This window comes from Aquila chrysaetos, chromosome 2, assembly GCF_900496995.4.
Source record: "Aquila chrysaetos chrysaetos chromosome 2, bAquChr1.4, whole genome shotgun sequence".
Classification (NCBI taxonomy): Eukaryota; Metazoa; Chordata; class Aves; order Accipitriformes; family Accipitridae; genus Aquila; species Aquila chrysaetos.
Genome location: NC_044005.1, coordinates 19,233,518 through 19,294,465, shown reverse-complemented (window position 1 = coordinate 19,294,465; position 60,948 = coordinate 19,233,518). Strand labels below are relative to the sequence as shown.

The 60,948-nt window shown below is 38.2% G+C and overlaps 1 protein-coding gene across 6 annotated transcripts; it reads right to left on the bottom strand.

Annotated features, from left to right (window-relative positions):
• Positions 1–3,077: 3,077 nt before the first annotated feature.
• Positions 3,078–49,104, bottom strand: PPP4R3A (protein phosphatase 4 regulatory subunit 3A). 6 transcript variants are annotated; one of them, XM_041128863.1, is made up of 18 exons: positions 48,875–48,963; positions 43,795–44,039; positions 40,225–40,280; positions 36,767–36,892; positions 29,806–29,904; positions 29,412–29,466; positions 26,740–27,357; positions 17,155–17,232; positions 16,937–17,053; positions 16,314–16,430; positions 14,919–15,050; positions 14,721–14,823; positions 13,272–13,430; positions 11,841–12,010; positions 9,855–9,997; positions 7,045–7,235; positions 6,253–6,479; positions 3,078–3,934 (listed from the first exon to the last, which is right to left on the bottom strand). In XM_041128863.1, exons 5-18 carry the CDS (start codon positions 29,868–29,870, stop codon positions 3,821–3,823), a joined length of 2,289 nt encoding a protein of 762 aa, XP_040984797.1. In that variant the 5' UTR covers positions 29,871–29,904; positions 36,767–36,892; positions 40,225–40,280; positions 43,795–44,039; positions 48,875–48,963; the 3' UTR covers positions 3,078–3,820. The 6 variants fall into 6 exon arrangements, with proteins under 6 accessions (XP_040984797.1, XP_029897026.1, XP_029897020.1 ...); XM_030041166.2 differs by lacking the exons at positions 36,767–36,892; positions 43,795–44,039 and adding an exon at positions 31,391–31,455 and having other exon boundaries at positions 48,875–49,000; XM_030041160.2 differs by lacking the exons at positions 29,412–29,466; positions 36,767–36,892; positions 43,795–44,039 and having other exon boundaries at positions 48,875–49,104.
• Positions 49,105–60,948: the final 11,844 nt, after the last annotated feature.

Below are 60,948 nucleotides of genomic sequence, written 5' to 3'. Positions count from 1 at the left end.
GAACTGTAAGTTGTATATACCTTCATTTCTTCTGGACTCCAAAAAGAGACAGCAGTAGGAGCAGGTGGAGAACATGCACACGGACAACTGATCTTGAAAAATTTCAGTTGTTGGTAACTTCTCTTCTTTGAATGCTTGCCTGGTTTTACACTTACACTGCGGGTGAGCCCAAGCAGTAACCCATCTGGTCTCCTACTTCCACAGCTTATGTGGAATGGGTCTTGATATCATCAAGGCAGGGGAACTGCAGCACTACTCTAGTATAGAGAATGTTGCTCCAGTATGCCTCTGCAGCTGTAAAACAGTTGATAAAGGTAAGGCTGAACTTCTGTGGCCACTCTACAGATGCTAGGAAACATAATTTAGCAAGGCAGCTAGCCTAACTTGTTGCCTTGTTGAAAGGTAGCCAATTCCCTATATGGAGCCACAGCAGCCATATGAAAACACTCTTACCGGTTATCTAATTAAACAGTTTCTGAAATTTGCAGAGATGGAAAAACACAGCCAAAAGCACTCTGAACAGTTTCATCCTTGGTATATTAAAAGGACTGGGCCTACTTGACACTTAATTCCATGAGAACGTGACATCTCACCTGAGTGGGCTATGAGAGATGGATGAATAGTCTGATCTTGTTAACCAAGTAGGTATATTACAGACAGGTACATTTTAGAGGCAACTTATTGCTAGCTAGATACAACAGTATTCAGATCCTTCTGCCCTCATGACATAGATGTTTTTCAGTGACGTGCACTGTTACCTGAACGCAGCTGCCCTCTGCGTACAGTGGAAGAAAATCTGGAAATATTCCAGATTACCTGGAATTACTTTCAGTAGTGTAAGGATGTGCTTCCTTGGCGGACCAGGTACCCTATAGACTTCCGACAGGCATCCCCAGTGAACCTAGGCTCAAAGCTGGGAAGAGTAAATCAGAGTAACCAGCATCAAGTCTGGCAACCACTGAAGGAATGTAGGGGCCTGTACTGATGATTCAAGCACATTGTATCTTGCCTGTATGATACAAAAAGAAAAAAAAAACATCAGCCCAGAGAAAGATCTAGAAAGGAACACTGTTTCATAACATAATTTTTTCCATCTCTTAACTCATACCCGCTTTTTTTTATATCCATCACTTCTCAAAATCCCACTAGTTCCTTTTTTCCCTGAAATATATGTCAAGATTTCCATGAATACAAAAGTGAAACTCACTGGGCAAGAGCATACCTACCACTGTCCCCAACTCACCAACTTCCCGATTACTTCCAACTTCCATGAATATATCATCTAAGCGTAGACGTCTCCTGTCAGGCCACAAGCATTAGATAACTGGGAAGACAACTAACCATCTAACTACAAGTTAGACAGCATTAAAAGATGTACAGCTAGTATTTTACCAGTCCTTTAGAGCTTCATAAAAATACAGAAAGTTCAAAAATATTCCTACTTCAGTTATTATTTTGATTGAAACCAGTAACTTAAGGATAGTATTCTGTTAAATGTAATGCTTCAAGTACTGAAAGTCCAAAATCCAAGATTCCTACAAGTATTATGAAAGTATCTGAAAGTTTAGAAGACTGCAGCATCAAACATCACGGACCAAGCACTCAATAGCTGAAGGAACAAAAAAAATTAACAAAAAATGTTCCTTTGACCAACTCAGAATGACTTCCTGAGATATAGCCTGGAGAACATGAAGACGACTATATGGATAAATTTTGAGAGCTTTATACTCAAGGGAAGTTTGACAGATTGGGAAGGATTTAAATTCAGGCTAATTAAGAAAACCTGCAAAATTACAGATTTCCTTGTCATGATGTCTGCTCTGACACCAAAGTTGCAAAAATCAGGTTTCAGACAGGTCGTTGAGAAGGCATGGGGACTCTCATACTGCAGCAGAAGGTTGTTATCTAATCTTGTAGTGATCCAAGTGCTCAACTCTTACCCTCTCTGTAAAATTTATTGCTGAGAAGTGCCCTGTTACAGACATTTCAAACACGTTGTAAAAACTCACCCTTGGAAAGTGATTTCAAATGAACTTTTTGAGGAAAAGATGGCTAATTATTTTTCCCTAATGCACACTCTTATTTAAATCTGAAATTACTAATACGTATGAATAAAGTCGAAGCGCAAAAGCTTTGACTTTTGTAGTTAGCATAGAGTCTGCCATGCAATGCACCATTTTCAGAAACAAAGTGCTAATCTACAGTTGGGTGTGATCACGTATGATCCAGCCTCAGATTTTCATTTCTTATTTGTATGTGATACCTTAATGTGTAACATCACGATTGTTTCAACATTGGTGCTTTGAACGTCCAAAAGGAAATCAACTCTTGAAAATGTACATAAGAAAGGGTCCCTTGTTTGCAAAGGAACTGAATAAACTCCCCTTCACAGGAAGCACTACTGTGCAATCAAGGCCATCTTCTGTAAAAGCAGTAAGGAAGCAGGATATAACATTTAGTTTCAAATTAAAAACTAATATTATTTAGATTTTTGGAAAAAGTGGAAAGAATATAGTCACTGAGTTAGACCCAAAGTTTAATTGCTGTTTAAGTATTAGAATAAATTTCAAAAGATGGTATCCTTGTAAAGAGTTTATTCTACAACCATCTTTGATTCACTAAAACTGGTATTCCAAAGGGAATCAGAGGTTTTAAAAAAATACCACTAATGCCATTTTCCTTCAGCTTTAATTATTTCTTTTTTATTTTTTAAGTCAAATGAGTCAATATATTGGTATTCCTAAATGATCCATCTTGCATTTTGATGAGTTAGTCTACCATCATTGTTCTGAGTTACGAAATTTCAAAGTCTCTTTGGAATACTAATTTCATATTTATAGGTTTAATTTTTTTTATTCCATCCTATTTCCCTGATTTTTTTCTCGACAGCTGCTGATGTAAAATTTAATATAAAATATTTAGTCACAAAATAGTATTGCTTCTATGCACATTGTGGTAAGATTATTTTTTTTTCCAATAAAAACTATACCATCTTCCATAAAATCCTAAACATATTAAGAACTGTGATGCAGAACAAAATTACACAGGGTGAAACAGGTACCAGCACAACAGTGAGATTATATTACATCAAAAAATTTTAATGGTCCCAAATATATACTCAACAACTAAGCATACACTCAGGGGGGCAAAAAAAAAAATTATGACACAAAAGTGACCACATCTAGAATTCCACTCAATCTTTAATCAAGAAGGGACAAACAAATCCCCCACCTCCAAAAAAAAAATTCTGCAGTTTAAAGGGCAAAGGGAAAAGATTTAAAAAAAAAGAGGAAACTTTATATTCAGCCCTCCCCCGTAGAGGTTTTTAAAACCTGTTGTAGCTTGACTAAAATGTTCAGAATGTACGATTTCAAAGGCAGGTCTCTTTTATACAAAGAAACTGCTGGCATTCTTAACTAGTGAAGAATTATGGCAAAAACCGCCTTTTCTTCAGAAGTCTCATACATGGTCCAAGAAAGCATATTCCGATTGTAGCAACTGACCAGCCAATCCAGAGTTCCACTAACAAAACTCCTGCCCTGTTGGCTTTTTTTTTTTTTGTTTTGTTTTCCATTTCCTTCCCTGAGAAAAGGGCAATATGTGGTCCAAGCTGGAGAGCTCAAAGGCGTAAGTCTTTCCCCTAAACGAAATATTTCCCCTTCTTCTGCTTTGAATTGGCACTTGATTGGCAGAAATCCGTTTGTATAGGTTGATCTGTGTCACACAGTAATTCACAAAAGATTGCTGCTTTGCTTGGGTTTGTTTTGTTTTTGGAAAAAAAATCCTTCCCCCAACTGGTAATGTTCTTCAGCAGTTGCCATTATGATGACTCAAGCTTTGCTTTCTTTGACAAAGGTAAAGTTTCCTCTTTATCTTCATCTTCATCATCCTCTTCATCATCATCAGGATAATCTACAAGCCCAACGAGGCCTCCCTACAAGGACACACAATTACTATAATTCAGAAAATGTTTGCACATTGATTGGAAAATGATGTTTACACAGAATAATGCCATAAGCATACTGATTCGTTAAGTTTTTAATAAAACAAAGCAGAACAAAAATAAATCCTTCAGTATGAATGAAAATTATATTGTCTGAAAAATGTTTAAATTAATAAATCCAAAATGGGGTTTTACCTATCCAACTGGATAGAAATATTTCCAGTTGAAATTTAAGAAAATCCAAAAATCTACTTAGTTTTGCAAAGTGTCACTGCAGCTCTATCTGTAAAGATGCAAATTTTTTTTTTTTTTTTTACTGAGCATAGCTGACTGCAGGAATGAGCAACCTGGAAGCACTTCAGAAACAAATACAGAATATTCTTCAATTTGAATTTTTGAATCACAATACTTTCAGAAAACAGTCTGTCTTCACAAAAGCTAATTTAAACGTGTAGTAACTTAAAGAATTTTTTGTATAATATAATTGAATGAGGTGTACATGTTACAAAATTTAAACAACTTGGCAGTTGGAAATGAAAGCTTATCTAGTAATATTAAAACCTCCCTTGTATTGCAAATAACCACAGATTTTAAGATTAGGCAACTCTGGACCCATGAAGAAGCGGCATGAACTTCTAAAACTTCCTCTAACTACAGTACGTTGCAATTTCTGAAGCTTAACCAGCATTTGACTACAATGGCAGTTACTGGTACTTTACTCAAGGATCATATTACTTATTCAGGTGCCTAATGATAGACATCCAAACCAGAAAATTTCAGCCAACTGTATACCAAAATACAACTCGATAAACAATTACACGTATCCTGTACAGTCACATACAACATAACACTGAGTATAATACACATAAAGTAATAGGATCAGATAATTAATGAAAAACCCAATTTCAACACTGTTTCTAGTTTGCTTCTGTGGCACATTTATAAACAGTGTCCATTTTACTGAAAGAAGGTGGTTTATGCCCAAATCCATGAATGGTTTTTCAGTGCACTGCATATTCACTCTAACTCGCACATTCTTCTTTTGCCACCGTGACTTGACACTTTGGAGCCAATACTGTATGCAATATGCTCCATATGCAAAGACTCCATTTCAGATTCAAGGAATTACACTGCCTGGGAGAGAACAAGCCTCCAGCAGAAATACAGAATAGACTGAACTGAATTCCAAGCCAGTTCTATCCTTTTTAAAAAGTGCTTGACTACCTACTGTATTTTTTTTCATAAATTAAATAGCTCCCCCTTCCTCCACAGAAGGATTCAGAGGACACATCCCTTAGCTCTTCCATCAGCCGAACTCTTCTCATTCAGCTGTTTTCAACAGAAGGTAATCTAAACACAAACTCTTAAGCCATGTTCTACTATAAGAAATAAAAACCCTAAAACCCCATTTGCCTTTACTAGAAGTTAGGTGAACAAGCAGTATGGTGGCATTAAAAAATAAGGATGATTCAGTTATTCCAAGGCTACCTGAGATACATACCTGACCTTTCAGAAATGGAAACCCATGTTATGAAAGTAAATTCTCATTATCTGAACTATGTTGTACCAACACTACCTTATCTATCCCCCAGTGCTGAGAAAACACCACTCACTCTATTTCCCTGACTTGGTTTAAATACTTTTAGGCAAAAATCTGATAAAATCCAACAGCATCCTAAAACGTATTTTAAAATGCTGATTTTGGATATTCACTGCAAGTTATACTGACTCTTTTAAACGGGCTTTCTTCTACTTCAATATGTTCCAACCCAAAACTGTATGTTATTTCAAAAGGTAAAAAGTCATGCTAGGATATTAAAAACTGTTTATGTTTTTGCTTACAGCAACCACCCCTCCACAATACAATTTATTTCTTTCACGCATGCCAGTTGTATCACTCTGAACAATATTAAAAATGGTAACAGTAGAAATGCTCAATAGGGGTGGTGGGACATTGTGGAGTCTGGCAAAATTTGGCAGTGTTTCCCAAGTATTTCTATATTTCTACCTTCCAAACATCCCTGTGCAATTTAACAAAAGTGTTGTCTGTATTTCACAGTAAAGGCTGCTGCAAAGAGCAGCTATGTGTATACTTCATACTTTAAGAGTTTGGGCATTGAAAGAGTTTTATTTCTTTTTATATACATGTCACATCTCCTTAAAAATACTAAAGGCCAGAGAAAAAATACAGACAAACCAGACAGTCCATTACTGCTTAACATGTCAGAATTAACACAAACTTGAGAGAGATGCTAAAGCAAATTCCTAGTCTGTAACAATGAAGTCAACCTACGTCCATTCAAAATTACCTTAGTTGTAATAGCTGCCATCTGAGATGTGCTTTTAGAAACTGATCCTGGAGACCCAGGGGACCCTGGGGATCCGGGAGACCCTGGGGATCCAGGCAGATTACTTGCAGATGACTGGCTGGTAAGGTTAGACTTTGTACCACTGGAAAAGGAAAGCTTGAAACTTGGGCTCTGACGACCTGAAAGGTTAGTTTTCAGAAGAACTTCCTTTTCTTCACTCTCTTTTACTGGAGAGAAGAAAAATAAACACACATAAAAAAAAGCAAAAGTAAACCACTATTACCGAGCGCAACATTTAATTACAAATCACTTTATTCTGTGGGAAACATTTAATTACAAAGCACTTTACCATGTGGGAAAAGGCTTAATACTTTATGTACAACTTGGTAAAGTGAGTCATCATAGACTTTTTTTTTTTTTTCATACTACTATACCACCTACCAGCTATTGTCGTGGGCCAGGAATGAACACTTTTATTCTACCAATGATGTCACCTAACATTTACATCGAAAATTTTGAATTATAAACCTGAATAAAACACAGGAAAACTTGACTATCAGCTAAGATTGTAATTCAAATGTTTTAAGAAATCAACACCAATATTTTGTATCATTCTGCTTCCAAAGAAAACAAAACTTGTTCTGAAGGGGTAGTCCACCAACTTGGTGTCACAATTCCAAAATCTAAGAACCTCAGAATAAATACATGCAAATCCTTCATTGCAGTAGGACTAAAGAATACAAGTTACAGCTTCTGCATAAGCTATATGGCATTCTTCTTCTTACCACTTACATTTTTTCCTTTCCATGAATTTACTGATAGGGTCCATAATATCTTCATCATTTTTAGTTTTGTCAGAAGGGGGCACCACTGCCTCTCCATCTTCCATATCATCTTCATCAGTATTAAACCACATTTCCTCCTCATCCTCCAGGGTTCTTGCATCCCTTCTGTATCTATGGTTTCTCAAAATGGAACGCATGCTGCAGAACAGTAAGATTTAAAAACAACTCATATTAATATTAAAACTTCTACTCAACATTTACAGTGACAGCTTACAAATATTGTAGAGCAGTAAAAATACCAGCAAATCATTCTGCAATGTGAATCTTTGTATTTTCAATGCAAATATCATTAAAAAAAATTCTTTATGAAGAATCAAATGAAGTACAACTCTGCTAATGGCACATTCAGACTACTCTATCTGTCCAAAATTCTGTAGCTTACAAACAGCACTATTAAAAGTAATTTTAATAAATGTCACTAAAGTGTTGCATTCAGGCTTGGTTTAACAGTTTGCACTGGTAAGTAAAAAGTAAAACAAAGAGTTTAGAAGCTATAAACTTTTTCTGAAAATACTTTATAACTCGTCAGTATTTGGCATCCAATATGTTAAAGAAGAAAAAAAAAACAACCCAAAATCTAACTTAAATATGACTCCAGTTTAAAATAGATACATTAAAAAGACGGCTGTCTCTTTCTGCCACCTCTTACAATTTTTGGTCACTATCAGTATTTTCCATTCTTCAGAGTCTTGGATACAAAGTGCTACTTCTCCCTCCCCATTTGATCTATTATTAGTGTTGGTAATAATAACTCAGCTCCACTTTCCTTTTCTTTTTTCTCGCAGAACCAGTATTATGGCCTTGGAGGAGTGGGACAGCGATATGCACCCTGAAGAACAGGGGGAGAAGTGGAAGAGAGGTTGAAAACACTCTTTTCATTGCTAGATGTTGATTCTAACAGTCAATTTCCAACAAAAGCGTGAAACCCTTGACAAATTTTCTGTAGCACTTCTTCAAAATTTACTGGCCACAATGTAAGTCTGAAATTTAATGTTTTTCATGAAGTCTCTGTTACTGGAATCAAAATGTTAATAATACAATCTAGGCTTACTCTATTTAGAGAAAAGGTCTTGCATTACTGACTGCAGGAAAAAGCCAGCAGGGAAAAATTAGGAAATTACAAGGTATTAAATAAGAACCCTAAATGTCTTTCAAAAACAAATCTAATTCTGAATAATTTGCTTGCCAAGACTATCATCTAGATCTATACATACTGCATCATTTTACATTGCATTTAAATTCAAGTTCTGCTAATAGTGCAAAACTATTACTTACGTGGCACTCTTCTGAATACTTTTGTGGCCCATGTCAACAAAATTTTTGGCCTCCTTCCTTACTGAACTATTCTATGCTAAAATGTGTAAACAGATTATTTTTATTTTTGCATTTTATTATTTCTGGGTTTTCACTTAAGAAATTACATGGACTGTGACAGGGCTTGTGCAGCCACTATATAAGATGTAGGAAGAAGGTAAAAACTGAGCTGGTTGAGCTACAAACCTCTTGAAGCTGTAACTTTCTGCTGGATAAACTCATGTGGCACAACTATACACAATCACTTAGCTCGACTTAAGCCAAGAAAAGACTTAGGTTTTACTTCCTATACTGGATGGAAATTACTGAAGGAAGTGGCTGGGTGTTCTTTCCAGCACATGCATTAATGTAAGAATCACAAGCTTGAATTTCACAGCTATTTAAGTGCCAAGCTTAGCTGACACAAGGCAAAATAGTAACATCTCACCTGTAAAACATTAGTACTCAAAACTGCAGATCCCACACATACTCTTGATAGTGCTTCAACATTTTAAAACAAATCTACAATTATACTCTCATTTTAATTGTACAAGTCTCAAATTTAAATATTGGTTAAGAAATCCTGTAGCAGGAAATAAAATAACTTAGAAGTCTGAAATTTTAAGATGTCCTAGTATGACTCATCAGGATTGATTTTTTAATGTGTTTTCAAACTAATTCAAGACAACAGAACAAGAACAGGTCTTGCTAACAACTCTTAAGAGTAACTCATCTATTCACACAAGCAGTCCATTCTGTTTTAATGAAACTACACACAAAAGTAATATCGTTTGCCAAAAATAAATGGAGTAAAAAGTCCTAAGCTTCCTATTTTTAGACACCCTAACCTTTTAAACTTGGGTAACTGTGTACTAAGGAAAGGAACTTATGCTCTGGCAAACAGAAGGAGTGATTCAAGTGTTACATCAGATTGTTTTTTACTCCATCAGCAAATCTAACAGTGACAAAAAAGCATCCTCTAAAAACTTCTTTGTACATTCTATTTCTCAGTCATTTTGGTAGAGCTTATCTAAATATCTACTCCCACAACTAACTAAAATAAAAGAAAATCTGACATGAATTTTTGAAGGAAAAATCCACAGAATTATATTCACAACTGAACAATCTTTCAAATGCAACAGTGGGAATCTGTTATTTAAGCTAATGAACTTCAGATACTTGACAGGCTTCCAGTCTCATTACAGTAGTGTACATAAATTTAGGATATGACAACTTAGCATTTATTACTGGGGGTCCAGCAACTAATGTTAGCTGAAAGCTGATCAAGAGTTTGAAGTAACACATCTGGAAATCACACTTTTAATCAAGTAAATTCAACAATGCCTGAGATGCAAGAGGGGTCTAAATGATTTACATTTCCCACTATCACAGAACAAGCCACCAATATTCCCAAAACAGAATTAAAGCAATAATATACTAATAAGAGCATTTAGTGCATTTTACCTGTCAAGTTTTGGATTATCTTGTCTTTCCCTTTGTTGCTCAAATCGTAGTTTCAGTCCTTTGAAAGTCTGCACATAATCTACATCTTCCAGTGCCTTCCAGTAATTTTCAATTACATGAGCTGTCAACGATTTTATATCTTCCTATAAGAACAAACAAAGATAAAGTAACTTATTTTCATTCAAATGCATTTATTTAATACAATGTAAAAAGTAACCGAAATGAGAGATTATTTTTAAACATTCCACAGGAAGCATCATATTAATAAGCTTATGCAAATATGAGTATTATGCATACAAGTGTAGTTAAAAATCAAGAGCTTCAAATATTTGATTAGCGAAACAGGCATAATAGCAGCAATTTTCTAGCAATATCTCCTTCAAAACACATGAACAGAACCTAAAACCCTGATAGAAAATTATACCAAAACCAATTCTAAAAGGTCTTCCCCACTGTAACTTATAAATATTTTTATATTGATAGACTAACTGATACCTGTTGTCATCAGTCAATTAAAAAATATGTTTATGAGATACAGACTTAGCATTCATATTGTTTCTTTCCTCGCTGCAAATAAATTAAGTATGTAAAAATAATTATTCAATGCATTTGTGTAGGATGAGAACAAGGAAGGTATTTTTCATCAGAAACTGACATCAAGTTTTTTGTTTGTGGCCATACAGTGTTGGTCAAGATCCTTTACAAAAGACTCCCAACTGTTCTGCTATTTCAGTTTAGTGCTGTGGCTGCCCAAAGCCACTCTAGACAGCTGCGACTAGCACAGGTCTGCGTAGTGCACCAAGAAAATTGCTCCTGTGCATTGTTTGTCTTTCTTAGCACTGCACTGCCCCTGGAATACACTGCAGAATAAACACCTGAATTACCATCTACTAAGGACAAGCAAAGCAACAAAAATCTTAATAAACTAATTATTTCTCTTCTTGGTTACGTGCTCAAAGGTCACCTCTTATGAATGGTAATGCATCAGTAACAACAAAAGCATGCTTTTTTTTAAAATTTGCTGTCTTTAAAAAGAAACCTGGATTAAAAAAAACTGACAAAAATTATTGGCAGATAACAAGAAGTATTCTGGAAATACAACCTGAGTATCCATGTGAAAAGGAGTATGAGAAAATAAAAGATTATTTATTTCTCCATAGCATGAACTGCAGAATCAGCACCCAATCTCGCAGAGTAATGAAAGACCACAGCGCCGAAGTCGGGGCCACCTATATGGATTAACTTTTTTCATAGCTTCAAAACCATTCTAAAATCAACTCTTCCTGATGATCATGTCATCTCAGTCTTCAATTACCTTAAGTCCCAACTCAAAGAGGAAAGAGGTCATCAGCACAGAAGATTTCCAGAGGTGACAAAGCCTCCTTTTTTCATCACTCACTCACTCCTCCACGACTGTCTGCACCCTAGCTTGGCCCGACTTACCACATTTACAGTCTGTACAGCATCTTGTCAGAATCTGGATGCAAACAACAGTGAGGAAACAGTACTGTGCAGACAGCCAAACTGGCATGAATATTTTAAGAGACTCCCCACAGAAGGAATTTGTAGCACTCCATTAATATAATGAAAAAAGACTGGTATCTCTTCTATATGTTTCCATATTCTGTTGAACTGACATTACAGAGCACAGCTAAATTTGATGTTTTTGTAGCAGTAGTTTCAAATTACATTCCTGTCATAACAGGCCCATCCAATCTGCATGATGAAACTTGATTAGTGCTGCCTTTGCAAATCTGGGTACTGTGAATACACTATCAAGTGAATTTAATTTTCAAGTCAAGGTGCTGTTTGAACGTAAGAAAGAACATGTACAAATATGTAACAGTGATATAAAAAAAAGTTCATTTAAATACAGTATCATACTGTCCCATTATGATAGCATAATTTAGGGTACAAGCAAAAAGAAAAGTTGTCTTCAACTACAAAATTAAACAATAATTATCTTCAGCATGTAACAGCACTCACCACTCTGATAAATTCAAACATCTCTATTATGGCAGAGTTCATCAGATTATAACGGGAACCATTATTTAGAAATGCTTTGACCACAGGTTCAAACAAAAAACTTTTCATTATGTAACGGTTGTAGAATTCATCCTTCAGCCCAATTATCTTTCTCTTGAAACGAAGGGCACCTGAAACAGAAGTGTTGTCAAAAGAATTTTTAAATTTTTAAATTTAAAAGAAAAAAATCCAGAAATTACTCAGCACTAGTTAGGGCAATTTGCAACCTCAGTTCTCATACAGCATTGTATTATTAGAACCAGGTAATACATTCAGCTATTCTCTGCTTTTCAACAGTCTTGACTATACTGCTGAAGATTACTTAACTATTTTATCATAAAGAAATCCTCCATCATAATTGTACAAGTGAAACCACCTCTGTTCACTGAAGAAATAATATACTACTGTTTAACTATATTACTACTAACATAAAGGTGTATTTTCAATTTTTTAAATGGCTTATGATAAAGATAAAATATTTTCTCCATAGAAGAACTGGGAAATTTGCTTATCATTCCTATTATTCAAATGTAAGTTTGATTACATTTAATTAAGTCTTATTTGATTAGGATGCAAACTATCTCATTTTAAAATTGGTAAATGACATTTTCTTCACACACACAGTAAAGCAAAGACTTAATTTACATCCAGTTTAATGCTATTTCTGAAACTCTGAAGCATACACAAGTATGTGAAAGTCCATGCATAAACAGACAGTCTCATCTTGCTATAAGGCAGCACATTTTGGTTAGCAGCTGGGTGTACATGAAAAAAGATTATTCAAGGGTTCTAAAACCAAACTCGGGGGATTCAGTTACAAATTTGAAAGGCACTTCTTATTGTATGGTACTGCTCAGTCAACTTTAGGCTTTGATTTACTCTACGTGCACAATGGAATCATGGAAAAAAATCTCTTACTTGCCTCCAGAATTAAGTCACACTGCTTTGCTATTACCGTGCTGAGCATGGTTAAGAAACTGCCAGAGTTTGAACAGCAGCACACTGAGCTTCTGTGCAGTTTAATGCAGTCAGATAACCGTATCTCTAATTAAATACCTCTGATAATTTCTACTAAAAAAGTATAAAAACTTGAAATAGTTCTCTTAGGACATTCAATATTGAGATACCATCTTTTCAATTCAGCTCTACATTGAGATTAAGAAAAATCCTTCTGCTTTTTAGAAAAAAAGACATCTATAAATGCAAAATTATTTACTAATATTAGCTGACTTATCTATAAATTGGCATGAGAAACACAGAGTATAACAGTAGAATTTCTGTATTCAGTCACAAATTGTCATGATCTGTGAACAGTTTTCTTCCAGCAGAATAAAGATATGTAACACTTCACATCCACAAAACACTAGTTTATTCTTTAGCTTTCAAACTTACACAATGCCAAGAAAGCGTGCTTTGAGGCCATGAGAACGAGCACCCTTCGCAGGATATCTTTGTTAATGATGTAGTTTTTTATGTGATAAGTATGATGTTCTACACAGAAAGTTAGCAATTCCAGTATTAATGCCAAGAGTTGGGCTGTCTGAAAATCATCTGTAACAAAACCAAAACCAAAGTAATTAGACATATCTAGGATATTGCCTTCAGAAGCTAACTTCAAATATCCAACTGCAGTCTGGTAAACATTTCCAAATTCTTTTATATTCCCACAGATAGTTTAGGGAACATGCTGCAGGGTATGCTTAGTCTTCAAAATAGAAATTGAACAAGCTTGTTATGGACTGAGTATATTCTATTTCTACAGATATGGCAGGAAACCCTCTTAAACTATAGAAACAATTACAGTTTGTCTGTCTTAAACCAGTGTTTGAAGGTTCAGAGAGTACAGGACTTAACACTAACACAAGCAGTCAGGCTTATTTAACCAAATCTCATTACAATGTCCAGATGTCCATATCATAAAGTATTTCCCTATATGCACTGCCTTGACTAAGTTTGTACCAAAAATGTGATCTATTATGCCTTTTAACAAAAGTACTATGAAAGAAATATCTCAGGCTCTTTTAATACCTCTAGGACAAAATTGTATCAGCTTATACGAAACATGAACTCAAATCCTGCTTTTAAGTAGACAATAAATTAAATACACGTTAGATTTAATCTTTTTGTAAAAGGTAGTGCAACCTTTTTAAACATATTGCCAGATTGTTGACCATTAAAGAATGCAAGTATTTTAAATAGTAAAAATCTCACTTCCAATCTATCAGGAAACCAGTTGAGATAAAACAGATTAATTTAACTAATCCCTTGGAAATCTCTACAATAAATTAAAAAGTTTAGAGAACATTTATGTATCATTTACGTACCTTCTTTCACATCCATTTTGGATGTGTTATACTATTAATAAACAAACAGTACTGCTGCTAGTCACCAGCAAGAACAGTTACTTCATCACTGATCTCTGCTTTCTTAGCCTGACGGAGAACCAATACCCTCAAATTCAGCACAGTATTGTGATACACACCTTCTCAAGGGCAACTCTGCATCCTCTCTAGTAATCCCTGACCTTAAAAAACATTTACACATGTTTACAAGTCTATGTCACTGAACAGCCTCATGAGTTAGTAAAAATTATACAAATATTTTAATTTTTGCTGAAGCAAAATCTGCAGCAAATGCTGTTTACTTCTTAAATCAGGTCTCTGCTGAACGTTATTCTTGTAAGTTATTCAAATGACTAAATCATGAATCAACATTTAACTTTGAACTATGTATCATAGTCTCAGATTCTCTTTCAGACAGAAAACATCCTTTGACAGTTATTCTATTTTAAACATTGACATTCAACAGCTTTGATGTGCCCAAAATCCAGAGTGGCATTACCTTTGCTAGGCTTGTCCTCTGTAGTATTGGCCAATAGAGGGGCTGTCAGAACATGCATACAATGTTTGTAGAAGAAACCCAAGAACTCTGTCTTTTCTGTTTTCTAAAGAATGAAAAAAAAAAAAATTATGTATGTAACATATATCACCAAATACCCTAAAAAATCAACTGTAATTTCATTTGAAGGTATTTACTTACATTAGCTGTGGCAAGCATATTTTCTGGATCAACTAAAGTACGAAGCAAACCCATGAGTAGCACTGCCCCTCCAAGTTCTGGATCTGTGTCACAAATCATGTGTTCTATAATGAGGTTAATGAGTAATATATCCTAAGGAGGTGGGGAGGGAAAAAAAGGAAAAATCAATTCTAATGCTACTCCCTTGCCCCAAATCTGAAATTATCTCTAAAAGGGTTACTGCCTGGTTAAAAATGGTGCTTTATCAAACGCATTCTGGTCAGTGGTTCGACAGCAAAAAGGCAAACAGTGAAGAAGAATCTTTCACGTCAACTAAAAATGATTCTGAAATTAACAATCTAATTTAGAATTTAGGCTGAAATTCCAAAAGATAATAAGTACAGAGGCAGATACTTAACGGTCTCAAAATTCAACTGATTTCTGGAAGCATTTTCAGAGCACAGAAGTTTTAATTTGGATCCCCCTTTAGAATACATACCAAAAGTCTTATTTCCACAAACATACAACAGTAAATTTCATAATGCTATTGAACTTGATAATATTATTTTCACCTAAAAATAACCCCAACTTGTACTTGCAGAAAACAAGAATAACACATAAAAATAGAAAATAATCTTTACATTTAGGAATCCCTACACTAAAGTTGCTTGGTTACCACTGTCCCGCATAAAAGAGGAGAGTCATCAGATTCAAATGGCTGGAACCACCAGTGATATTCCTTGTCCTGGCTGCCCCTTTATTCCAGTACAGATGTAGAAGCACCAGCAGCTTCATGTTCTCTGGCATGTTCTTAGCAGATATAAGAAAAAACATTAACTATCTCCTCTATGGAAAAGGCAGCACAATGTTTTTTCTCCACTGAATGCCACTTTGAGATACCCTTCTTAATACTAGTTGTGTGCTAGCATTTTGTATTAATCTGCTACAGAGGATCTCTGGGAAATGTAAACCTCTGTCAGAAAGTGTTCTCAAACACTTAGGACCATAATTCCACTTTGAACGTGTGTGATAGTAAACCGAACACAGATTTTTTACAAGTAAATTAAAAACGCATTTACATGGTAAGATCAAGACTGAAATTTGTATTTCGCATTTTAAGGAGGTCATTATTCAAAACCATTTTGTTTTGCTTGTACGACAGCTGATGTTAACAAAAATGGTGGTTTACGGTAACCTGTTTTACTTTACACACAACGGAACAAGAATACGTAAACAGGCAAACATTTGTCTTACCTGGCTAACAGAACTTTTAAAAACGTGGTAGTTGAGTATCCTGTAACCATCATGACTGTATGCCATACTTCTTCAGAACTAGGGCTCATGTCATTAGAGTTGTAAGTATAAAACAGTAATTTCAAAAAACAATACACACATTTCTGGGGACCCTCTACTTACATCATCGTTCTGCTGTGCTTCCTGCATGACAAACTCTCGTACCATGGACGGGTTGTATTCAACCAAATATGAGAATATATCGGTGGCTGCACTTCGTACTTGTGCATCATCCATACCCTGGAAAAGTAAAATAAAATAATTTATGTTTTCTTAAGAGAAAAGGCTTAAATGGAATGAAAAACAGAAACCGTATAGCTTTTAATTCCTACTTACGAGTCATACCTAACTATTACTAGAACTGTATTCTAAAACTGAATCGACTCTAACCTCTTCTTTGTACATTTGACATCTATTGGGCAAAATAAATTTTATGGTTTCCCTGCCCTTTGGTCTATTTCCCTATTTTCTTACTTAATTGTACACCAAGAAGCATGTAAAGATAGGAAAGCAAATGAGGAAACAAAAATGTAAGAATGCCAGGGTGCTTACCAATGTCATATTGTAACTGCTTTTAAAGTTTTACAAAAATATTTTAAATGTTCTGAATCTCAAACCAAGACAAGACAAATGAAGCAAACACTTCAGAAAACCATGTGACTGAAGTCTGGCATGCTTACCTTTTTAAAAAAACCTCTCTGGAGATAAACAAAATTGTTATCACAAATAAAATCGAACTGACTTACCAATATAACTTCTAGTGCTGGCAGTATGCCCATATTTGACAAGGTTTTGAAAAATGCATCTCTGTTTTGAGGTTGCAGTGTTTGAGAGAATGCACAAAACTCTTTCAGAAAATTTACCTGAAAAACAGGAATAATATACTAGTTCGTAATTAAAAAAAAGATGCACGTATCACTTTGTAGTAACTGTCCCTTTCATGTATATTTTACAGATTTCTTACCAATTCCTGTCTTTTCTCCTCATCTGTGGCTTCATCTGTTAGTTGTGCAAATAAGTCTGTCAGAAATTTTTCATCTTCCTACAATGGCAAAACAATACCATTTGTTTATCTGACAATATCAAAAGGCATCCAAATATAATATAAAGTTCTTCTAAACCATGCCTCCTGCAATTAAGAGAACATACGCTTCTGTACTGTAGTTAATCATACCAGTATCAACTTTCTAATTCAATTTTCAAACAAATTAATGTGAATCTTGTTTTTGAGCTTTTATCATGTTCAACACCAGTCCACCCCCAACACTTCATTCTCAGTTATGATGTATCTTGTATTGCCTTTTGGCTGTCCTTTTTCTATTTTTACTGCCATTCTCATCATTTTTTCTGTGACTTCTCTAACTTCCTTCCTCCTTGTCACATGCCCGCCCCCCTAAACCACACTACAATACCCTTGCTTCAACTGTTTACATATATTTATAAACATGCATACATCTTTGGAATGCTATCAGATCTTTGCAGCAGAACTAACGCAAGGACACAACGAAGTGAGAGCTGCCTAACAGCAGGAATGAGGGGGAGATTCTTTCCCCCCATGTTGTGAAAAGGGTGAATTCTAGAAACCAAATCAAAATAACTGTTCCTATTACGTTCAGCATTTATTGGGCATTCTGGTGGCAGCAATCAAAAACTGTTCTGTTATTTTTCATGCTGCTGTACCTTAGCAAAACTACAAACAGCCAACATATTACAAATGTGTATTTAGACTGAAAGAAGCAGCAATTCTTAGCTTCCCATAACCTTTACAGTCCTAAAAAGTAGAAGATTATTAAAACAGAAGTAAACCTTCCCCTGTCCTTTCCCCAATATATACAGTAATAAGACAGCACTTGCTTGAAAAAGATACCTGCACATCAGATATGAATAGATTTTTTCAAAAAGCTAGCAGAGTGTTATTTCTCGTGAAGTCAGTAACACCACATGGAATATCCCTCCATTCCAAAACCACAGTGCTAGAAACCCAAGCTGCCTTGCTTTTGTTTACACAGCATAAAGCAGAACCATGAAAGTACTTCAGATACATCCACATAAACTTTCTTATACCGCACATTATCTAGGTACCTCATCCAGGCTCACCCTGCAGCCTTCCTGAGAAAATGTGTACCTCGGTTCCAATAGCACACCGTGCTAATGCAGCTATAACACTGTCACAACCCAATTGAGGATCTCTATGTGGTACTGCACAACATAGATAAACCCAGAATAGGTTGGCATGAGCTACTACCCTACAAGGCATTTCACCACACTATAAGGTAAACCCTGTATTTAGGATATACCACGTTTCCTCTTGTTTGATGCTGTGCTGTGCTTCTAACCTGACCCAAGAGCCTACTGATAATGAAGAAGAATGATTTCTGGACACAATTTCAGCTGCTATTTCTGTGACTGCTTCAAAATCAAAACAAAAAGAGATAGGAGACACTTCATTTGAAGTTTACTGAAATTCACTCTGGAGGACCAAGCACTGGAAATGTAAAGTTTGACTTTCAGTTTTCAACAGTCAAACGTGTTCAAAACAACTATTAAGGTCTTTGATTTCAAGAAATATAACTTAAGCTGTGATGAAAGAATACAAAGATGTTTGACTACCTGCTATCCAGCCGTTACATGGCTTGGTAAGTTTTCTGTTCTAATATTTAACTCATTAGACATTGCAGGTAACATAATTAACCCACAGTAGAGATACTGACATACTTGTTTACTGAAATAAAAAAATACAACACAAAACCAAAAAATAGAACATAAAAACCAATTCTTTTGAAGAACATGCACGTTATTCTCCATGCATTTACCAGTGCATTTAAGAAAAGGCTAAGTAGTTTGCTTTCATCTATCTTTTTGCTATTTTGATCAAGACGTAAAACTAATCTCATCTATCAAAACTATTGAGAAGATGCATGCTTATCCCCAGCTGGAAAGCATAATCCCTATTTCCATTCTCACTGTGAAATAAACTTTTCACCTCCTTTGTAATACCTGACAGTAAGTTCAAGTTGATACCATAGAAATTTCTCAGAATGATCTTTGGGAAAAAAAAAAAGGAAATCTCAGCATTTAAATATGTCAGAGCCATGATTAGCGTGCTTCTGCATAAAAAAGGTAAACAATATTAGCCAAAGTATCTTTTTTTTTTTTAAAGTCAAAATGTGGAAGGAGAGGAGACCCTGCCCTGCTGGCAATACGTGGGTCTCATTTATGACCCACAGCAGAGCCCCAGAGACAGAGGTGGCCAGGGAAGCTGCCCCTCCAGCACTGCATGGCAGAGCACGGCAGGCAGGAAGGCACAGGCAGGACTCCACCTCAGCTCTCTGATCGGATCCCACCACATCCCTGCCCAGTTCAAGATGTGGCCAGCCGCAGCAGAGGCCAACCCACTCACCCTGTTACTGGGCTTGCAAACACTTGGGACTTGTATAGGGGACTTCCTAACATTGGGAAGTGATGAAGACTTCAATGCTGACAATGTTTCAGGAAGAATTTGCAGAAATTCAGTATGTAACCGTTTTTCAACATTCCACATATATAATACAGTATTTTACAAGTCTGTATTAAATATAATACTGAAGCATTTTCCACGCCATGTCCTCTCCCAACTCCATTAATTCCATCATATTTTTAAATTAATAGGATTATCTGAAATCTCTAGGTCTCAGAACAACCGTGATCTATTTAAAATTAGACGAATTAAGATGGATCCGAGTGATTCAAAACGTCCCACCCTTACATGGATAATATGCAGTAAATGGCAGTTATCCCAAGAAAATAAAACCAACCGATTACTAACTTCACAGTTATGTCTTAGCCCTGAAATGCATTTAGGTGCTATCTCATTCCAGATGCTTAATGAAAGGTAGACAGGTTGTTATTCATGGGAAAAACCCCAACCCTCTCACATTTATAGAAAAACTGTAATTACAATGAACATTCCAAATACAAGATTCTCTCTCAAACTGTAAAATTACTGACAAGAGCAGTGTATCTAAAGATACATTCCTGAACAACACTACCAGAATGTATAGACATGCACAGTCTGAGCAGAGTTCACATATTTTAGAAGTCACAAAGCACCAGCATCGAATGCTAGAATTACACAAGCTTAAATGTTTTCCGTTTTTTTTTCCAACTTGCAAAAATCCCCCAAAATATGTCTGTGAAGTGAACACAGTGCAAATGCATAATTCTTTGCAATATCTGGCCTCTTCATGCAGACAAAAACCCATTTGGATGTATCTTAGAAGCTGTGAAGGTCACAACTGTTTTCCAAGAAAACAAAACTGCAAATGGTAGTTTACAGGGTAATTGTAGAATCTAGCTATTTTCCCCATGCACAGAAATTATTAAATGTGCAATACTTAAACTATGAATATACCAAACAACAAGTATATTCATTTATGCTTTTGCAAGATCTATGTAGAGGCTCCTAGAATTTAATACCTTTCAAAGTTCACAAAGATAAAATTAAGCCAGGCCATCTACTCACTCAATCATTTATAACTTTAAAAACAAGAAAACCCACAGACAAAGTAGGATCACAAAAAAAGGACACTATTTACATTTGTGATTCAACGTTCAAAGCAGTCCTCCTCCTCCTCCTAAAAGCCACTTAAAAAAGCATTCTTCAAAAGCAGGCCTCTCTTAAATATAATTAGCTTTCAGTTGTCAGATACTTTATGTCTGTGATTACAGATAAATGACAAAAGACATCCCTTTCTCAAAAAAACACCCAAGAAACTCAATGACATCTAAGTTGGAAAAAGAGTATACTTTCCATCTTATTTTCCACCTCCATATTCATTTCAGGCAGAAATAATATTTCAGCCCAGAAAGTAAAAGTTTCATAAAATGTTACCAGCAAACAAGAGAATTACAGCTTCAAACATACATTCCTTCCTGCTACCACACCAGAATATTTCATAGCTTAAAATGTTTCAATCTCCTTTATCTCAGACTGCCTTCCCACACATGCCCTCATTCGCTATCAATAAGGTATTTCCACTTGAGACAACACACTGAAACAGCAGCGGGATCCACCTAATTACATTTGGAGTTTCTGTACGCATTGGAAATAATTTTCTGCAATGAACAAGTTAATCTCAGAAATCATTAGCATGCACCACTTGCAAACTTCTTTCACCAAGTCATTTTCCCCAGAAAGTGGCATTCTTTTACACTTTATTGCAAGGTAAATTTTGCTGAAAGGAAATCTCCAGAGTTATTCCTGAGCCAACTACTGCAAAACAGCAGACTGGCAGGAGACATTTCAATCCTAATACATTTGGGCAAAACTAGCAATATGAACTGACACAATTCTTCCTCTAAAACTACTACAGATAATTACATTTACATCCACTGGGTTCTGTTAAGATTAAGTACCTATCTGTAAAACCACTTTCAAAATTAAAAACAGCTTGTTATATATAAATACAATAAAATATACAGATGTACCTAAATGCCTACAATTTTTTAGTTATTGAAAAGGGAGATAGGGACTATCAGTAATATGGTATCTGTATTTAAAAAAGCTGATTTATCAGTACAGTAATGCCATGTGATCACTGCTCTACTAGGCACATAAATTATTTTACCATATGTCCAATTTTCCCCTTCCACTCTCCACTTTCCTGAAAATAAAAGACTCTGAAGTCTAAATGCACATACTCAAAAGTAATCCTAACAATATTCTGTATTCTGGAAGATAAAAACACCGCAGGATCTTGCTGGTAAAAAGAACACGCCAATGAGAAAGGGGGGAGAGAACGGAAGGAAACAGTGTTTGCTCACTCTATGGCGCAGTTTTGCAAGTTTTTGTTTTTTAAGAACTAGTTAATAATACAAAGGGAAAGAACTGGTGGCCTCCAGTGTGAACATTAGTATATATTTTTTAAATTGCAAAAGAGCGTCATATAAAGTAAGAAACACCACTTACCTGTCCCACCCCCACTCTCAAAACTTGGTGAACTCCATGTTTCAGCAAGGTTTCTTGGTGGCTATGACATCTCAAGACTAGAACAGGCTGGACCCCAAGCAGTAAGAGCATATTAGGAGGGGCTGAAATTGGAAAAAAATGTTATATACCTCTTTCATATCTTACGTACAGCGAATCATAAAACCTGTAATTGAGTAGGTTTCCATAGCAGTTAATTCTGTAGACTAGAAATACTGGTGTCATGGGGTACAATCCATCATGACCAACAGTATTTAGTTTAGTGACATTTTGACATAGTTACTTAAAATGACACATCTTAGACAATTAAATCACAAATAAACTAACCTCCATTTCTCAGAAAAGCCCATCAGTGTAAGCATTTTTATAAAGATTATGGGAAAGCTAACCTTCATGAAGAAGGAGGGAGGAATACAGTTCATGCCAAAGGTGACCCACTCTGGTTTTGGTTTTACCACAAAACTGGCAAAAATTATTTCCCTAACAAAGAAAGCAAAATCATGGAAGCAGGTATCTTCCATGACTACAGAATTTATATATATATATTTTTTTTTTTTAAAGATGTCTAAAATCTCTCCTAATAAATCCAGAATTCTTAAGAATCAGCATGTTCTTATTTAAAGAATTCACTAGATATAACTGAAAAACTGACCTTAAATGTCAGTGACCTTTAATGACCTTAAATGTCCTATCTTGACACCAAATACCTTAAAAAAGACACAGTGGTAATTTTGAGTAAAGTCACCCGGCCTGTCAAAAAGAATAAGGTACAATCTGTGCAGCGTCTTGTACAAAATTCTAGTCACTTTTCTGTAACTAAGTGTCCTGGTTTTGGCTGGGATAGAGTTAATTTTCTTCCTAATAGCTGGTATAGTGTTGTTTTGGATTCAGGATGAGAAGAATGTTGATAACACACTGATGTTTTCAGTTGTTGCTAAGTAGTGTTTAGACTAAGTCAAGGATTTTTCAGCTTCTCATGCCCAGCCAGCAAGAAGGCTGGAGGGGCACAAAAAGTTGGGAGGGGACACAGCCAGGGCAGCTGACCCAAACTGGCCAAAGGGCTATTCCGTACCATGTGATGTCATGCCCAGTACATAAACTAGGGGGAGTTGGGTGGGGAGGGATCGCTGCTCGGGAACTAACTGGGCGTCGGTCAGCAGGTGGTGAGTAACTGCATTATCCATCACTTGTTTTGTATATTCCAATCTTATTATTATCATTGTCATTTTAGTATTGTTATTACTATCATTATTAGTTTCTTCCTTTCTGTTCTATTAAACTGTTCTTAACCCACAAGTTTTACTTTTTTTCCTATTCTCTCTCCCATCCCACTGCGGGGGGGGAGTGAGTGAGCAGCTGCATGGAGCTTAGTTGCTGGCTGGGGTTAAACCACGACATACCTTAGGTATGGCTGAGTTAATTTGAGATGAGAGTGTCGCAAAGTGCCACTTTAGTTAGTACACAGCCTGACACGTAAAGGCCTCCTTAGAGTTGATCTTTTTTTCATGGTGGAGGTTAACAGTTTTTCTCTCCTGTTCTTCACAGCCAGTGAGAGAGAAAAGAACAGAATATAAAACAACTCAGTTCTACACGCAATAGTTGCAGTATGTCACAGGACAGCAGCTGCTCAGGATGTTTACTTTTAATGTGAGAAGTAAAATTTCCTAAAAAGATAGCTCTTTTGTCACACCCTCAATGGTCCAGGAGAGACAACCTAAAGTCAACAGCAGAAGCATTAACAACCTGTATTACGTATCAGCTAAGAACTTGAGACTCATCCATAGCTCCCAATAAACTACCATGAAGCATCCCAGAAACTCTTCAATTAATAATGACTTATAAAAGCAGCAGCTTCTTAAGTACACACGTATGGTTAGTGAGCACCAGGATCTCATAAGATCTAAAACAATGAATGCCAGGAACTCCAGTTACATAAAACTTTCCATCTTTCCTGAAATAACACCCCCGCCACCACCAAAGTATAGTGATACAACCAGCTACAGAAATGCATGTTAAACCATACACTAATGGAAGAAAGACCTTAAGAATTAGTTATAGAAGTGAAATCAACAAAAGCAGTCTTTAATTTTGTTCTCAGAACATTATTTATTCTGCTTAAAGAAATGAGAAGGAACAGTATCATACATTTTATACATGGACTGTGCGAATGGGGGGTGGAGAAAGGAAAGGGGGGAATGAAACTTTAGGGGGCTGAGATTACATAAAAGTGCAACCTGATATATTGCTCTATAAATGAATGAATAAATAAATGCCAGGTAAACAGCTTTAAACCTTTGTTTAGAGCTACACTGTAAGAACTTGAAAAAAAATCAAGCAAGCAAACCTTTTAATCTCTTCAAAATGCAATGGGCATCTAATTTGTGATAGCCTCTTTTAATTCCCTCAAAACCAAGAATTGATCATCAATGTCAAATAATTTCCAACAGATTCTTATTTATAAACTCAGGGAGTTCCCCCTCAATACTATAAAGCTGTACTGTGAAAGGACTAGGAAATGCAATATAGCACAGGATGTATTTTCTTCCTCGTGCACTACCACTCTTGGCTCCTCAAAGCTGTAGAAAGAAAGCACTTGAACAATTTGAAATATTCATCTAACTTTGAAAGTTATGCAAGGCTAATTCTTCTGGCTCTACCACACAGGGAGTATACTTCATTCTCAACCATAGACAACAGCAACAGAAGTGAAGATAAGGTTCAGAAACCTGCGGTCACACAACAACTCAAAATCAGATCTCAGCCTCTATTTCAACTGTAAACTGCAACTAACAAGTTTTGCAACCACACTAAACTTTGATGTTCTAACCCAAGCTTAGCCTACATCTATTAACCTAACACAGGTTATAAGAGACAGAAAAAAGGAAACTAATCAGCCACTAGTCTTCAATCAAGTTACCTCAAGATCTCTGCCAAACACACCCTTAAAGATTTTGCAGGATCAGGCCCCCTTCTTTCTTGCCCAGTTTCCTTTTCAAAGTTCACAATTCCTCCCAGAATTAGCCACTGACACCAAGACTCCCGAATAATTCTTCCCCTCCTCCTCCTCAAGCCAAAATGTACCATCCTCAGGACTTTGCTTTTAGCAACGCTTACAAAGAGGTCAAGATATTTTAGAGACACTAGTCATACTGGATACTCAAGTTGAGACCCCTTAACTGAATCTTTTTCAGCATTCTCTCAAAGTCAGGCCTGTTAGGCTTTCTCAAACTGGCCACTCCAAAATGATTAAGGCCTTCTGACTGTTTCAGATACACATTTCTGACTTTGTGTATCAAGGACACACATACAGACATGAAGGGTTTCGTTCAGTTGGGCATAAACTGGGGGTCTAGTACTACTGAAGATGCCCCAGGTGTTCCACCAGGCCTCCAGTGGCTGCTCCAGTAAGTGATGGTCTGTCCACAAGGCACATGCCTCATCTGCTAGGCCTGGGTGATGTCTTGCACATTTGGCTGCTTATCAAACACTCCATGTGTGGACATGAGAGATTAAACCTCTGAGAGAGCGGATTAAATAATTTCAGTATTCTGATCAACTGAGTGTGGTGGATGAAAAGTTGAGAGGCCTAGTTTTGACAATGGTTTGCCATATGAGCTTGCAAAAGCAATTTTCACTCTCCTTTGCTGTTTTTTCCAAGAAATTAAACAGGGTGCATTCAGAGATTCAACTGAAGATAAATATGATTAAGGTAATCAGTAGCATCTAGCACTTTATCCACTTCTCCATATCAGACAGCCCCTACAAAGACAGTGGCTATTCATTTATTAAATGTTAGGAGAATTAAGATAGCGATAATTATCTTCTACAAACCAAAATGCATGTGCTGTAACATGTTAGTTGAAAGCTGTAGGAAGCTCCCATTACGGAGATGCACCACCTATTTCTACACAGTTCAGGAAGTTCATGGGTTGGTGCAGAATACTTGACATGTAAGTAAGGTATCTAAAGCATCACATAATCTGTTCACATTTGCAGTAAGACATACGTCATGAAAAACTGGTAATTACAAGCTGTATTATTTAGGAACTTATAAGTCAAACTAGGAAAACATTCAAACACCTAAGGCAATGTTATGTTCTGAAACTGTACTTTCCAAACAAAATCTACTTCAAAATTAGAAACAGTAACATCCTGGTATGAGATTATGTTTGTAAAGTCTAGGTGAAATAATTTCTTTCTTTTTTTTTTTTTTTTTGCTAGGGTAACATGACAAAAATTACCCTTAACTGCCTAAAAAGTCCCAAAATACAGGAAAAAAACCCCTAACAAAATCAACCCTTCAACATGCAAACAGTACTATTATTTCCAAACAACTTCATTCAGGATTCTACATATGTTTGCTCCATTAAATCAGTTACAGAGAATCTAGTCCAAAATCTGAAATTTAACAACATATATTTAACAGCTCAGTACTCAAATCCATGCCTTTCAATGCCTTTCAAAATGACTTTCAGAATCACAGAAGTGAAGGTTCCACCGAAGCACCTCAATCTTTCCAAGAAAAATTATGCAACTTTCTGTGCCCAAGCGCAAATAAAGAGACTGTGAAAATCTGAAACTTACCTGTAACATACCAACTATTTCCACTTTATTAAAAAAGATGAAAGAATGAAGTGTTGATAGCATATTTTCCTCAAAAACTGAGGGAGTGGGTAGGACCATATCTTGAATATACTGTACTCTGTATGTCTGATGTATTTTTTGCTTCAGCTCTGGATCAGATATAGGAATCACCTCTTTAAATTTTGCTGTTTTAGTCAGAAATTCCCTGTGTTTCCGTGACTGTGATAAAGACGGGTCATATTCTAGGCATCCAATTACGTCCATTATACATTCCTCGGAAAACATGACTTCAAAAAGTGCAGTTCTGTTCAAAAGGAAAATTCCCTTGATAATTTCATATAAGTGGTGTAGTCCTTCAATGTTCTCCAAGTCTTCACACACATGAAAAATTTCTAAGAGCTTCTTAATATAGCCCTCATTTTCCAGTGCTAGTGCGAGTTTTTCACGACGTAATGGTGAAGGCAATGAAGATGCCACAAGTTCTGCAATTTCTTCTAGTCGACTTAATTCACAAGATGGCAATTCTAGACCTGGTGATGACATATCATCAAAACGTTCTTCCTCAGATTCATCGACAAGGTCCTGAGTAATATCGACAGAAGGGTCTTTGCCTTGAACCTACAAAATAAGATGTGTTCAGGAAAGTGGAATTTAATGTTTACTGCTACTTGAACGCTTTTTTAAAAATACCATTTCAAATGTCACACACTTTTTCTTTGTATGGCCAAAATAGAAGTGCAAATCTAAGTTTCATATTGAGTACAGCTGGTTTGGAAAATACAACATAATGAAAAGATTTCTTCAGACAGAAGGCTTTACAAAATTATTTCTACATTAGATATTTATTTCTATTTATTTTCTATAAAAAGGAGGAAGAATAAAGAAAAAAGCTACATTTTCTGAGTACTTCAAATAAAAAAGGAAATTCATAATTACTAGTGTGGACTACAACTTTTTAGTAGACTACTGAACTAAGCTATTTGTTTCCAGTCTTTATTCTCTGCAGACAGATTTTCAAATGCAAACCACTATTACATTATTGCAGGGATAGCTTTAAACATTTTTCTATAGGCTATTTATCTGCTCTTGATGCTTTTCAAAACTTTGGCTACCTCAAACAGAAGAGAGAGGCCAGTCTTGGTAATTTAAGTGTTGTTTTCAGTTCTTGAGAGCTGCAAGTCAAAATCTGTTACTGTGCACTTTCTAAATACTCAACAGAGACACAGAATCCCCTCTTAAGAACAGAAAACCCCAAACCACCATTAACGAAAGAGTAGTAGAAACCTGGAGCTGTCAGAAAAACAAGGCACAGGACCTGCAAAGATCTCTCTAGAGATACAATGAGGAAACTGCGGGAAGTTCGGACTAGTGAAAAAAGAGACACAGATGCTTGGGCACCAGAGTGTTTCAGCTTTAATGACATCTTAATTGTGGTATCTGCTTGGAGTCTGACATGTCAAATCCAGAAAGGCACTGCTGTGTAGAGCAGTAGAAGGTACTGCTCTTTTTAATCCTAAAAATGAGCAGAAAAAATCTGGGAGAAATAATTCTTCACGGATAACAGCAAGCCTATACTTAGATTAAAATCCAGAATGCTGTTAAAACCCACATACTGTTCTGCTTATACATCAGCAACCACTTCCAGTATAAGCTGTATCAAAGTTTTCCTTTTAGATGAAGCTTTAATGACTGAGGAAGCTTAAGATCTTCAAAGCACACTAGACACAAATACAATAGCATGACCTCAAAACAGGATGTAAAGACACTGGTTTCTTACAAAAATATTAGATCGTTACAGGAGGCTGAGGAAGCTGGGCTTATCTGGGTGTTTCCCAAGAACACAATTTCCCCTCCCCCCCCATTTTGTTTCTTCTCCCAACTTTTGGTCCTTTGACTGCTAAGGTTCCTGGAAATGTTTCTGTACTTATTTACGTAAGTGGTAAACTGTTGAAGAGACTCATTCCTAAGAAAAAGGAATGATCTATACACATGCAATTATGAAACCAGATTTCTTTTGCTTTATTTCTGAAATCAGTGAGAACAAACTCCAAGAGACAGAGTGGAGAGAGCTAGATGTTTGTTAAGAACAGAAAGAGAGAGCACGCAGAGAGAGAATAGACAAATTTAGAGAAATCCCACCTAATTAAGCACAGAAATTAAGAAAAGTTTGGAATGGAAGAAAAAACCCAAACAAGAACTGACAAATTGAACTAACATCAGTGAATATATTGACTAAACTCCTTTGGGTATTGGTCAATAGTTAATACCTGATCAAATGTTATCCAGAAGCAATACTAATTTAGTGACTATACAGTCATCTGGTCGTAGTGATAAAACACGAGTTAATTAGCCCACATCAAAATATATATATGCTACATATAAATTGTTTGATTTCTGTAAACTGTAAGAATTATAGCCTTGAGTTGATAATACAGGGATAGAGCTATCTCCTACTTCAACTACCAGATCAATCTTTCACACCCTGACAGTCAACAGAAGCATACTGTCACATTTACATGGAAAAAAGTTCTGTTGAGAAACTCAATATTCCCCTCACCTGAAACAGAAGAATGAGGTAAGACAAGAATGAGAAATGTTAAAAGAGAAATGTGAATAAAATGTGGTTAAATCCGTGAGAAATACACTATAAAATTCACTAAGAGCTCACATACATTCTTCTCACTACAACAGAGCTTTGGACAGGTAACCTTTTCCCTTCTGGCCAACCTGGAAAAAGTTAATTATTAAATAATTGTTATGAAACTTTTTAAGCACTCATTTTGAGCTACACTATCTTGGCCGATAATAGAGCTGAGAAGTTAAGTTAAGCAAAAAGACCTGAAAATACTCTAAAAAAAATATTACCCCAAACATAGTTTAAGTTCATACCAAATTTCTGGAGAAAGTTTTCAAAGTCAAAAATGTTAAATGTGAGGGAGGTGGCTAAGACGATAGTTTTTATTTTCTATCTATCGTGTTCAGATTTACCTCTTAGAACAATCTAAAAATTTTGAACACAAACATTAAGATGATTTAGGTTGTCTCAATCTTAATTATTAAACTTACCTGACATATTTTTTCCCATATTTCATCACATCCTGCTTTTTCTTGAAAGCTAAGTGCCAAATCATAATTTTCAGCTTCAGACCACACAATCAAGGTATCCTTTAAAGAGAAGAAGAGTATTTTCAGGCAATGTATTTCAGATTTTACAAACCTGAATCATGTTTAAAGAGCAAAACTGTAAAATAAGAACAGCTTGACACCTAATTATGACAGGACATTATTACAATACAAATGTAAAGATCATACTTTGTAAGATTTTTATATGTTCTGAGATTCTTAGGATTAAAAACATTCTGCATAAACCAGAACAAGGAAGTTCCAGAAAGGTACTGAAAGTTTTAGTTCTTAATTCACATGACCATAATATTCTAAATGTCAAAAAGGTTAATCTAGAATATGTACTTCTACATCAGTGCATCCTCTGATAAAATACAGTAACAAAAGCAAGAAGTTTTGGTTTTTTTTTTTAAATCTGTTTCAACTGGACCACATAAAACTGCACATCTTTTGTAGGATCAAAGTTACAATCTTTTTTTTTTCATTTTTTATAAGCCCCAGAAGACACTGTGCTAATGCACAGAACAGCTGCTTAAAAAGCAGCCCCAAGACACCTACAAACTTTAAACAAGAACAGAAACTTGAGTATGCACACAGTTAACTGCCTAAGAGTGTGCATACCTATTACACTGAACGACACGCACCATTTTTACTCATTCCAAACTACAATTCTGAAAGGATGTTTTGCCCCAGATTTCTAGAAGTTAGTTGAAACCATGCTTAGCTATGTTTACTACCCAGACTCTTAACCTCTCATCTACTTACTAGAATAGTTCAAGAGTTTACCAGAGCCCTCATACTGCATGCAAAAACAATATATGGAAGTGGAAGCTGATGCTGCAAAGAGCAATATCACACACTGATAAGGTATTTGATGTGGTAGTTTACAGACACTCTACTAAATAACTGTTAGAATAAAAAAAAAAAAAACCAAAAACACAAAAAGAGAATATAATCTGCATTATTTACATATTGAATCAAGTTTTATTTTAGAAGTCTTTTGTCTTTCTACCACAGCTAGCTGAAATATAGCCACATTAAATACATATAGCCCCATGAAACTGCATTATTTCAGTTAAGTGCTAAAACATGCATTTACTCACGAGGACAAGAGACATGAGAAATTTTCTACTTATATTTCAATAAGAACCATAAAATAGAGAATTTTTGCTTCATCAAGTATAGATTTTGCTTATAGCGATTATTCCTAAAGGAATTAATTTTAAATATTTGCAAAAGCACTCTAAATTGCCAGACATTTATAAAGTTTAAGGCAGTTTATTAATTAGGCTTAATTGATTTCAAATATTAAAATGAACACTGAGGATAAAGAGAAATCTTACATTTAGATTTCAATATGCACTTACTAGAAAACTCCTTAAACTAAACTGTAATCCAAATAGCACAATCAGCTAGCTCCATTAGGATTCAGTCAAGCAATACAATACAATCAATTTGCCATTACCAGAGCAGGTATACTGCTTCAGAGGCACTAATGGCTTTACCTTGCAAATGGCAAATAGTTTACCTTTTCCTTTTCCAAAGGGTTGAGGAAGAGGTGGTACACAGAAGAAAGGGATTTAGGAAGACCACCTCCAAAATATAAAAGGAAGAAGAAAGTCACAATTAATAGTTTATTCTCTACAAGACAGGTCACGGTACAAATACTCTGGTAATAACAGATTGACAGCACCTAGTACTGCTGACTCCTGTAGAGTAAGAAAAATAACAGTTTACGAAAATTTGGAAAGGGAAGGTCCAAAAGAAAAAAAAAAGAAGATTTTTTTTTTTAACCATCTTTTAAAAACAGTATGTACCTTACTGCAGTATTCATTGTATGTATCGGGTTCAAAATCTAATACATTAATCTCTGCAATTAGTATTTATACTGCAGTAATTTTCAAGGCCACTGTCTAATCAGCTTCCCACTGAGCGGCACTTATTTAAAAAAACCAACCATAACACTAAATCTTAAGTAGACCCTAGCAGAACTTGCAACATTCCTATCTAATTACATTTCCAATTAAGTGAAAGTGGTTAGATTTCTAAGCAAGCCATTTCCAAAAGAAGATCAAAACGTATTTTCTTTTCTATAAAGAACATGACTAACAAATAGGGAAATGACTAAACACAAATAAGGACAGTGTTATTTACATTAACTGCATTAAGTTGAATAAACCAAAGCTCTAAGTCTGAATAAAATCCAGCACTGGATCAACACAGCTCTGTCTGTCTTTCTCCTTTGGGGAGCGGAGGGATGGAGGGAGGAAGGCAGGCAGAGAAAAATGAAAGGAAGACACAAAGGTAAAGCTGCTTTTGAAAACTATAGTCACAGAGATACAGAACTGTATTTGGCCATAGTATAGCAATTGTTCTTGTTAAACAAGATCATCTACTATCATACATGGAAGTTCAGACAGTATTTTTTCACCTATACATGTTCTGATTATTTTTTTTTTAATTGTTTCTTCTTTGGAAAGCAAAACAAAAAACTGCTGAAAGAAATTACTTGAGCAGCAGAACAATGATCTTCAAGTTTGATTTATTAATATTAGAAAAGTATTTACCAATTGCCAACACTAACAATTTCAAATGATTAGTTATCTGTTGTCTTATCACACAAGGATTTTGTATTACAGATTAATATCAGTGCCTCAACAGAAAACTATCAATTGCTACCCTCCAGATCTTATTTGTTTGTACATCCTTTCTTGCCTCAAAGGGCTTTTAAAAGAAAACATGAAACAAAGAAAAGCACTTCACTCTGTTGCACAATACACAGTTCAGTCAAAGTTTAAATTCACTGTTCAATGCAGACAGTTATTAATGTAATTTCATTTTCTTAATCCTACAAAGCTTATACTCTTCAAAAAGAAGAGCAGTACAAGACTTATACATGTAGGGAGAAGTGACTGAAGGAAATTCTAGATGTAGGTAAAAAAACATGAATAAAGGTCTAGTTTCTGCTTGTTTTATTTAAAGGAATCTTTCTGTGTGTTTGATCTGAAATCTCCTCAGTGTAATTTGAATCCACCAACTACTCTGGATCTCTCAGCTATGGAATAGGACTATCTGTTGCTTCCAAATGCCAAGCATTACTTCTTGCAACTCCAAAAAGCAACTGAAATTTCTTAAGACTGCCTCCTCCACTCCAAGAGAAAACAGGAGTGTGAATAAATATATTCAGTGATAGTAGCTGTTGGTTAGAGAGGTAAGGAGATGAGTCTTGCACATTACCCCTCTATGAGCATAAAATCTTCAATTTTATATGATTCATAAAAGCAGTTCTCGCTCAGTTTGATCAAAAACATATCCTTTTTTTGCATTACATACAAAACATTAGCCTCTAAACAAGGAACTGGATGGAACGCCTAAAACAAACATCTAAAATTGGTTCTTATCTAGCTTGTTAAACACAACTAAAATGTGAAAGTGCAGTATTAAATCATAGCTACATTGTGTGAACTAAGTCATAAACACAGACAAATGTTTTATCATTGAAGGCTTTTATACTGAGTGCTCTGCAAGAATCCTAGCATTCTAGCTCCTCGCATTTTTCAAGATGCATTAGAGTTCTTGGCAAGATCTTTTTTTAATAGGATGACAATCAGGAAAATACTTATGTAGTTTACAATCTTATTCTGAGTTTGAAAATAATTTGCTGCTTCGCAAAAAAATATTTTGACAATAGTGCCAGTTGGATGTGTCATCACTACCTTAGCTCATACAAAATTTGCCGTCTCCTTAAGACCATTTATAAAAATTTGTCTCCTTTCATACTATTGTTCATTATGACTGCTCAGATAGAATCAGGAATTCTCAATTTTAAGCAAAAATTCCGAGCATGGCCTCTTTTTAGAAGACCTATGTATTTAACATTCCATAAAGAGGTATTTATCATTTCTACCAGTGAAGGTTAACTTTCTGCACTCTTATCCTTATAAAGATAGAGCCTGAGGCAAAACTTCTTCAAAATACAATCAGGGATTTCTCTGCTGCTTGTCTCATTGTTGGCTGCATCAAGTTCACATGGAGCAAGTTTTGGTTAGTTTGAGGTTTTCAAGGAAGCATTACTGTATGCTACAGCTTTGAGACTACATTCCTAAGAAGCTAATCTTCAAAAATACTACTGCAATAGTTTAAGCCAGGAAGCAGTGGCAACTGTACTTAGATAGACAGGGCTTGGTATCTACCATACGATTTCTCCTCACCTTTTGAAATTATTTCCAAAAGCCTTACTTTCCTTTATAGAAAGGTTGTTGAATACACACTATCGGTCTCAAGTTCTTGCCATAACACTCACCAGAAGTAACACTTTTATTAGACATTAAATCAGTTTTATTTAACTATTAGCAAGCTGATTAGCAGGTGTGTTGTACAGCATTCATACAATCTCCAAAGCGAGCCCTGAGATTTCATAATGAAGAATTTCAGAGCAACTAGTACTCAGGATCTGATTCTGCTGTAAAACTGATTTAAGATTTCTTTCCTAACGTGATAAAAGTAAGAAAACTGTTATTGTTTGACAATATCCTCTCACTGGTGTTCACATCCAGGAAGAATACTAGTCTTCCCTGTAGCTCCAAAATATTCTCTTGGCATTCCTATGAGATTTGGGCTACTCTCAAGAAGTACTGATCCCCCAAATTAGATAGGTCTTCCATAAATTCTTTCTTTCTGTCTTAAAAAGCAAATTAATCTCTTCCTACTAGGCCTCAAATGATTTAGGCCTATGACACTTTCCTGGCCCCCTCTGGAAGTTCAACACAGGAAGGTTGTTCCTCCCCCTCTTGGACTGCCTGCCTGACTGCTAGTCAGTCTTCCTTATCTAAGCCCTTACATTGTTTACAGTTACACAGACACTTCCCTGGACATGCCAAGCCACCTTTCAGCATCTTGCCAGCTATTCATAAGCAGCTTTCTGCTGAGGAAATAAACTACTGGCACTACCCAGGTTTTTTCAGTTAAATATATATAGTTATGGTGGTAGGTTGAAGTAAAATCTTCAGGCTAAAAAAAAACCAGCCCCAGTAATGTAATATAAGTTTCAATTTTGCATTTGCTTTTGTGCATTTGTTTACCTAGAACCTGGATATCTGGATGTGCTAACAAGTTATCCCACAAACTGGAAGAACATATCAAAGGCACACTCAGTCTTTTGGCAGAATGTATTCTATTAGCTTCTACGGAAGCTCAACAATCATACATGACCTTTCAGTTAGTGATTTCATAGCCGCACTCCCATGAATCATGTGGAATAAAATCAGTTTATTCGTTCCATAACAGAACCTCAACTCACTGGCCTAGTGACCATACCCAGAAACAGCAAATTAGATTTCACAGGAAAACATGTGTGAAGATAAAGGAACATGTGATCATTTAAAACAGACGAACCAACCCCCCCCAAAACCAAGAGCAGTCACTCCCCTTTGTTTCTCCCCTCACCCCACAAACCCACACACTTTTCCTTACTATCTTAGCTACAACAGGCACAAATTTTATTGAAATAGTTTCACTGTTGGCTCACTTGTCCTGACAGCAAGGGTAGGAAGTTCATCTTCTCTGAGCATTCTGCCAGTGCCTTTTTGGATCTTTTCAAAATTTAGCTTTGTTATTAATAAGACTGCTATCCGTCATTCAAGGATAGCCACCTTCAAGCTACATAGCTAGTAGATGGTACTCTGGATGAATTTAAGCTTTGTATTCTTGTGAGGAACTGAAAAAGGGACTGCAAAAGCAGAGGACACAAGACACTGAAGCTTCTAATGCAGAGGCAAGACTTTGTAGCTGGAAGCTGGAAGCAACTCAAGTCTTCCTTGTTTCAGGCACAAAAAGGGATGCAATACATACTTCATCACTGGGTTACAGGTTGTACCTGGATGTATCTAAAATAAAGTTGAGGATATAAGTCTTTACTGTTCTATTGCTAAAGCATTGCCAAAGTATACCAAAAGCATATGGAAAAGTATATAACCCAGTCCACACCCATATCTGCTTTCTCCCTAGACAAATGCTATGTATATAGAGGTTTATTTCTCCTTTAAGGTTGCATAGGAAGAGGTGTGTTGTCCTAAAATACTAGTGTAATTATTCATTTTCTGAATAAGGATCACTTGTTTAAGAACAGCACCTTTGTCACCAGCATTATGGAATTGTGTCAATTTTAATGCCTTAAAAAAAAAAAAAAAAAAAAAAGAACAGAACATCATGGATTGAAGTGTGTAAACCAACTTCACCAGGACATTACAATTAAAAGTATCGTCTACCTTTACCAGTATATTAAGAAAACCAAGAACAGAAGAGGAAAACTAAGTATTCTATGTGTGGTCCAGCAACCCATACTATAACTAAATTCCACTTACTAAACAAAATTTGCTTTTAAGGTGTGTGCTACTTGTCCATAATTAAATCCAGTATATTCCATACCAAAGTTATAGGACCATTATTGTAATATTTTAAAGTAAGAATACCAATAAAACTAAACAAGAATACAAGTCAGGAGGCCGAGTGGCTGTACTGACGCACATTTTGCTTTTTCAGAAGAAAACTTCTGTCTACAAATCATACCTTAACATAAGAAATATTGGTCCTTTTTCTGAGCCACAGGACATTAGTTTCTCAAGTTGTTTTCTTTCTAGCTTGTTTTCCTCCTACGGATTCCTTTCTTCTAGTTCTAGTATAAGTAATGATGAGTTTGCCAGGAGGTACAGAGTTCAGAGAATCCAAAAACTTCCACTGGTAGCAATTCTACATTACAGAATCAGATACACAGACATATCTTTCTTTTTGAATGCACAGCAGCAAATGACTCTTTATTGTGACAGAAAGACTAATTTACCTGACCAGTGAAAAGGTACTTAAAAGACTGCCTATGTGTTTCATACTTTAAGGAATTATTTCAAACCTCTAGATGGCAGGTAAGTCTGGGAAGACCGGGGACTAGACTGCAAACTGAAGTATCTCAGGACCATGTAGATGTATGAAAAATGAGTCCCCGAGCAGGTCTCAAGATCTGCCAAGTATTCTTCCTCTCCAAAAGGAAAAGCAGACAGTTGTTATCTACCACCAATTAGACCAACATTTACATGCACACAGAGACCTGACTAATCCACAGTAAAGGGCAGTCATTGCTCTCAAACCTAAACCCCAAGAAATCTAAAGCAGACAGTTTGACAAGATTTTACTTGAAGCTCAGGTTCACAGGGTATGGCTTTTGTTGTTTTGGGGTTTTTTTTTTGTGGTTTCTATGGGTGTTTTACACACCAAGAGAACAGAGGCAGCAAGGCAAAACTGTACTCAGGTCTTCACACTATTATTTTGACAAATAATCATGTAAGCTGTGACAGTTATCATTAAAATATACATATGTATATGCTGAGATTGCATAATTTGCAATATCAACAATTACTGAGACAATCTGTTTCACACTGGCACTACCAGTGCAGCATAGGTAGAAGGTTCTTTGACCAGTGGAAGAACTTCACTGTTTATCACAAAGTTATCTATAGGCTTGTTGAAGAACCCAAAGCAACTGGGATAGCATTTCCCCAAGAGCTTAACTACCACACATCTCTCCTTCCTTCCAACCACAAATTATGTTAGTTGGTCCAATAAAAGATTTGTTTCTTCTTACAAGCCTCATGTCAGCCTAGACAAAAGTCAGAACTCACCCATTTATTTCATTAGATATCTGAAGTGCCCACAAGCCACATGCTAAGTATGTCACAGTAAAAACAGCTTTGATGTACTGTTACACACCCCTTTAAAAGGGAATGGAGGTTCACCCTTGCAACAAAATTCTGAGATAAAGGCTGGTAAGATCGTAACATTGGAAAGTTACTTTGAAATTTTAAGTCTCACATTTCTAGGAGACTTTTCTTGAAATTTTATGAGTGCAAGTGACAACTGCAGGCAAACTCAAAAGTAAGTCTTCTATCTCAGGCTGCAATTTCACTAGTAGCTGAGGTGACCTAAGTGGCACTCTGCAGCCAAAAAGGAAAGATCTCACTCACTCTTCCATCCCATAGTTCTACAGATGGATCCTGTGTGAGGTGGCTTGAAAATTCTGCTGATGTAGAGTTACCAGTTTTTGAAGAGGGATTTGGAGTACCAAGTTGATTTTCTTGTGGTTTAGTGAGTTTAGGCACTTCAGAGTTCTATGAGCAGAGCTGGAAAGAAGCCACTCCTCCTTTCAGCTGCTAAGCTCCAAGCTTAGCTCATATGGAGTCAGGTTTAAACTCTGAAGTTGCCTTTTATAAGGGAAAGGGTAAGTAGGCCTCACCTGAAAGATAATGTGCTACAGAGTAGGATTAATACATGCACCAAGAAAGATTTGGTATTTCTAAGGCTCAGAGTGGACCCCTACATTCAATCTATATTACATACTGCTTTGCTTAAATAATATGAACAACCCACCTGCAAATGTAAATTTCTGTCTATGCCACATTTGAAAGCTTTAAGAACAGCACTTTTCTTTCTCCAGCACAGAAAACATACAGTGCTGTTCTAACAGGCCAGATTCATGTTTAATAATTTTATTTCCCTAACCATGTTTTCACAATTACCAGTATTGATTTGTGCAGTGCTAGATTACAATACATGTCTGGCCCAGAGTAGCAATGAGCACAGACACAAGATGCTGTTGCACTGAGAGGCATGTTGTGGTGGTTTGCACTGATCTTACAACTTCATAGAATCATAGAATGGTTTGGAAGGGACCTTAAAGACCATCTAGTTCCACCCCCCTGCCACGGGCAGGGATACCTTCCACTAGACCAGGTTGCTCAGAGCCCCATCCAACCTGGCCTTGAACACTTCCAGGGATGGGGCAGCCACAGCCTCTCTGAGCAACCTGTTCCAGTGTCTCACCACCCACACAGTAAAGAATTTCTTTCTAATATCTAATCTAAGTCTACCCTCTTTCAGTTTAAAACCATTACCCCTCATCCTACCACTACACATTCTGATAAAGAGTCCCTCCCCATCTTTCCTGTTGGCCCCCTTTAGGTACTGGAAGGCTGCTATAAGGTATCCCTGGAGCCTTCCCTTCTCCAGGCTGAAGAACCTCAACTCTCTCAGCCTGTCCTCATAGGGGAGATGCTCCTACTTGTGCCTACTTTAAGCATGCTTCATGTTTGATCTGGCATAAAGCCTACCAATACAAAGCTCGCCCCTCAATGCTCTTTGAACAGATTGGAACCAGCAAAGCAAGTTTACACTAGATCAGCACTTTATGCCATAGAGCCGTGAAATACTCAAGGTCATTTCAGGAGTCCTAAAGCTCAAGTTACTGTATCATAGAACCATGACCTCAAGCTAGTCAGGATTACAACTAAGAGTTAGCTTGCTTAGCATTTTTGCTGGTCTTGTCCTTTATTACTCCCTGCAATTGATTCTCCACCCCACACTGGCCTTACCAGTTGTTCAGTAAGGACTGTTTATATGGTGCATGATGAATTATATCAAGGGGCAGATACAGGTTAAATTTTCCAAAGAAGGATATTTTAAACCCAGACTGGTTCTCCCATTCAGTTCAATATACAATCCTACAAGCAGCTGCACAACCACTGGGACTGCCTGTGAGAAAAACTACTGTATGTCTACGCTTATAATTAACTATTAAAGCTGAAGACTGAAGAGTGTTTTAATACATTAGCTGTACTGGACAGGATTTTAGGAAGTCTGAGCTGACCAGACAGGCAAACAAAATACAATCTGGTTCAGCATTTCTAAACCTCTAAGGGTAATTCTCAGCATCCATGAAATAAGAACAGCAAACAAAGTGCAAGACCTGCAGTTCACTTCTCAGCAATCTCAGTAGCATTCTTGAGGGGCTCACAACATATGGCTTAAATAATTGAAGCAAGGTGCAAACTACAGGTGAGAAGCTGCTTTTATGTATACAGAATGCTTTGAAGCAGGAGTAACTCATATGCATCTTCCAGTAAAGGCCAAAGGTAAACATGCAAATAGCTTTAAAGCCTTCTAGTCCTCTCTTAAATAAAATACATTGAAAGTTGTAGTATCTGAAACATAAAGAAGAAAAAAGCCAGATGATACTAAGTTTCAGATACTATAATCCTCAGAAACCTCAGCTACTTTGTGATTTTTGCAGCCATGCTTTCCCTGTCTCTTCCAAAGCATTTTTTAGTGTAAAACAGAGTGCAAGTTATATAGATAACTTCACAAAAAATGCAGAGAAATAACACACATGAAATGCACAAAAATTTTGAGAACTACTTTGCCTCTTATTTTTGGTACAAGAACACACAATATAATTTACAATACAGGCAAAAAAAAAGACTGTATTGCTGAAGATAAAGAACTTGCCTTTAAATGTGAAGAAAAAAAAAGTATATTTACCTGTTGCTTCTGGTATGCAGTGTTCGGGTTAATTTTGGACTCCAAAAGAAGAGAGCCTAGAAAAAAAAATTTCCACTTATTTACATGCATACTAAAATTTCAATCTCAACATGATTTTTCTGATGACTCCTTCCTCAAGTAGGTAATAACACCTTTCCTCCCAACAATAAGCATGTTACACCCATATTCTACAGCTTTATATTTCATTTTTCCCCTCAAAGATATTATTCACATAATACAGAACATTCAAGAGTGTTTTAAGGACTGGATTTTTAACCTCTTTCTTATTCTAAGTAATGACTTTTCCACAGAAAAGTTTTTAGAGGTGATAAAAGTCTGAAAAAAATCAGCACACAAAAAGCATCACAACTGCATTCCGTCAATCACCTACAGTCGTTTTGTACGAAATTTGCTAATCATGTAGTATTTGTTCTTAAAGTTTAGCTAAAACACTTACATTAGTTTGCTGGAAAGCATATCTAGAAACTAATGCTTAGAGTGGCAACCATTGTGACTGCCAATACAAAAAAACTTCAGACATGATAAACTTAAGAACAATGGTTTCACAGCAGCTTATACTGATTTAAGACACAGAAGAGCAATTCCATTGTCATGTCTCTGTTTTCTTGCTCTTTCTTTTGCCTAAGCATTAGTGTTAATACATGTCACATTTAAATGGTTTGGAGGGTTGATCTAGGTGAAAACAACCCTTAAAACTGCTTTTATTTTTGGTCCAATCACTTCCCTCATCCACCTTGCTGCTGAGCTGCACAAATGCCAGGGCATGAGGGATTCTTTACAGCCATGACTTAAATTTATGTATCTGCAGAGCTTCACTTAACATACATGAAGACGTATTGATAAATTAAGTTCATAGACAGTCTTGTAATTAAAACATAAGGCTGCAAGCAGCTCTTTAAAGAGGCATTTCCTCTTTTCTCCATTCATTTACCAGTTTAAATTTATTTTTTAAGAAAAGTCCAAACTTTCTTTAAGAAAAGTCTCAACTTGTCAGTTTCACAGCTATAGTTCTAAGCAGTCTTATATTTATACTACTAGAATATTTTCAAAATATCCTCACAGAATCTACACTAAAGAAAAATTAAAATGCTTCAACCATCTCAAATATGGAAGCCTGAGAACTTGAAAACAGGTCAAGAAAACAAATTACTTGGATATGAAAAACATACTTGGAATTGAAAATTGTACTTCCAAATCTCACAGCAGAATCAAGGACTAGCTAGTTTTTACTATCTGAATAGTATACCCATTACAAAATCCACAGCAGAAAATATCCCAAACCAGTGTTTGTTTACCAGGTAACGCCATTCTCAATCTCATCAGTTACATTTACAACCGCCTCCCCCCCACCCTCTCCCGAAGAATTGCTACTGACTAATGGAAGACCATAGAATCCTAAGAGTAGTTGAGTCAGAAGGGACCTCCAAATATCATATAGTCCAACCCTCCTACAACGTGCAGTGACATCTTCAACTAGATGAGGTTGGTCAGAGCCCATTCAACCTGACCTTGAATATTTCCAGGGATGGGGCATCTACCACCTCTCTGGGAAACCTGTTCCAGTGTTTCACCACTTTCATCGTAAAAAATTTCTTCCTTATATCTAGTCTGAATCTACTCTCTTTTAGTTTAAACCCATTACGCCTCATCCTATTGCAAAGTTTTTCCCCATCTTTCTTATAAGCCCCCTTTAAGTATTGAAAGGCCACAGTAAGGTCTCCCCAGAGCCTTCTCTTCTCCAGGCTGAACAACTCCAACTCTCTCAGCCTTTCCTCATAGAAGAGGTGTTCAATCCCTCTGATCATTTCTGTGGCCCTCCTCTGGACCTGCTCCAACAGGTCCATGTCTTTCCTGTGCTGAGGACTCCAGAGCTGGACGCTGTACTCCAGGTGAGGTCTCACCAGAGTGGAGTAGAGGGGCAGCATCACCTTCCTCAACCTGCTGGCCACACTTTTTATGCAGCCCAGGATACAGCTGGCTTCCTGGGCTGCAAGCGCACATTGCCAGCTCATGCCCAGCTTTTCATCCATGAGTACCCTCAAGTCCTTCTCTGCAGGGCTGCTCACAATCCCTTCATCCCCCAGCCTGTATTGATACTGGGGGCTGCCCCGACCCATGTGCAGGACCTTGCACTTGGCCTCGTTGAACCTCATGAGGTTCACATGGGATCACTTCTCAACCTTGTCCACATCCCTCTGGATGGCATCCTGTCTCTCGGGCATGTCAACTGCACCACTCAGTTTGGTGTCATCTGCAAATTTGCTGAGGGTGCGCTCAATTCCACTGTCTGTGTCACTGATGAAGATGTTAGGTTGGGGGAAGTGAGGGAAGAGACGCTGAAGAACCAGACTGATACGTAAGTATCAGAACAGTTTGCTGTCTGATAAGAAAGGTTATTACTTCATTAATTTAGAAGCTTTACCAAGGATTTTGATATTCATTAGCTTACTATGTATGTGATAATTAGATACAATTAATTCATCTTTTTTAATTAACAAAGTAACTTACCTGCGATGGCTGTTTCTTCCTAATTTCTAAGTCTGTTGCTCTACAAGAAGCAGCCTTCACTAATGAAGTTGGCTGAGAAGCTATCGCCCTGTCTCAACTGTTCTTGCAGTAAGAGCTGTTTACAAACTCAGATACATTCCGACAACAAAACTGGACTAAAAAGCCCTCAAGGGAAAAAAAGACACAACAGAAAAGCAATCTCCCCCCAAAACCACTACCCTTTTTTTTTTTTTAAAGAGTTTTTCTAGTTTTCTAACCCGCATTACCTGTTAATAAAGCAGCTTATTTGCTTAAGTATGACAGCATAACTAAAGAAAAAAATAAAAATCACAAACTACAGAGCACAACAGAGAAGGAAAAACATCGAAGGTGAGCTTTACTGATAAATCCAATGCACTGTGGTACCTAACCCATAGTCTTGAGCTTTGAATTTGGGGTTTGCTTAGTGAACATCTAAAAACAGCATTCCCTTTTCCGTTACAATCATCAGTTAGGCAGTATTTCACTTGAACCTTACTTTCAGTTTCAAAGCCTAAGCTTCAACCACATGAAGTTTTAGAATATTATTTTGTGCTATTAACTCAGTTGACTAACTTCTAGAAAGTCTTTACGATCTAGAAATATTTAATACCAGCAAATATGAATTAGAATCTTGTAAGAAATAAAGCACTTGATAATTTCAACATTACATTTTAACTGCTGAACATAGATCTACAGACATGGAAACCCTGAAATTAGCAGAATATCATAAATAACTTGAACACCATGTTTGACAAAATACTATTAAAAAAAAAAACAACCTTGAATACAATTGAATGCAGACATTTCATCTTCCAGGCTAGAAGCAGACACTAGAGAATGACCTCTACTAGACTTGCCACAAAAGAGCATTTCTTCTTCTCTACTAAACATGACACTTGCAGGAAAGACAAATCAAGCCTTATAAGGCTTGACTTGCTTCTCATTACCACATGATTCAACTTATTCCTCACCATTCCGGACAATAACTAGAAAAATATGAATTTGGAGATGGAAACATACTGAAGCATAAACTGGCTCTTTAACTGCCCCAAATCCATCCTTCTGGAGAATATGATGCTCCATTTGTGCAATTTGTTCCCCCAAAAGGGTTCAATGACTCAAAAAAATCAGTGACTATTCTACTAGTTTGTTCAGTGAGATTATTTTCATCCAGTTGGTTTTACAGGATCAGGCCCCTTCCTGGTACGAGGCAGTCTTAGGTCTCTGTTACTTGCTTCTGGGAACCAGGCAACAGTAACAGATGTCTGTAACACAAATATATTCTTTAGAAAAAGGTTATAAAAATTTAACATATCGCAAAGAAAGTTCTTCTCCATTCAGAGTCAGTATCACTACTGACTCCTAAATACAGTTCAAGATGCTTACTCTTGCATTTGTCAAAAGCAATTACTTTTTATGTAGGTATTTTTCTCTTGGTACTATCCTAGAATATATTAAGACTATCCAGTCTACTTTATAAAAATACACCAAAAAAATTTCATCTTCACTGACCCAATGACTCTATTCAAAGTTAGGTATCTGAAAACTCACCTTAATACAAGCTATGGTTTTAATAAACCCTTCAAAATTATGCAGATTTAGTTATTTTCTAAATTATAGCCTTGAATGAATTTGTAAAGGTAACTGCAAGACATTGGTGCCAGAAAGTAACATCTGAAACCACCTATAAAGAAGAAAACATTGATTTGCAGAATTCTGTTATTTGCCACTGTAATGCAACGTAGCACAGCTGGGGTTTTTTGTTAGTATAGTAACACCATTCGGTGCTGTGAAAGGAATGTGTGTATAGGGAAAGACTTGCTCAAAAGAGATTACATACAGATACACAACGCTATTTTCACAGATACTTAGAGAACATCAAATATCCCTATCCGGTAGTCTTAAACAACAAATCTGCAGACTTGTTTACATATATGCATATGGAGGAGACCTGCTGATATGGAATACTGCGCCTCTCCCATCAAACTGTTGCGTGGATCCTTCCCCAAAAGCAGAAAAGGTACAGTGTTGCCCATCACCCCTCACCAGTATAAACACGTTAATGTTTAAATGAAAATTTCAATTCAAGAGCTGTTTTTTGCAAGATGCCCACAGAGGTTTAAGTTCTGCAATCAGTTCTGCTGCTACTGAATCACAGAAACCAATCCACAGAACCTAGGAAACAGCTCAAATCGAAGTCCAGGAATGCGCTCTGCGTTCACTAGAGACTGTTCCTCAGTCTAACACATTTCTGAAGGGTCAAACCCAAACATTAAGGAGAGGGGAGAACCAGGAGAAGAGAAACAAACAAAAAATTCCCCCCCACTCCCCATGTTTTTTTCATTTTAAACTGAGGTAAGTACATAACCACACAATTCAGTGTTGCTTTCCTAAAAATAAATAAATAAAATTAATCCCTTGAGTTTGAGCAAGGTAAAGCAAACGTAAGCCAAATTTTGACTAAGCCTTCTGCCAGTATTATGGGGTTACTGATATCTAGTCTAAAGAAACAGTGAGGATGTGGATGCCTGCCATGTGGCAGAAGTCACTAACATATGGAATTCAGAAATGTCAAACTACAACTTCTGAATAAAATTTATTAGCTAGTTCCTAAAAGATAGCTGGTAAATATGGCCTCCGATGGGGGAGTTCACTTTGGCTTGTCAAAATGTTTAGTTACAGGACTAGTGAGCTTTTAATTAAGAGTTTAAGTCTTCAAATTAACCCAAGTTAGTTGAACAGAAAAGTTCATTCTGAGGTTACTTCAGTCACCTGGGCTCACAACAAAAAAAGCGATCTGAAACCGTGCAGTGAAAATCTAGAAGCACGTAGACATTTTAAGAACAAGGCAGGCCACAGCAGTCTAAAATACCAGGTGAGAAACAGGTAAGAAATCAAAGGCTTTTGATTACACACAAACTCACATGGAAGGTGATCATTCCTAAGAAAAGAGTTCACTATTGCTCTACTGCAATTCAAGAATACACTGCAACTAGGAATCACACAGAGAAACTTTTCAGGGTTTTAAACAACTGTTACCTTTTTCACTTAAGTGTAAAAAAAAAAAAAAAAACCACAAACAAAAAACCCAAAAAAACCCAACAAACAACACAAAACCCAACTCCCTGTTTCAAAGCATAATATATCTGATCTGAAAGCAGTTTATGGTATTTCTGTACTATAATAGATTACTCCAAATTGGCTGCAATGACTCTTAAAGTTCAGTGCCTGGGAGCATTAGACATCTCAGACAGCAACACAAATCCCTTATCTGCTCTAAATTCTCTTCTTTTAAGGTGGTGTTAAAAAAACCACCAACCCAAGAAAAAAAACACTCCTACAGATAAAAAAAATTGCACTCCAATTCTTATTGCTCCAATTCCAGATGATAACTACCTTGGACTTGGCATACTGATTGTGTAGCTCCCTTATCGGAACACCCTGACCCTGCCATAAAATCTCAACCACTTGTAAAGCAGCTACAGAGCTACACCAAGTCACAGCTGCACAATCAAAAGACTGAACTATGTGCTAGCCCACATGGTCAGCCAAATGAACCTCTGGTAATCCTGCTGTTGCTCTATGCACAGCCGAACTGGCCCTTTAACAGGAGTGGGAATTTCCCATACACAGCAGGAACTACAGCTAACATCCCCCACGGCCTCCCCTACTCAGGAAACAGAGCCTTCAACTTCAGGCAGATCCCGAGGTTTTCAGTGAGCTTCCTGGAGCAAGTCAGCAAGAACATGCCAGTGTGCACAGGATGAATCTCAGCTCAAACGCTAGGAAAAGCTGGTTTAGAAAAGGAGGAAGGAAGAAGTTTCATTGTGGAAAGAGGAGGAGCTGACAAAGAAAGACAATACAAGAACGCAATGGAAACATGGAGGCAAATGGTGTATAGGTCACGTTCCTAGTACTTGCATGTATTCGATAACTAGAAAAAAAAAATAGTATCACAGTCAACTACTTCATTTAGTTAAAAAGGCATGCAAGGGAACACACAAATTGCATAGTAGCTAAAACACAAGTCTGGCATTACCTTTTTTCCAAACCATTTGCTCACATGAAAAAATTACTATATTTGCCTTCAAAATTAGCCCACAAACAATTGACACTGGGAGTAAACAAAATATAAATCAAATTTTATGATGTGTTTACACAAGCAAGTTAGAAAAACTAGCCTATTAATAGAGTGCACATTTACCCAGGACTGATACTACCTACTAAATTAAGAACTTAAGCTCTGTATATTATTCAATACTCTTGAAGTACGTGTATGCTGTTTAAGAGAAGTCTAATGTGTGTATCCTACTAAATATACTTCTATGTATTAGGAGCAATTAGTAAGTTTGAGCCAGTTCTGCTTTGATTAGAGTATCTTAGCTATGCAACACAGAGTAATGACTTCATCTTTGCTTTGGGATCATTTATACCAGTTTGTATTTTCCTTCTTACAGATGTTCATTTACAACAAATAAGCTGGCAACAACAGTCCAATGCAGGTTCTAATCAGTCTTAAGCATACATATCCCACTGAAAGTCAACAAAGGTATTTTAGTTTGAATGGGCTATTTCTTCATAAGCAGGATATGAACTGCAGCTCTTTTGCTTTCTTTTCTAAAAAGAATAAAAAAAAAAATCAGGAAATTGTTTAGTGTGTAGAAGACATGACAGTTTTTAAACATGAGCACTTCAGCCATGTAGACAGCAAGGACTGTATCTACAACAAAATATACTGTAAAGATTACGCTAAACATTTAGTGATAACCTTCTTTTTACCTCCCTCCCTCATGTTGAAATTAAACTATTTCCATTTTGAATGTTTTCTCTGACACGATGAAGTTGGCCAAACTATAAATGCATCTTCTTCAGTGTAAAATAAGTAAAATCAAGTATCAGCTTAACTTTTTGAAGTATAATCAAGAAACTACAAAACCCTGAGATTCATGCCGAGCAGAAGCTCAATTATCAAAATCTTGCTCAGATGAAAGTTTGACTCCTCCGTATCAGTTTATGATCTTTGCTGTAGAGATTATCATACAGTTTGTCAGAACTTTCTCAAACAGTAAGAATTAATGATTCTCAAATAGCTTTTCATCCTAGTTCCTACAACGAAAAAGCCAAATAAAGAGAATTATAAGGTCTGTTGACAGTGACAAGCTACAACTAAATCTACAAGTCACTAGATACTACTTCATTAGATATATAGCTACTGTAAGACATGCACTGACAGACTTTACTAACAAAATGGTACATGCTAGATGTTGCAAAGTATACATTTTAAAATCTACTCTGATCATAGCAGTCATGAACTCACTTAACCAATAATCAAGACTAGCCCAAACATGTAGCTACAGGGTTAGATACTACTACTTAACCTATACTGTTGTCACATGTTGTCAGAAAATGCGAAGGAAACTGATAATGCATCATTTTAAATTTATTTACCGGAAGATCTAGAACTGCTGAAGGACTGAGAACTACCATTCCAATAAAAAAAAAAAGCATCTCTGAAAATGCTGTTCTGTCCATTGTATTGTCTTTACTACTATAGCAACTGTACTTTGGTAACTGTTGATAGCTTTCAGAATGTCTTGCATAATTCTTGCTAATAAAGAAAGGCGGGGGGGGGGGAGGGGGGAGGGTTAGGATGTTAGCCATCCAATGACCTTTTAAAAATTTATACTAAAAAAACATCATCAAAGTTTTGAACAACAACTTTCACGAGGGGATTGTTTCCAGAAACATCTAAGGAAAGATACATCACAATCATCAGTTTTGAAACTGGAGTACATTGGGCTTCTAGTGATAGATCACTAGATCTCCAAATCCATACAAGATTTACAAGACCTGAACATATTTTGTACACAACACTGTGTATTCACTATGAATCAACTGCCTACTGTGCTTGTACGCGATGGCAATCTTCCATTTCTTTCACTTGGCCTAACACAAATGAACTATGGTTAGTGCCTACTTGCTTTTAGCAATCACATTTGAATTATGCAGCAAAACATTAAGGCAACAGACACAAAGCTAAGTCCAGTTCCTTTTCCGGGTAGCATGAGGAAAGATTGTACCTTCAGACATACACACTTACCATCACTCTCTGCCCTGACTAGCAGGGACATGCCCTTGAGCCTCTCCACGTAGCAAGAGGACACATGGCCTGTGCCTCGATCGTCCCACTGGCGGTCCTCATTTAGCGTGTAAACCTTCACCCTCCGCCGGGTGTCAGTCATCCTGCCGCCTGCCACACCACAGCCACCACTCTGGCTTGCAGCTGCTGGAGGAGCAGGAGGCTGGTCGGGGGCTAGGCCCCCCTCAAAGGAGGGGAGCGAGTAAGAAGGTAGCAGCCCCACACGGGCACGCCAGGCAAGCTCTTCTTACTCCTCTTCAGTGCTCCAACGGGATCCTCATTATCGAGGGTAACAGAGGACTGGGGAGCGCAGGGGAAGAGCGGGAACAGGAGAAGAGATGAAGATGTGGAAGGGGAGCTGCTCCAGGCACAGTCAGGCGCTGCACAAAAGGCGAGCAAGCTTACACAGGGGAGAGTCGCAGAGAGGAGAAAGGCTCTTTGCAGGGTGAAGGGCAGGCAGGAGAGGCGGTGGTGAAGCAGGGATCCTGGAGGAGAAGTGGATCCACGAGAGTGGAAGCAGCGGTGGACAGCAGATGGCACGGGCGGCAACGGACAGCCGGCCCGGGGTGACAGGAGCAGGCGACACTGGAGGCCGGGGCCCTGGCGAGGGAAGCAGGCGGGAGGCTGGCGAGGCCGGGGTGAAGCAGGCGGGGGGAGGCAGGCGGGAGAGGGGCCGCTCACCCCGGCCTGGAGCTCGGCTCTATTGTGCAGCAGCTGCCCAGGCCCGAAGCCCCTCTCTCGCCGTCCGTCAGCGCGGAGCTTCGAGAAGCCGCCCTCCTTCCCGCCGGGGCTGGCCGGGGCCTGCGTGCACTGCCTGTCCCGCGGCGGGATGAAGCGGACGGGCGGGCTCAGCGCCCCGTCTCCCCCATGAACTCCCGTCGCAGGCGGCGGCTTCACTCCCAGCCCGACTCCGCCGCCATATTCTTCTTCCTCCTCCTCCTCCTCCTCCTCCTCCTCCCGGTGCTGCGGCGGCTCAGTCCCGACTCCTCAGCGCGCCCTGCGACGTGGCCGCGCTCCAGGCGCTCAGCAGCCCGGCCGGCAGAGAGGCGCTTAGCCCTGCGCAGCGGGCGAGCGGCGACGGCAAGGCACGGCGCGGCCCGGTGCAGCGCGGCGCGGCCCGTCCAGCCCGGCCCGGCTCCCACCGGCTCCGTCTCCGCCTCAGTCACTGCGCGGCCGCCATCTTGGTTTCACCTCTCACTGGAGGCGCGGGGTCTCCCAGCCAGCGGCGGCACGGGCCGCCCGCCAGCATTTAAAGGGCCAGCGGCCCCGAGCTGGGCGGCGGGCTGGGGGCGCTCCGCGCCCACGGGCGGGCGCGCGCCGCCGGGCCCCGCGCGCTCCTGGCCGCCCCACGCAGCACCGGCAGCCCTGCCGCGCAGCAGCGCGCCCTGCACCGCGCCCAGCACCGCCCCCACGCAGCGCCCTGCCGGGATCGCTCTCGGATCTGCGCGGGCGGGACACGCGTGGGGCCCTGGCCGGGCCGTTACCGCGGGCCCAGGGAGCGGAGCGGAGCGGAGGGGCGGCGCGGCCCAGGCCAGCGGCGCCCGCTGCCTGCCGCGGCTCGGCGGCGGCTCTTCCCGCGCTCTGCGCGGCGCCTCGGAGCTCGCCGCGTGCTGCCGGGGCCGGGAGGTGACGGGTACCGCGGCGGCGAGGCGGGGTCTGCCGGCAGCCGCGCGTGTGCGCGGGGCGGGGCGGGGACACACACACGAACCCGCGTCCCAGCGCGGAGGAGAGCTGGGGGAGCTGCTGCCGCCCCTCACCTCCCTGGCTTGCACCTGGGACCGTGTTTCGGGGTGTCTGTGCTCTGTGGGCACAACTGGACCGCTCCTCTCGCAAAAGGGTGTTTTTCTTTCTCTCTCTCTCTTTCTTTCTCTTTCTTTCTTTCCTCTCGCACATTGCCCGGTGATCCCGAAGTTAAACAGCTTCTGGTTGAGCGGCTGTCGGATCTCCGTAGACAGAGAGAGGATCTATCAACAATTGCAATAACAAACAGAAGCTGTCGAGTCTCTGCTTTTGCCACTGCTGCCAGCATCTGAACATATGTTTGACAGATTTTCTGAAAATATGCAAAAACACGAGTGCATTTGGGACCCCACAGACACGCCGCTGCACGGGAGAGTCCGTTTCAGAGTATATTGTAGATACATTACATACATGGGAGCTCACTGCAATTTATATACTCACTTAGATCGATTTATTTTTATTTTATACTTTCAAACAAGTATTGATACTTGTTTATCAAAGTGACTTATACTGGGGCTGGTTTGAGCCAAAACCACAGATGGCAAGCTTTCACCCCAGAATTAATTACGTGTCACCAGGAAGCCTCCAGTCAAGCGCTGTTTCTCTTTCTCCATCTTCCGTTTTGCTTGCCCCATGAGAAGGACAGTGTCTGGCTCCAGAATTGATACCCAGTTTCTTGATGTGCTCAGATGAAGCCATTTGGCCCTTGCTTTCAGGCCTGGCTCTGATGCCTAAGGACTGGTTAAGAATACAGATGCCTTCAACAGTATTATTTGGGCGTCCATAATGTAGCTGAAGGTATGTTGTGCTCAGCTGTTCTTAGTACGGCATTCTTGGCTAATACAACGAAAGGTTTGGAAAGATTCAGTTGTCCGAGAACTGCAGATTACAGGCCCCGATGAAGGGAAACTGTCACGCAGCACGTGCACGGAAAGGCACTCGTCACCTTCGTTTGGTGACCTGTGCAGCCCCCCGAGGGGACGCACCTGGGGAGGTGCTGTGCCAGAATTTGTCTTAGGCAGTTCTGGAGATGGGGTTTTGTGACTTCAAAAAAGATTGATGTCACTTAGAGAAACCTCTGTGGGACCATTATACTCATTTGCAATTTACAAATTGTACCCTCTTGTGGCCATCAGATTAAGTATAGACCACTGTTCACTGCAGTTTTGATTCTTTCAGGGTTTTCTGTGAATTGAAAACAAGAAGTTCAATCAGATTTCAGTTTGCATAGTTTGCTTTATGAAGATTTGGGTTCAGCTTCTTTTAATTGGCCTTGTATTATTTTGATATCAGTCTGAACAATGCTCAGCCCAACAATAGTGCCTACTTGTCAGTTTTATCCAATTCTCATTATATTTGGCAAGGGGTTTTATTTTTTTCAAACGTTTCCACCTCAGTGATTCCAGAAGAAAGGCTGGGCAGTGAGGGCAACTTCCCATGCTGGAAAGAAGATGTGAATGAAAAAAACACTCAGTTTATTTTTCTTAGAGTCATGAGTTAGAAGGCAAAAGAGTGTCAGGTCACACCTCAATTCCTTCTCTCCATTTCCAGAGGTTTGACGGACGGCGTCCAGAAGGAAATATCTTCAGGGATCTTGAGAGGCTATTCTTAACTGAGTTAAAAGGTTGGGCTCCCTTAGTTCTTGTAAATAATAAAGGACCTTGCCCTGGCAGAGGTTTTGGCCCACCATGAATTGAGTAATAAATGAGGAAATGGAGTATTGAATACAGTTTTAAACTTCTCATATTCATAGGAAAGTAACTGCATATAGATCAATGTAATAGGAATAAGCCTAAACTGGGTTTACCAGTGAGGGCCTCTTGCACAGCAGACAAGACTGAAGAACAAGATAACTTTTTCTTTCAGTACCTGCTCATAATTTTGGGAAAGAAAATTACATTGTTATTATGAGGAACTTCAGAACAGACATATAACTTGGAGCTATGCACTAAAGTTTTAAGAGTTCCTAAAAATCCTAGCTAATTATTTTCTGACAAAAGAAAAATCATATTAGGGAAACTAAAAACTTCAGACTTTATTATGGTAAAGATAATTGCTAGAATGAAAGTCAGTGCTTGTCTGAGTATTTAGATATGGCTACATTCAGTATGTGCAAACAAAGTTACTATCCGTACTATATACACACACAGGGACACTGGCTATGTCTTCTCGTTCTGAAGACATATGTTTTGACTTGTTCCCAAAAAAGCTGTGGAAAATGAATGACTGAGTGAAAAGAAAAATTACATAGCAAAACTGTATCAAAGTAGGGGGAGTCTATAAAGAAGCAGACGTCTATAAAGAAGTCAGGATATTGTGATCAAGAAAGAGGGGAGATTCAGAAAAGTATGTTTCTAGTTTAGTGGGGAAGTAAACACAGCAGTTTGAAGTAAATACATACAAGAAGTAGAAAAATGGCAAACCTAGCAGTCATTACAAGTTATAAAGCATATAAAAATGGATGAGAATGTCAAGGAATATGCATGGTTGGTAGTTTTAGGAACAGCTCAAGTTTTCTAAATCTTAACACTCTTATAGGCCTATTATATCTGGATTTTATAAAAATGTTGATATTGATACAAAAAAGTAGAACTGTTTAATAAATAGATTTGTTCTATACTTGAAAGATTGTGTGATGTATTTGTATCATATGATGATGACTAAGTGCCTTCCTGGTCATTATTAAGATGGATATTGAACAACTATTTGTAGAAAGAAATATTTTTGAAGTACACAAGCCCTAAAGAACTTGAGAGTCCTGAAGGAGTTTGTATGTGTGATCTCAGGAAGCATGAAACCATATTAATTTTTAATAAAGCTGAAATTATTGCAGAAATTCTGCAAGAGGTAAAGACTGACTATAAGTATTCAAATCAGACAAGTGAGAACACATAATAATAGACTGATTTATCTGACATCAATCACAGACAATAAATGCTGATACAGGATGCAATAAGGAATTACAAGATGGGAATATAGCAGTAGCAGCTGATGTGGCTTTATGGAAAAAAATTGTTTAATTTCTTGTTAAATTACAAAGTTTCTCATAAGGATAATGGTGCAGATATAATATACTTGGATAGTTCTCGGGTATTTTTCTGAAAGGTCAACATTGTATTCTATGAAGAAAGCTTGCGCTGCATGGGTCAGATATGAGGTGACCAGCATAGCTCAAAAGGAATTATTGATCAGTGGAGATGATTCTAGATGATTGTGCAGAAATCAAGAGTAGGACTGATGCTATTTAGAATTTGTAGTAATGATTAGAAAGTCAACGTAAAATCTCTGTGAATAAAAACTGCATGACTCAGAGGGCCTGGAAGAAGTATACATACAGCTGAGGAGTGAGTGGTCGGAAACAGACAGATTCACCTGCTGAAGGTTCTGATGGAGGAGAAGGAATGGCTTAGCCTGAGACAGCTGGGAAGGTTACTGGCAGCTGCTTCTGGCTTATTCCAGCTTTACAAATGTCTGTGAGCTCATAAGCACCTCCCAGTCATCACTGCATTTTTAAGGCAAACAATGACACTTCAACTTAAAATTCTGAGCTGTAAACAGTGTTGATTCAAGAGCTGATGGATGAGTAGCTCAGGCAGCCAGGGGCAGGGGGGGGGCACCATGCTCAGCTAGGAATGGCTTGGTTGTGCTCTGACTTACACCTCCTAAATGGGACCATTCAGATACAGCCAAATACAAGGTCACACCTATGGGAATAAATAGTAAGGCAGCTCTGAAAGAAGCTAGGCTGCATAGTAAACAAGCAACCCAACATAAACTTCATATATCATGCTGTGTCTATAAGATCTAATACCTTTTGGGTATATTGTAAGCTAGCAAGCTGTGGAAGAATGTGACATCAGGACTAAAAGTAAATTTAATGCCATGTTCTATAATTCTGGTGTCCTCACTGTCAATAGATTTTAAGAAATTGAAAAGGGTCAGAAAGGACCGCTCTGAAGAGCTTTATTTTTTTTGCACATCCATTTGTTGCGCTTCAACGTCTTGGATTCCTGCAGAATGCACTGTTTTGCAGCATACCCTATGAATCATGTCTCAGATGCTGCTGCTCAGTTTTCACATCCTGCCATGGATGCCCTGGAAGCAGTAGCCCTGCTCTTCTACCTGAACCACAAACCTGAACCTGTGTAGGTCAGCAGTTAAAATTCTGTGACTCTTCCTCCTATGTAATGTGCATACGAATCCCCTCAACAGAAATGTCATATCTTTTCTTTCAATCAATATCGCTGTCTGAACTTTCACAGTGCTGAAAAGACCCTCATCTTCCAAGCAGAGCTTCCTTTTCAAAATTCCATGCAACTGCATAGCTGTGCAAAGGCTGCATTTTTTAATTCCTGTATGCCTCTCTGGAAATGCTACACTGTATCTAAATATGTAGGCCTCATCATCAAAGACTGAAGAATTTCAAAGCACTGCTGAAGCTATTGGATGCAGATAACATGCCTGGGTCATTTGTTTCATCCAATAGTGAAACTTCCCTTTTTCTGAGAGGGGAACTCTGAGACATCTGAATTATGCCAGCTGTCCCTATGCAATGCACATTTCTATTTTTACATTTATTATTGTGCCTGTTGACTGTATTTGTAAACATTTTTAGTAAGATGTTATTGAGTACTTTTTTTCCTTTTTCTGTAGCAGACTTTCTATTGCTGAGTTTTGCTCCCACGTACCCCCCCCCCTTTTTTTTTTACAAGATTTCCAGTACTTCATCTGTAACTCAGACTGCAACAGGCTTCTCTTAGACCCATGTGGTTGGTGGTCTTTTGAGAAAATGGTGGATAGAGAGGTAGGAAGTATGAGATCCACGTCAACCTTGTTTCCAAGAAGTTTTGAAAGTCCACCAGAAACCCAGAAAAGAAAAAACAAGCCCCATTTTCCTATTATGTATCTACCTAATCACCTAAAAAATTACTAACCAATGCAATACTCTCTCATTAAAATAAATTCCTCATTACTTTAGGTGCATCCTGAAGTGTGTGTGGGAACTTTTAAAAGCTGTTTCCAGTTTTGTAAATACGAACTACATAGGTGGATATGGAGCAAAAAGGGAGAAAGACCAAAAGGGGAGGAGAAGGGACTTTGTCAGAGCCAGAGCAAGACAGCAGCACACAGAGGCAGACCGCTAGGCACTTACCCATACAGACACACACAATCTCAGTAGGTTGATGCTTTAATTAGAGCAGTCATCTGGAATGACTGGACTAGATCTCTTTTAGGATCAGGTTCCTGGACAAAAGCTGGTGAAACTGCCAGTACTTCTGTTCGTAAAATAATGTAATAAATGTAAAAAATTGTCAATGAAAAAATGTTCTGGAAAAAAAGGAGGAAGATGCATTTCTTGGAGGAAGTGTTTTAGAATCAGCCATTGCACTGACAGCAACTCAAATACAGGCTTATTTTTTCAGTTTTAAAAGTTATGAGTCACTTCAGTGTTTGTGACAGTGATGGCCTTGAAAATGCAAATAATTCGAGACTTGCACAGAGCAGGAATGATTGTGGTACAAGCTGCAACTAGGTAATATGAATAGCAGGCAGATTGGGAGCACATCCAACTACTAGGGAGATTACTAATTATCTAAGTCATCTCTAGTATCTTCCATTTTGCATATGAAGCTAACAAAGCAGAGGTGAGAACCTGATACCCAGGCTCTGTAGTCTGTGGATGAGTTCTGCAGTAAAAGAGGCTAGGCATTCAGGGAGGGAGATGTGCACTGTTGTGATGGGTTGACCCTGGCTGGTTGCCAGGTGCCCACCAAAGCTGTTCTATCACTCCCCCTCCTCAGCTGGACAGGGGAAAGAAAATATAACAAAGAGCTTGTGGGTCGAGATAAGGACAGGAGAGAGATCACTCACCACTTACTGTCACGGGCAAAACAGACTCAACTTGGGGAAAATTAACTCACTTTATTACAAATCAACCAGAGTAGGGTAATGAGAAATAAAACCAAATCTCAGAACACCTTCCCTCCACCCCTCCCTTCTTCCCGGGCACAACTTCACTCCCGGCTTCTCTACCAACCCCCCCAGCGGCACAGGGGGACGGGGAATGGGGTTTACGGTCAGTTCATCACACGTTGTTTTCTGCCGCTTCATCCTCCTCAGGGGCAGGACTCATCACACTCTTCCCCTGCTCCAGCGTGGAGTGCCTCCCATGGGAGACAGTCCTCCACGAACTTCTCCAACGTGGGCCCTTCCCACGGGCTGCAGTTCTTCACGAACTGCTCCAGCATGGGTCCTTTCCACGGTGTGCAGTCCTTCAGGAGCACACTGCTCCAGTGTGGGTCCCCCACGGGGTCACAAGTCCTGCCAGAAAACCTGCTCCAGCGTGGGCTCCTCTCTCCACAGATCCGCAGGTCCTGCCAGGAGCCTGCTCCAGCGCAGGGTTCCCACGGGGTCACAGCCTCCTTCGGGAAACCCACCTGCTCCGGCGTGGGGTCCTCCACGGGCTACAGGTGGATATCTGCTCCACCGTGGACCTCCATGGGCTGCAGGGGGACAGCCTGCCTCACCATGGTCTTCACCACGGGCTGCAGGGGAATCTCTGCTCCGGCGCCTGGAGCATCTCCTCCCCCTCCTTCTTCACTGACCTTGGTGTCCGCAGGGTTGTTTCTCTTACATGTTCTCACTCCTCTCTCCGGCTGCCGAATCTGCCTGTCCCAACTTTTTCCTTCTTAAAAATGTTATCACAGAGGCGTTACCACTATCGCTGATTGGCTCGGCCTTGGCCGGCGGCGGGTCCGTCTTAGAGCCAGCTGGTATTGGCTCTCTCGAACACAGGGGAAGCTTCCAGCAGCTTCTTACAGAAGCCACCCCTGTATAACCCCCCCTGCTACCAAAACCTTGCCACACAAAACCAATACAACTGTCCTCACATTGCATCTCTTCTCTAGCCAAAAGTGAAGCTAAGTAGACCAAATGCAAAATTGCTCTTATTGCCACCTAGAAATAACAGCCTAAATTGTTTCGGAATGGGTGTTCCTCAATAGTCACACTGAAATTCTCCTGATTCTCCATTCCCAGCCCAGTCCCCTGATTTTCCACACATGTTGGCTCCTTTCTGGCTCATGCCAGAGTTAGGATGTGGCAGACACCTGTAACATCTTGAAAAGCATGAAGAAAGTCAGCAAGGGTCATTTGTTTAATGTCTTCTCCAATACAAGAAGCAAGAAGTCCAGCGAGTGGGTGGGATGGTCAAAACAAGAAAGAGAGGTCTTTTTTCAAGCCTCATCAAAGAAAGTGATGGAATGCTCTGCTGCAAGGTGACGTGGATGCTGAAGTCCAACGTACTAGTCCGATGTACTAATCTACTACTAGGCTCTCTTGCAGAGAGTATGGATAGCCTCAAAGCAAAGCTCTTAAGTCAGAGACTTTCTGCGACTAATGGGCAAAGGCATTAGTGGCATGTGGGGATTATCAGCGGATATGCAGGAGGAAGAAGGTTGGGAATGGTGTGTGTGCTAGTAAGGTCTGTCGCAGTGAGGTGCAAAGGGGGTAAGGCAGCTTTCACGCCCCAGTGCATTGAAGTGTGGTATGAATGCAGTTACACATGCTGCAGGGCCCTAAGGCCTTTGCTGTGCGGCTGTCTGATGTATGCCAATAGGACTACATAAACAGGACTAATAAGCAGTCCTAAATAAGTATGACTAAAAGCACACTTGGACATTGCTACCAAAGACAGTGTAAGTGCACACCATTTCATTAATCATCAGTGCAGCTTGTCACTATATAGAATTTACTTAATAATTATTAAATATTCACTGACAATTGTCTAAACTAATTAACATGCAGGATTTATTTCTGAGGTTTACAGTTTTCATTGGTGATGGAAGCTGAGAAAATAGTCATGAGAGAATCTATAAGAATATATCTCAGTTCTACCTGTTTATTTGTGTTTAATACTGACTAAAACAGTACAGTGAGAAGAGAATTTTTTATATTTTCTGAAATCTCCTGCATAAAAAATCTTGTAAACGTATACTTTCTGGAGATATCAAAAACAATTTGGGAATGATAACTCAAATTCCAATAGAGAATTTACATATGTGAAAATAAAAATTTTGGAAGATTAGCAATATATTATCAAATCAGGAGCTGCTTTTAACAGAAAGCATCTGTAAGAGGTTCAATAAACATGCAGGGAAAGAAATAATTTATCTTTTGGGTATCTTCTTGTACATAATTTGAAAACACTGCTCCTCCACCTAGGCAGAAGTAGCAGTTGCAGTATTTGAAGTTTGTAATAGTGATCCTTTGTTGTTCCCCCGAATTTATTTTTCTTTGTTCTTTACCATTCTATCACAATTTTGTCTCAGAGATGCTGCAAAAATAATGCCCACTAATAATACAACTGCTAATATCCAAGTAAAATGTTTTTCAGAAAAAGTCACAGCATCATCAACATAAATCTGAAACAGAAAACATGTAAAATATCTGTTATTCAATTATTACTAAAATTCTATGTCAAAGTTTTAATGCACTGAATGTACTATTTCTAATACAAAAGCTAAATTGTTCTCAGCACAGAGTTAGAAGAGTATGGTCTTTTTCTCTCAGATGCAAACAATCTGAGAGCTCAGCAGAAATTTTGTCCTTCAGTATTTCAGAACAAAATTGCTAGGTTGCAAGGTGGAAGGTGGATGGTCACCACAGGAAAGCAATTTCAGTGATGGAATATCAAAAAAGATGTTTTTACATAGTAGGTATCAATTGTGTTACAGCAACGTGGTATTTTGTAAATAAAAAGCTGAGCTAGAATTAGTTTCATTAGTTCCTTATTCTACCTTTTTTGCGTTTTCTTTGACTACACATGTTTTGGGCTAAGGGCTGTATCTACATCTATTTTTTTTATAAAACATCGATTCATGAAGCCCCAAACCCCAGTATGGATCTTTGTGTGTTATCATTTTCCATCTGAAACCCAAATATGATAATGACCTTTTAAAAGCACCTACTGGCTATCAGTAAACATCATCTTAACAAATAATATGTACTGATGAAGGTCCTCTGCATGCAAACCTCTGTGGGGTCACAAGGGTCACAGGCCAGCAGTACCTTTTATTGGAAACTTCTCTGCAGGTAGGCAGAGTCTGGCTGGAGAGTGAGTGGGAGTTAATGTGCAATCCTTGTGCTGATTGTCTCCCATTAGAGATGTGCACTAAGAGTAGGTAGGTCAAGAGCCATGACAGGCCCCAGGGATGAGACCAGAGCTGCAGGGCTTCCAGATCTCTGTGTAACTGGCAGGCGCAGTCCAGATGGAGTTTGAATTTGACCAAAATGGTCAAAAAAGCTGAATAGCTTACCATGTTTAGAAAGCTGTAACACAATATTTGAGAGAAACTGATTCTGCAAATGGCCAAATATGTGAATAGGACACTGTTTAACAAAAGAGTTGAGGTTGGACTTGCAAAAGTGAAGCTTTTGTTTTTACTCATTTTTTTTCATATGAAATAGTATGATTTTTATTTTAAATAGCACTCAATTATAGTGACACAATGACATACAGTGACTATAAATTACATAAATTACAGTCTATTTATGGTACCTGAAATTCATCCGACAGGTGACAATGGGAAAGTCCAGGAATAGTTGATACTTTGAAATGGAAAAGCCTAGATCCCTTTTAAAAGAAATCATCATCGTCGGTGATGGATTTTTTTTTTTGCAGGAAAAAAAATTCAAAAAAGTGTAGGCTTTGCTGAGCAAAAACATTTGACACCATTTTCAATCAGTTCCATAAGAATTGCTGAATTTTGAATATAAAATCGAGTAAAAGTAAGGCTAGGAAGGAACATACCTATGCTGCTCTTAAAAGCCATCAAGCAAGATTTAAGTAAGGACCTTCAGTTGACCTAACAATTTTGTCTAGTGGTGGGTAGTTTTTGCATTCTGGTGCTCACAAAAGGTCTGCTATCAAGCAGTCAGAAAGCTGTCTCATTGTTTTCTTTACATATTTTGTTTCTTCTTGGTAAGAAATGTTTCCTTATGAGTCAGATCAAAACAGAAGTGCAGTTTCCTAGTTTGGGCAGCAGGGCCACATTCTGCCACAGGAGATGTAGTCTCATCATCACAGCCCAGCTCTAAACAGGTGATATGGGCCCAGACTATAATTCCCATAAGGCAGTGCATTAGGAGAAGACCACTTCCATAGAGGCATTTAGGGGGTTCGAAATCAACTAGTATAATTCAATACATTCAAATAAGGCATAGTTATTCTTCTGAAATATGTATGTCAATATATAATCACACAGATTAATAAATCATATTTCTAAGGCAAAAAA

What these genes read in the sequence shown, in the direction of transcription:
- PPP4R3A (XM_030041160.2), bottom strand. Translation starts at nt 49,016, where the DNA reads ATGACTGACACCCGGCGGAGGGTGAAGGTTTACACGCTAAATGAGGAC. An exon ending in GATAATCCAAAACTTGACAG is followed by an intron (nt 7,236 to 9,854) that starts GTAAAATGCACT and finishes ACTGTTCTGCAG; the next exon opens with CATGCGTTCCATTTTGAGAA. An exon ending in TGGCAGCTATTACAACTAAG is followed by an intron (nt 3,935 to 6,252) that starts GTAATTTTGAAT and finishes GTGTCCTTGTAG; the next exon opens with GGAGGCCTCGTTGGGCTTGT.